This window comes from Stylophora pistillata, chromosome 1 (assembly GCF_964205215.1).
Source record: "Stylophora pistillata chromosome 1, jaStyPist1.2, whole genome shotgun sequence".
NCBI lineage: Eukaryota > Metazoa > Cnidaria > Anthozoa > Scleractinia > Pocilloporidae > Stylophora > Stylophora pistillata.
Genome location: NC_142519.1, coordinates 53,537,119 through 53,609,207, shown reverse-complemented (window position 1 = coordinate 53,609,207; position 72,089 = coordinate 53,537,119). Strand labels below are relative to the sequence as shown.

General features: G+C 39.0%; 1 protein-coding gene, 1 long non-coding RNA gene and 1 pseudogene across 2 annotated transcripts; 1 reads left to right on the top strand and 2 right to left on the bottom strand.

Annotated features, from left to right (window-relative positions):
* Positions 1 to 9,853: 9,853 nt before the first annotated feature.
* LOC148743097 (uncharacterized) lies at positions 9,854 to 11,128 on the top strand (annotated as a pseudogene).
* A 5,890-nt stretch (positions 11,129 to 17,018) lies between these two features.
* LOC111345008 (uncharacterized) lies at positions 17,019 to 57,680 on the bottom strand. Its single transcript, XM_088762446.1, has 22 exons — positions 57,607 to 57,680; positions 56,338 to 56,409; positions 54,026 to 54,097; positions 44,565 to 44,636; positions 41,434 to 41,517; positions 38,585 to 38,656; positions 37,067 to 37,150; positions 34,507 to 34,575; positions 34,045 to 34,116; positions 32,215 to 32,286; positions 28,834 to 28,905; positions 28,326 to 28,397; positions 27,595 to 27,660; positions 26,259 to 26,330; positions 25,455 to 25,526; positions 24,487 to 24,561; positions 23,637 to 23,708; positions 22,431 to 23,457; positions 21,469 to 21,550; positions 19,742 to 19,780; positions 18,967 to 19,398; positions 17,019 to 18,545 (listed from the first exon to the last, which is right to left on the bottom strand). The coding sequence occupies exons 1-22, from the start codon at positions 57,624 to 57,626 to the stop codon at positions 18,406 to 18,408; spliced, it is 2,910 nt and encodes a 969-aa protein (XP_088618572.1). The 5' UTR covers positions 57,627 to 57,680; the 3' UTR covers positions 17,019 to 18,405.
* A 3,639-nt stretch (positions 57,681 to 61,319) lies between these two features.
* On the bottom strand, positions 61,320 to 70,346 carry LOC148743096 (uncharacterized). The gene is made up of 3 exons (XR_015990451.1): positions 70,273 to 70,346; positions 62,548 to 62,619; positions 61,320 to 61,403 (listed from the first exon to the last, which is right to left on the bottom strand). It is a non-coding gene; the product is annotated as an uncharacterized LOC148743096 (long non-coding RNA).
* Between the last annotated feature and the right edge of the window lie 1,743 nt (positions 70,347 to 72,089).

Sequence of the window (72,089 nt, the reverse complement as noted above, 5' to 3'; positions counted from 1 at the left end):
CGCCAGATTCAGAAGAGCTTGTTTTCCCATCGATATATAAGGCTTCAAAACACTTCAACGTGAATCCTGGAAGGTTTGGTTCGAAGGTCTCCTCAGAAAACGAAGAGACAAAAAGCACAATAGTTATTGATGGAATACGATACAATCTGAGATTTGAGAGTTATACGTTGAAAAAGGATCCATCAATGATTATAATCACCCCATCAAAGTCAAAGGATTGATGGTATAATTTCTCAAAGGATCCTTCCTTCCTCACTAGATTCAAGTGAGGAAAAACACCTTAAAGAAATATTGCGAAGGAAAATAGAAAAGAGTTTTTCGAGTTCGAAACTATCTTTACAAAGTACATATCCGCATAATGGAGAAAAACACTGTTGTGCAGCTTCGTCGAATTGCAAAGGAGAGTGGTCTTCACGGCTATGCAAACCTTCGAAAAGATGAGCTTATCAAGCGCATCAAGCTTATTCAGTCAAGAGCAAACAGTAGTACTGCTAGTAGCAGTAGTACTAGTACTAGTAGTACCGCTCCTGCCACTGGAAAGGTGAACGCATTTACACAATTACGTGAGATGGTGAAGAAAAATGGTGATTACTCGAATTACTCGAAGCGACTACGCAAGTTGGTTCGGTCAAGAGCAAGTACTGCTAGTACTAGTACTGCTAGCAGTACTGGTAAGAAGAAAGATCTCGAAGAGATCTCGGGGAGATCTCGGATAGATCTCGAAGAGCCTCTCACAATTGCACAATTCCGTGAGAAGGCAAGGAAACAAGGCCTTCGCGGAAGCGACTACCGGAAGCGACTACGCGAGTTCATTCAGTCAAGAGAAAACAGTAATAGTAGTACTAGTACTTTCAATAAGAAAGGGGCTACGAAGAGAGCAAGAGGAGGGCGGCCGCCCTCCTCTTCTCTGCCCCGTTTCAAACTTGTTGAGAGAATGTCTTCTCTGAAACAGTTTGCAAAGATGTACACGATTGATGGGGTGATGGGTTATGGGCCGAAGGATTTTCTTAAAGCTGTAAAACCAACCGTTATCAACTTTTTGAATACAAAAAAGAATAACAAGATGGAGCTCTTTCTGAAGTGTTATATGATAAAGGAACATATTGATACGGGTGAGGTTGAGGGACAGGATGCATATTTTACATCTTTCCAAAAGATCGTCTTTCAAGAGACCGATCGAGAAGAAATTTATGATGAATGTGTGGGGAAAATGTTGGAGAGTTTGGCTACGTTTACAAGAAAAGGGAGTGGGTGGACTGTCCATTCTGTTGAGGGTTTAGATTTACATACCGTAAAATACACCCCTTTGAAAGGTTCTTCTTACATTGAGCTACCAAAACATCTCGCGAGAAAGATGGCTATCATAAACATGAAGAACAAGGATGAGGAGTGCTTCAAATGGTGTGTTACGAGAGCTTTGTGTCCTGTTCGAAGTCATCCCGAGCGTATCACAAAGATTTTGAGAAAACAGGCGGAAAAACTCGTGTGGGATGAGATTGAGTTTCCAATGGAGGTGAGGAGCATTCGCCGCTTTGAAAAGTTGAATCCAGGGATTGGAGTCAACGTATACATGTATGAAGATGGGCTCAATCCCTTGAGAGTGAGTAGCGAAGGTCTGAGTACAACTAAAGTTGTAATTGATCTTCTTCTCATCGCTGAAGGTGATAAAAAGCATTATTGTCTCATCAAGAATTTGAGTCGGCTCGTATCGAGCCAGTTGTCAAAGAAGAAAAACAAGAAGTTTATATGTAGGAGGTGCCTTAATTATTTCGGTTCTGAGCGACTTCTTAACACTCATGACGTGTTGTGTCGATTTCATGAGGCTGTGAGAGAGAAGATGCCGGATGCGGATACTTTCCTCTCTTTCAAAAACCACCACAAGAGGATGGACATGCCATTCGTCATCTATGCCGATTTTGAATCAATCATTAAACTATTGCTCTCGGCTCAACCTAATCCCAAAGAGTGTTATACCGAGAGGAAACAACAACATATTCCGGTAAGTTTTTGTTACTTCGTTAAATGCTGGTTTGATGATAGATATTCAAAAGTGGTTGAATACACAGCAAAGTCTGCGAATGAAGATGTAGCGCAAAAATTCGTTGAATCGCTTGAAGCGGAGGTTAAGTCTATTTACGAAGATCATCCTTCTAAAAAGATGATCTTCACAGACAGTGATGTTGTCAAATTTGAAAACGCAACGTGTTGTTGGTTGTGCGGAGAAGATTTCCAAGAGGGGGAGGAAAAAGTTCGCGATCATTGTCATTACACCGGTGAATTTCGAGGGGCTGCACATAACAGCTGCAACCTGAAATTCCAACGACCAAAATTCACACCCATCGTTCTTCACAACTTGGCAAACTATGACGCTCATCTCTTCGTTAGAAATCTTGGTGTTTCAGAGGGTGAGATTGATTGCATCCCCAACAACGAAGAGAAATACATCAGCTTCACAAAACACATTGTGGTTGACAAGTTTTTCGACACAGAGAAAGAAAAAGACGTTGAGGTAAAGAGAGAGTTGAGGTTCATTGACAGCTTTAAATTCATGGCTTCCAGTCTTGACAAGCTTGTCAAGAACCTCGCCAAAAAGGGCGAGTCTTTTTTCCAAAATACAGGAAAATATTATTCTGGAGAGAAGCTTAAACTGTTGATGAGAAAGGGTGTTTACCCTTACGAATGGATGGACTCAATACACAAGCTTGATGAGCCACAACTTCCGCCAAAAGAAGCTTTCTTCTCCGTGTTAAGTGGTAGAGGTATCTCAGATAAAGACTATACCCATGCTCAGAATGTATGGAAAGTCTTTGGATGTAAGACATTCAGAGATTATCACAATCTCTACAATCGAAGTGATGTTCTTTTACTGGCCGATGTGTTTGAAAACTTTCGAGAACTTTGCAAAGAGAACTATGATCTCGATCCTTGTTGGTACTTCACCGCACCGGGTTTGGCTTGGGATGCTTGTCTCAAGTTGACTAAAATAGAACTTGAGTTGTTGAGTGATATAAATATGTTGCACATGTTTGAGGCCGGTATTCGCGGTGGGATTTCAATGATTTCAACAAGGCATGCAAAAGCCAACAACAAATACATGGGAGAAAGGTTTGACCCTACCCAACCTTCAAAGTTCATCACGTATCTCGATGCAAACAACCTTTACGGTTGGGCGATGAGTAAGTGTCTGCCAACGGGAGGTTTTGAATGGGTGGATGAGAAAGACTTTAGAAAATGGAAGAATTTCCCCTGCATTCTTGAAGTTGACCTGAAAGGTGCCAAAGAAGAGCTTCACGATCACTTCAACGACTATCCACCCGCTCCTGAGAATCTGTTGATTGGTAAAGTGCATAAGCTGGTCTGCACGTTAAACGAAAAGAAGAAGTACATCGTTCATCACGAAGCATTGAAGCAATACATGAGTCTTGGAATTGAAATCGGAAAGATCCACCGCGTCACCAGGTTCAATGAGAGAGAATGGATGAAGGAGTACATCGATTTGAACACATCTTTGAGAGCAAAGGCTGGCAACGACTTTTAGAAGGACTTCTACAAGCTGATGAATAACGCTGTCTTTGGTAAAACCATGGAGAACATCCGAAAACGCGTCGACGTGAGACTTGTCACCTCAGATGAGAAGGCAAAGAAGTTGACAAATAAGGTCAACTTCAAACATTGCACCATCTTTTCCGAGGATCTCAGCGCAATACATATGGGGAAGACGCAAATTCTCTTCAATAAGCCTCTCTATCTCGGGATGAGCATCCTCGATCTCAGTAAAACTCTGATGTATGACTTTCACTACAACTACATCAAACCTAAGTATGGAGATAGATCAAAGCTTCTTTTCACAGACACTGATAGTCTTTGCTATGAGATTCAGACCGAAGATTTTTACAAAGATATAATTGATGATTTAGACCGTTTGTTTGACACGAGCAACATTTCAAAAGAGCACTTATCTGGGATACCAACCGGTGTGAACAAGAAGGTGATTGGAAAGTTTAAGGATGAGGCGGGTGGAAAGATCATTGAAGAGTTTGTTGGTCTGAGGGCTAAGTTATACAGCTACAAAATGTTTGAAGATGGAGACGAGAAGAAGAAGTGCAAAGGAATGAAGACAGGAGTAGTAGATCGTACGATCAGCTTCGATGACTATAAGAGATGCCTGTTTAGTGGTGTAAAACAACTACGAAAAATGAACACGCTTCGGAGTCGTAAACATGAGATGTATATGGAAGAAATCAATAAAGTCGCACTATCCGCTAACGATGACAAGCGAATCATTTTACCAGACAAAATACACACATACGCAATAGGACACCGATTGTCCAATCAGTGAAATTAACGTAAACACTACATTAATTATGTGAGAGAACCAAAACCAACTTGAAATGCAACTATTTGGGATGAAAACAACACGCTTAAAGAGAAATAGGTTTTAACGAGGTTTCACGCTAAATTAACGACAAGACAAGACAAGAGACCCCCCGAAAGTGCCAAATTTAACGTATATTCACGATAATTTGACGTAAATGCCCAAATCGGACCCCCGAAAAGTGCTAAATTAACGTATATTCACGATAATTTAACGTGAATATCCACAAATCAGAGACAGAAACCCCCGAAAGTGCTAAATTTAATGTATATTCACGATAATTTAACGTGAATGGCAGAATCAGGCCTCGAAAAGTGCTAAATTAACGTATATTCACGATAATTCATCGAAAATGGCCACGAACCCGCCACAAAACAACTACTTATGTGGCAGTTTACATTATCCCCTCCTCCTCCTCCCACTAAAGAATTTTTATTCTTACCTGCATGAAGCCACTCCTTTAAACAAATCCAGTATGTTGTCATTTGCACCAAAACTTTCCCTGCTGATCATCTCTATCAGCAGCATGCACTATCACTTCAATCTGCCATGAAAAATATCAGCATGTAATTATCTCCTGCTGTACAAAAAAAGTCACTCAAATGACTGGAATTGAGGCCACTACATGCATGTACCCTGTTATTTATTATAATCACAGAGGGGAGTGCTGTACCTGCAACTAAAGCATTGAATTCTGTAGAATCAATATGATCATCCTACACAACTATGTAACACGAGTGGTGATATTGAGCAACCATGTCACCATTCCCGCTTTCTCAAACTTTGCTGAATGAACTTGCTTTGTTTGTTGTTTGGAATAATGGCTGCAAGATTTGTAATAATGAGGTGAGCGACGAAGATGTAGATGAATTTTCCAAGAAACAAGAGGAAGAGAACACAAAAGTTAAATTAAATGCTGTACGATTTAAACATTTTCAATTAATGACTTGCTTGATACATTTTGTTTCTCGTTCGTCAATCTACTATACTGAAGAAGAAAACAATTAATTTTAACGATTTCCCGCCTCATTTCATGACCGATATTGAGGGAGGGAAAATGACTTGGCACTACATTTCGAAGGAAGGATTTTGAATGTTTAAAATAATCTCACAAATTTCGAGGTGTTTGTACGTTGTGACTAACGAAAAAGAAAACCAAAATTAATAATCAAATGGTTGGTCCATGTTTGAGTAGTCCAATGAGGTTCTGTCCGTGGACTTGAGGTCATTGTTTTGTCCATCAACCCATTGCTTGGTGATCAGTTCTTTCAACATATGTTAGAGAGTACGTAATTCTCCTAATAAGATACATTTCGTATATGTGCACGATCCTTCGCAGTAAAGCACTATTTGAGCAATAGTGAAAATCAGACCTGAAAAAAATTTCAGGCCTGTACGGGACTCGAACCACTGACCTCTGCGATACTAGTGCAGCGCTAGTGCTTTACTGCGAAGGATCGTGCACATATACGTTTCATAACCGCAGTTCATACATATGTTTCATATGTTTGTTGTTGTAAGATACATTTCATAGACATTGAATCGAACGAAATCTTTTCAAGACCTCTCACCTGTCGAAGTATAAATTAGAATTTTCATCGAGGCGGGTGGTAGCTATTTCACACATTCGATGTACAAAATAAAGAGGAGAATACTTTTTCTCTAGAACAGGTTACCAAATGTAACACAGCTGTCCAAACGTACAGTCCAGACTAAACAGCGCGACATTAGTTCTTTCACGACCAGAATAAAATTCCTTCCATTTTGAATGTGGTTCCAAGGAAACTGGGTCGAGAAGTAATCACGGCCAATCAGGAATAAGAAAGCGCGTTCAAAGAAATCTTGGCTTTTACATGTCATCAGTCTTACGTCACTACGAAGTCACATGTGACGCGCATGCGCAATACCGATCAGTGCAGGCGCCTTTGCCAAAGTCAGTGCTTTACGTAGAGGTGAGTGAACCAAAATACCATTTTTCTCACTCAATCAGAGCCATCCCTGTTTCTTATACCCTACAGATTCTTAAGGCATACGACCTACTTAAATGTTTGCAGGTTTACGCTCTCCTTGTTGCCTCTTTTCACAGGACAATGATTGAACCTATCAAATATAGCGACGCCCACGAGGACGCTGCTGAAACTACCCGTGGAAATTCTCACGGTGAGGACGATATCACAAACAAAGACTTGGCTATAACGCTCCAGGCCATGAACGAAAATATGGGCCAAATTGCAGAAATCTTACTCGAAATGAAACAAAACAACCCCACCGGGGTATCTGGTAAAGCAACATCGTCGTCGAAGCGACGAAAACCAGATCAGATGAGTGACTCTGACACTGATAATGAAGGGCCCGCATCAAAACGGAAAAACTACTCTGATGATAATTTAAGCCTCCGCGCTGAGGATGACTTGGACGTCGATAAGGACGTCCACGATCCACACGCTCACCAAGCAATAGAAAGCCACCGGCCAAAAAGAGCGGGAAGCGTCCGCTAGTGAAACTCTGTTCCAAGAACTCGCTAACCAGCTCGACGATGACGAAGCCACCGGCGACAAAATCAAAACAGAGCTGGCACAAATTGCACAAAAGCGTTGGGGAAAAACATTAGATGCTGCAAAAATTTAATTCTTTGTAGAAAAGTACAAAATGCCCTGAAAACTGCACAGCAATAAAGGGAACTAAGGTAAACAGTGAAATCTGGACACAGCTTAATTCTAAAAAACGATCTGCTGATTTAAATCTGTTAAATATGTAACAGAGTATATGCAAAGTCATTTATGCAAACTTACACATAACTAACCTGCTATCCAGCAATTCCACCGGGGAATCTAATTCAAAGATTTTTGAGCCTCAAGTTGAGTCATTAGCCATGTTAAGTCACGTACACACGTAGCTCTTGCATCTCAGGAGGGAACAAATTAAACTGGCCTTAAAATCGGAATACAACACCATCTGCTCTGCAGACATACCAATCGACAGTGAATATCTCTCTGGAGACGATCTAGCTAAACAACTCAGAGATGCCATGGAAGCTAGTAAAGTTAGCAAGGCCCTCTATACCACTCAGAAAGGGCATAAAAGCCAAGGCCATACAACTGGGTCACAGAACTACAACGCGTTTAAAGCGAAGAGAGATTTTTTGTGGAAAGGCCACAACAAACCTTAGAAAAGGAAAAAACAACAGTCGGCGGAGATAAAATAAGAGAAACACGGCTTTTGCAACTTAAAACAATTGTAAGTCTATTCTATGAATCTTACCCACTCTTGTTGAACACTTTACTGAGATGTGCCAATCATTCCAGGCCGGGCAAATAGGTACCTGCCTTTCAGCTTGGAATGAAATCAGTAATGATAAAATGTTGCTATCTCATGTAAATGGTACACAGACTGACCTATTTGAGAAACTACAACAGCATACCCTGCCTTGTATGCTAGTTACTGATGTTATTGAAAGAGAAATCTCTAAACTGCTTCAGAAAGGCATCATAGTAAAAGTGTCGCATAAGAAGGGGCAAATATTGTCTAGCATCTTCCTACGGCCCAAAAACGACAGCACGCAGAGGCTAGTATTGAACCTTAAAAGGTTTAACGAACCAGTTACCTATCATTATTTTAAGATGGACTCCTTGTTTACTATTACAAAACTAATAACTAGACATTGTTACATGGCATCACTTGATCTCAAGGATGCCTACTACTCTGTCCCTGTTTGTGTAGAGCACAGGAAGTTTTTAAGATTTTAGTGGGAAAATCAAATTTCTGAATTTACATGTCTCCTTAATGGGCTTTCATGTGCACCACGAATTTTCACCAAGTTGCTGAAGCCCCCACTCTCATGTCTACACAAATTAGAGCACATATAAGTAGCATACCTTGACGATATCTACTCCAAGGCCAAAGTGTTCAAGGGTGTATTGCAAATGTTATAGATACAATCGTACTCCTGAGTAAATTGGGGTTTGTTATACACCCTGAAAAATCGTGCCCAAAACCAACACAAACCTTGACAATTTTGGGGTTCCTTATTGACTCTGTCACCATGACCATACGGTTAACACCGGATAAGAAAGTTCATTTACTGCATGACTGTGATATACTTCTGAACTCTGAGCACCCTACTACTAGGGATGTAGCTAGAGTTATTGGGAAAATTATATCCAGCTTACCGGGTGGCATGCATGGTGCCCTATATTATCTTTGCCTCGAAAAGGATAAAACCCTATATTTGACCAAATCAAAAGGTAATTTTGAACACACCATGGAGTTATGAGAAAATGCGATATCGGAACTCCAGTGGTGGACTAGGTCGATAAATGCGGAGTACAATGTGATAGCACATGACAAACTATCTCACATTATCACCACCGATGCTTCCAAAAAAGGGTGGGGGGCAGAATATAATGGTGTACCCTCTGGAGGACTATGGACAAATCAAGAGAGTGATCAATCCATTAACTATCTTGAGCTGTTAGCCATATTTCTGGGGTTGCAGTGTTTTGTCAAACATACAAGAAAGACACATATCCGTATACTCAGTGACAACACCACTGCTGTTAATGCACTCAACAATATGGGCACCAGTCATTCGGAGCAACTCAATGCTTTAACTAAGGAATATGGGAATGGTGCATTTTACGAAATTTATGGCTAAGCGCTGCACATATCCTTGGGAAGCAAAATTTGATCGCATGACTTTGAGTCAAGGAGGAACCAAAAAGAGTCTGAATGGAAACTCGACGCGGGGTCCCTAAATAGAGCTTTAAGCTGTTACAAGGATCGGAATTGTCTAGAAAGTTCGCGAAAGTCAATGTCACGCAATATGTTGTTTGAAGAATTTTCTAGAACTGTGACTCATCAGTTTAAAAATAGAGTTTATATTTTACAACTGTTACTCATCAGTTTAAAAATAGAGTTTATATTTATATTTATAGTTACTCTTGTAATGGTTATAAATAGTTACTTTTGGAAACCTCTAGACTCTCTTCGGATGCTTATATAAGCAGCTCGCTAGTCAGGTTGTTGTTGTGATTTGGGACCTCGTTTCCCGTTTGTGATCTACAAGCGATATTGTGTGACAAGTGACAAGTGAAGGGATTTTCCCGTTCGGATGTGAGACTGACATTCTGCTGTCAAGTCTAGAGTTGTTTACCGTGGAGTGCGATACTGCGAAGGAAGTCTTCAGGAGATTTCGCCAAAGAGAAGGACAGTACTTTGCTTGTGGTCAGATAAGCGTAGAGAGGTACATAGTTAATTTTAGTTGGATTGTTCCAAGAGTAGTCGTTAGCTCGTGTTAAGTTATCTCCCGTTGTTTACAGTTAAATAAATTGTGTCTTGTGGAAATAGCGAGGTTATCTTTCCGCCGGTATCAGCTACCGTAACAACACCAACTCTTTTTTACCCGGATGTAGACCTTTTTGCTTTACGCATCAACAACCAGTCTGATAAATATGTTTCGTTCAGGCCTGACCCTAAAGCTTTTGCCATAGATGCTTTCAAATTGGACTGGTCAGAATTAAACTTCTATGCTTTTCCACCATTTAGCGTCATCCCCGCCATGTTGAGCAAAATACATCACGAGAAAGCATCGGGGATCTGCGTGCTCCTGGACTGGCCAACCCAACCGTGGTACGCCAATGCTCTTCAGTTGATGGAACAGACACCAGTGTGCCTGAAAGCAAGCAGAACCCTAGCAACCCTGCCAAGCAGTCCGTCAGAAATTCACCCGATCTGGCACAAACTAAATCTTATGATCTGCCACTTATTGTCACCCTCGGCAACGGAGGTGTTAATGGCTTCGTGGCGAGAGGGTACAGCAAAACAATACCAAACATACTTAAAGCGTTGGCAGGGCTTCTGTGAACAGAGAAACATCGACATTTATTGCTTCGGAGTTGCCATTGGAATCGAGTTCTTAGTTTCAGTATACAGGTCGGGGTTGGGCTACAGGGCAGTTAATACAGCTAGATCTGCACTGTCAGCTACAATCTTATCCGAAGATATACCATTCGGTGAGCACCCTATCGTTATCCGTTGTATGAAAGGCATTTTTGAGTTAAAACCGGCATTACCTGGGTACACGGAAATTTGGGATGTTAATAATGTATTAGACTACCTTAAAAGATTTAGTCCTATTAAGGGTTCCTAAACCCTGAAGGACCTAACGTTGAATTTTAAGCATGCTATTATGTCTAACAACTGGACAAAGAGGACAAACCCTACTTTACATGGACACACGTTCTATTCAGGAACGAGACGATGGCTTCCGAATTATCATCAACGAAAAGCTTAAACAAACTAAGCCAGGTAAACATTTGGCTCCCATTAAGGTAATAGCATACCCAGATGACAACAGAATCTGCGTCGTGGATTATTTGAAGGAATACCTAACCAGGACGAATCCGTTTAGAAAAGAAGTCACTCCGCTATTAATCAGTTATGCTAAACCATTTAAACCAGTTACCAAGGATACCATCGCAAGATGGGTGAGAAATGTGCTGGAACAGTCAGGTATAGATGTTAAAAAATACTCCCCGCACAGTAGCAGAGCGGCTTCAACTTCGCATTGTAAAGCCAAAGGACTACCTTAACAGAGATCATAAAAACTGCGGGATGGTTAAACGCTCGTACTTTTGCACGATATTATGTTAAGCCCCTAGACACAGATGATCTCAACTTTGGAACAGTTTTGCTGAACTCTACAACCGGTAACTAGAGATTGTTGTACAATATGACACGTTTTATTCATGTAAAGCGTTGTGGACCCAATAAATTGGACTATTGTTTATGAGTTCGCTCTACAGGTCTTTGAACTCTCATGTGACTCCTTCGTTCCGGACTAATGACATGGTAGAATCCCAATCAAACTTCAACTTACAGATAAGTCTCGTTTAATCAACAATTTTGATTGCAAAATCTGCATTTTGATTTTCAAATCCAGATTTCGGATTTTACGGTAAAACATGAAATCCAAAAACGGAATACGACGTTGAGAAAACCTTCCTCAAGGTGGATTTCAATTATGAAATCCAACTCTCGATCGCATGGATGCCTATGTTTCACGACTTTTGGGAAATCTAAAGAGGGATTTGCAAAACTACAGCTGTTGTAGAAGAGGTCTCGGTGAGATTCACCGTGAGCTGTAAAACAGCAAAGATATTAGCTTTTATTCATTAGTTCTGGATTTTAAAAACAAATCCATCTTATATCCACCTTAAGGACGGATTTTCAGCATTGAAATCTTTGGTGCTTTTCGTGTTTTAGTGAAAAATCCCAAATCTGGAATTCCAAATCTAAATCCAAATTTCCCGATCGGAGGCACGCCAAGGCTCAGAGTCGTTTCCCAACATTCCACTAGTATTCGCAGTTATTTTGGACTCTTTTAAATAAAAATAAGATTATTCTCTTAAGGCCATCAACTTAGGGCAGAACCAAAATGCCTTTTGCTTTTCGAATATCAAGGCTATCTTCGGCTGCAAGTTTCTTTAAGGTTACTACCCACCTTCAAAAGCCGAAAAAATATTTTTTCTTTTATTGCACTAGATTGAGGCTAGAAATTTTACCTAACGTTTACAAAAAGAAAAATTTAAAAATCTCAAAAAGCGTCCGACTTATTTAGGAAAACGTATTTTCAAATAAAAGTTGATAAATAAGGAAGGCGTCATAATCTGGTAAATAGGCGAATCCCCGGCGGGAATATTGGCGGCAACTTCATGTTATTTCCATATTTTGTTAACATCGCGCAGTTATCAAAAGCCAGACGTGGAAGTCCTGTACTAGTGGAAAGTCTTTTCTCAAAAAACATAAATCAAAATTAAAGAGGAGACCCCGAGCAAAGAAAAAAAAAAGGTCCAAAGAAGAGAGAAATGGCACCATTTTGTTAAGGGGAAAAGAAACAGTCACGGCACTCCTCTCCACGCTGGCATCCAGATTGCAAAGAAAACAAGAAAGCGCCCTCAAATCTACATTTGTCGTACATAAGGTTAAAGAACGAAGTTCCTTTAATAAGCAAGTACCGGTCTTGATACCAAACATAGGCAATCGCCTCGAATCGTTTGAAACTACGAATAAACCTACCCAAGGGAACTCATTTTAGCGACAACGGTATGAGTTAAGCTGTCTGTCGACTTGCTGATTTGCTTTTCAGCAGTTTCTCCAGTTTCACTTGTTTTCGCCGCGGCTTCTTCCTTCGCCAATTTTTCCCATTACTCATTGTTCAACAGAACGAGATAAAAAAAAACTGACTGCTATGCAGTACTTTTCATGGGAAAATTTCGATTCAATTGTCATTGATGCTAGGAGGTCCCGTCTTCTCATTGGTTCGCTGTGTCAGGAGATAATCTCTTGGTTTGGCACTATTTGTTTACAAACCTTTAGGAACTAAAATTTTGCATTTGGTTTTGAGAGGAATAAATACACTTTGAGCGAATTTATAGGTTATGTAGATTTGACCGATTTTCCTGAAATCTCGCCAAAACATTCCAGGGATAATGACAAACGAAAGTGTGACAGAAAAATTTAATATCTGAAATATTTTTTACGTGGTCCATTTATGCAACACGTTTTGCATATTTTACGCTACTCTAACTTTAAGTGCAGATATCTAGACAACCAATCCAACTATCAGAAAAGCCTAATACACTTTTGTTGATTGATGCCTTGTGAATAAGACTGCTCGTGCTGCAGGATCCGATACCCAATAAATTCAAAAGAAGAACTCTCGGTGGTTTCGCACCTTACCGGCTTCTGATATTCCCTAAATGAAAATATTCCCTAAATATACATTTTTATCGCAAACTGCATTTATTAAGCTTATTTTTGATGTAAAGTTTGTTAGGGTTTTATTGAAACTAGTGTGAGTACGAGTTTTTTTCCTGGAGGACACCCGCGAAGGTGGGAAGTGATCTTAAATGGTAAGGAGTACCAACTTGGCTGCTATTTAAAGAAATTTACAGACATTTGTCAGGGGGTTTGGCTTTGTCAATTTCACGGCAGAAGAATAATGTGTGAGACATCAGGAAATTTATTAGCTCTCAGCCTTGAAGCTCAAACACTCTTAAGGAATATGACCATATTTCAACTGATCACTCCTCATATTCGTTTTCGTTGAAATTTGGACAAAACCTTTGAAGACTATATTGTTAATTTTACAGTTACAAATAAAATAGACATAACTCCCATATAGCATATCAGTCTAGGCAAATTGTAGGCATAGAACAAAACACTGATAGTTTATGCCAGTAGTAAGCTTCTGGTAATAATGACAAACTGGCTAGAATGACAGCTTGCCACAATAAGTGTCACAGCCATCCATTCTGTCTACAGTACCAACAGTAACAAATATTGGGTCACTTCACATTACCTCACACAGAAGAGAACATAGCAGTTAATTCCTATCATCATTATCAAGAAATAAGAATTTCAAGATCACGACACATACAGCAAAGTGAAATATAACTCAACTGGTTTGAAATTCATAGTGCACTTCGACTCAAAATTCACTCCGTTAGGCAAAAGCATTCTTCTGAAATAAAACAGGACAGAATACAGCTGACGCCATTCGTTTCGAATAACACATAAACATAAAGAAAACAGCGCCAGTTCTAACTCATGAGACAAATCCCACGAAATTTTTGAGATAAATTGACTATTTGGACCGAAAGCTAGACAAATAAACAGTTAACTGACAGTAGTGAAGGATTTTGGGGCCATGTGATACATAAGTTTTACGGAAGTTTTTCCTCCAATTAGCACTTCAAGCTCGAAAAGGTAAATATAAAAATTACCACTAAAACACAGGGAAAAAATAAGCCAAAAGAGGAGTTGATTGAGGCAAGACCATAACCGTTGTTAAGACACATGCCTACCTACCATGTACAACAGACTTAGAGAGCAAAAAGACCAAAGACGGTTCTGGGTCATGACTTGGAAAATTTACCAAAACCTCCCAAAAAATAATTCGCTGAGGGTTGTGATAAGAGCATCTCAATCCTGAGGCTGGAACATTTTTTAAACGGCCTTGTGTCCTATGTGACTGTAAAGAAAACGAAAGGACGATGTTACTTAAAGTGATTTGATGCTTTGGGATCACCTCAAACTTGACGTAATTTTACTTCCAAGTTGAAGTAAAAAAAAAATCAAAATTGAAACATCACCATCTTGAGACTAACCTTCGAGGTTTGTAATCTCCTGTGCACATGTGATCTTCAGTAAATCAAATCTCAAACTTGAAGTTTTTGGACTTTTTTGGCGTTTTGTTCGCACTTTGATGATTAAAATATCCTCAACCACCATCTGCAAACACCAAGAGTATCCACAGAGTTAGAAATGTTGGTGAACTTGTCATACTCCTTCACCCACCTTCAAAAACTAGTACAAAAAGGTGTCGTTCGTCCAGTTGGAAACCCCCAGAAGCGCGTTGAAAACATGAAAATGGCGCCGAATGTGCCAAACTAATTCCACTCGCACATGCGCAGACAAAATGCCTCTCTGCTGCGAAAAGGGAGTTACTACATCGTGTGTCGTGTGGAAAAGTAACGAGACCACATGAGGAAAATACTCTCAGACTGAGTGATACTATACACAACAAACGAAATGATAACAAGAATATTACATTTTATGCCAAAAAAAATGTTTTGAAAATCTCGTCAGGCGGAGACGAACACATAGAAAGCTTAAAAATGCGAATGTCAAGTTAAAGTTTCAAATATTCGCCTCATTTTTTGGAGAAATCAGAGATGAAGATGGCATTAATTCCCTTGCGTTCTGCACTTTTTCCAGCAAACTCGCCTCGTTGAAGTGTGTTCAGTGAAGATGGTTCAAATTCTTTAGAGTATGCTTCAGATGCTGAGAAAGATCTTGCTTCGTGTAAACTCAGTCATTGAATTTATTCTCGTCCTCAAGAACATCGCGATCTGTCACCGCGGCAAGCCATATATGTCAGGTAGGTGTTCCAAATTGTGCTGAGGTGCTTGTATAATATTTATTTTTGGTATGAAACACTTTTTTTCGAGTTCCTCTTTGAATTGTATTTTACTCCTTTTTTGGAAGTTTTTATACCTAACTTTTCAAAATTCAGCGAAAAATTTAGAACTACCACTCCGTTGTTTCATTTTAAATGTCTGCACACTCTTCGGCAAACATGAATCCTTTAAACCCTAAGAGTGACCAGTATCCAATTTCTCCTTACAATATCACGCCTGAATCACACATCAAGGTGAGGAGAATTAAGGATTGTTACACAAATTCTCCCTGGCAGCAGCATAGGAAATGTATATAGAACAGTAAAGAGAACATGCATTCTGATGTCAGGTCAGGGTGTAAAGGGTAAAGCAATTGCATAGCAACCGGTTAACACCAGTTAAGCTCGAATAATGAAATTTCATGCTTGGTCTTTCAGTCGTAAAACCTATTTCCAAATTGATCTTACTGTAACATTATTTATTATTAAAACTGCAGTGTTTTGGAAGGATTTCCAGCCCTTCTAAGTGTCACAAAAGTACGTGAATTTTTACGTTTGTTTTCATATCTCCAATCAGCTGCTGACACATCACTCGCCTTTCACGCCACTTGGTCAGGTTGATAATTGAAAGGAACAGCATTCACCATTCTCAATCAGAGGTCATTTGCTGAATTTTCTTGTCAGTAAAGGCCTATGGTGTTTATGCAAAAAACAAAATAATACATGGTTGTTTGTAGATGTGGTCTGTTAATTTCTCTCCTTGTTTTCAGCTCAATATCTCACGGGTGAGCGCAGCAATCGAGAAACTTGAACAGAGATTCCCTGCATGCATGTTATCATGACCGATTGATTATAGAAGACTTTGTAATCTCTTGTTTGTGGCCTATCAGGACGCTTTTGATTGGTTACTGAAGAATGTGGGTTTTGGTGATATGCTTTAAATCAAGTGAAACGTTTCCTTATATCCTCCCACACGTGAATTCACTGTCGGGTGAATAGAACTTTATCAAATTGTAACACTTCTACATCCACCATCAGCTCCGTACAATCCGCCAGAATACTACTTCTTTACGATTACATTTATATCCTGAATTAGGGGCGGGCGATCAGATCAAATGAGAAAATTTAGGATTATTACGGCAGTTTGTTGAGGGAATGGAAATTTTCATTAAAAAAAAATCCACTCTTGACCTCTTAGCTGATAGATGTACATCTACCATCAATATGCATATTCTCGATACTGTCTTGAGGAGAATTTGTTTAACAATTGAGGGCTTCTGAATTTGGCGATTATTTCCTTTATTCTGGTGACCTTACTGTTTGATTCAGGGGTGATATGGTAAGGAGAAATTAGATGCTAGTAACTCTTAGGGGTCAAAGAGTTGAGGAACACGGGGGGAGGGGGTAAGGAGAAATTAGATGCTAGTAACTCTTAGGAGTCAAAGAGTTGAGGAACATGGGGGGAGGGGTAAGGAGAAATTAGATGCTAGTAACTCTTAGGGGTCAAAGAGTTGAGGAACATGGGGGGAGGGGGTAAGGAGAAATTAGATGCTAGTAACTCTTAGGGGTCAAAGAGTTGAGGAACATGGGGGGAGGGGGTAAGGAGAAATCAGATGCTAGTCATTCTTAGGAGTCAATGGGTTTATGGGTTAATGGATAGTTAGAATAAATCACAATTTTTTTTAAAACTTTATTTATTTAGGCAGACATGCTTGACAACATACAGTGACTTCACTGGATAGTTGACAGTTTACCAACATAGGTTTGACTGATACATATCACTCAGTTGATGTTCGTCTTCCTGTCTTTCTGTATTACGTCAGTAACACCTTTTTTTTTCTTTTAATTTGTACGAGCTTCTGCAAAATTTACTTAGGAGTAGAGAGAGCAAAAAATCCAGATGAATAAATATGTGAGCCAGATACACATGCATCATCCGACCTGAGCACTTAGTACATGCGTGCCGTGGGGTAAATAAAATATATGGCATAACATTGTCAAGTAATGCAGCCATCTACTAATTACTTAAGATCTAGCATCTCTTTTGGAGCAAATCACGAGTAAGATATCGATAGCAACTTAAAATTGGATAAATACAACTCAAGGCCTTGCATTGTTAAACTACACAACCTTCTGCTAAACATAGTGGAAGTTACAATTACGATGAAATAAACCATGAGTAAGATATCATTAGTAAATTTAGACTGACTAAATATGATTCATGGCTTTAAGCATTGTAATACAACACAGCCATCTACTAAAAATATCAGATATTACCACTGTGATGTCAAAATCATAACTAAGATAACTTCAGGTTGAATAAATATGACTCATGGCTTAGCATTGCTATACAACACAGCCTGGTACTGAATGCTTACAATAGGTAAGATATTGATGGTGACTTCAAATTGAATAAATGAAAACTATGGCTTAGCATTGCTATACTACAAGCCATCTATAAAATATATCATAAGACGTTAAGATTTAATAAAAAAAATCATAAGTAAGATAGCAATATATGGTAACTAATTTAAATTGAATAATTATGATTCATGGCCTAGCAATGTAATACAACACAGCCATCTACTGATATCAGCGTTAGATTGAATGAATACGATTTCTGGCTTAGCATTGCCTAAAAACACAGCAGTCTACTTAATCTTACCACTTTTAACAACTGACATGTAAATAAGGGGTGAAAGTAATGTTTTCCCTAGCAGCCTATTACGTTTGCCTGCTGTTCAGATCAGACCCTATAGATTAAACAACTCCATATGCTGCTACTTTTTCTACACTTAGCACTAACTGAACTAAAATTCAATCTACATCTGAAATAATTTTATAAAAGACTACTCAAAGGTTAACTACTTATCAAGGAAAAACCCTTAGAGATTAATGTTATGGGTAGCTTTATCTGCCGGTCTTTTGGAATGACCTCTTGAATTGATAACCATAAGGCAACTGTATTTTGACGCTGTTTACGAAAACTACTGCAGGTAACTACTTAATCAATTCCAAATGAAATCTGTTTCACAAAGAATGCACTCCTCTGAGAATACAGTGTTATTGATTACACACTCGTTTCTCTTATGCCATCGATCGCTTCGTAAAACAGATCAAGGTCGCTGTCATCGTCAAATGTGGCCAGCGGTGCTCTTGGAGACTCTCGCCCTGAGGCTGCTGGGAGATTTTCATGTGTTTTGTGTTTATCTGTTGCAATATAACATGACACAAGGCAAAAAGAAGAATTCAGTAACTTGCCCTGTGTTAAATACTTACACTCTGCTCAGAATAATTCATAGCGACATTGTTATATAAGTTGGGTACCGTAGTACAACGCAAACCTCGCAAAAGCGCTTCCCGAGAACACTAACTTGTCACTTTGCGGAAAGAGAAACAGTTCCAAGCCTTTCCAGTGAGAAAAAAGTTATTTCACTATTCGAGTAAACCCCTGAATGTAGTTCAGCAGGGTAAGGAAGGTCACGATATTGTCGAAACAAACAATTTGTTTAAGGAATAGCGAGAAGATGTTGTTCACTATTAGTCCTCCAAATTGATGAAAAATATCTCAATGCATCAGAGTTCTTTTCTTTTTTTCAAAGGAAGCGGAGGCTAGGGTTGGTATACATACCTTTATTCGCGATAAACTGCTCGTCTTCCCCAGCTTCCTCTTCCATACCATCTTCATCTTGCTTCTCAGATTCTTCGAAGTGGTTTTTTGATTCTTCGTCTTGTTTGTCAGGTTCACCTGCAATGTTATCTTCAACGTGTCCTTTGGAGTCTTTGCAGTCGCTTTTCGATTCTTCTTCTTGTTTGTCCGGCTCATCTTTCATGTCATCCTCATGTTGTTCTTCAGATTCTTCTTCTCGTTTTCCAGGTTCGTCTCTCTGATCTGATTGGCCTTCTTGGTCTTCCTCTGATTTTTCATCCTGTTCAGTCTCATCTCTCTCTCCAGGCTGTTCATGATCGGTCTGTTCTGCGCTTTGCCCATGCCCACTTAGATCTTTCGATTCGTCATCACTGTCATCGCTGTCATCACTCTCTGCCTCTGGATGGATCAGAACTGAAAAGGGAAAAGTTATAAAATAAAAAGTGTTCTGTACTACAACTGCTATTTCCTATGCACTTTCTCTTGACGGTATTTATTAAAAAAACAACTCTGATAGCAGCTCTTTCAAGAAAAACAAATCAAAGTAGCAATTTTCATAAAGTAGTTTCTCCTATAAACATCAGCGGTATTTCTTTCCGGTCATTTTAAGTGTTTTTTCCTTCGCCCATCCTGGCCTCCGACTCCAAGGGTTAGTTGGCTCATAAGGAATGATTTTTTTCACTCTCTCACCGAAACTAAAGGGCGGAACCTCTATTTACGTCTCCATGTTTACTCGAGCTTAATAAATGTTTCATACCTTCTTCGATCACTCGCATTTCCATGCTCTCATCTTGGCCTTTGGAAAACAGTTACAACTTTAATCAAGCGTGTTGAAATGGCATTTACCTTCATGATTGTAAAATCAGTGAGCTGATCGGCGTATCATATACGAAGCCATGAGAAGACACACAGGGCTTTCACTGTAAGTATTCCGGAGAGCTCCATACAATTCCTGAATTAGGAATTATATGGAGCTCTCTGAGATGCTTACAGTACAAGCCCTGTGTGTCTTCTCATGGCTTCGTATATGATACGCCGATCAGCTCACTGATTTTACAATCATGAAGGTAAAAGCCATTTCAACACGCTTGATTAGCCAAAGATAATCAGTTTTTTAAGATAATCACGCAGAAGTGCAAACGCCAGAAGGCTATCGCGTGGCAATGAAACTTAATCAGATTTGAGGAACTAATGAAATTTAATGAATTAATCTTACACGACAAATACTATAGTCAATTAAAGCTCACACTCATCGCAGAGGACAACTCTTAAAAATGCAAGCTCACAGCATGAAAATGCAGCTTTACGAAAACGTAAATATGGCCTAAATTTGCCTAAAGTTGTATGACCAACTTTAAGCTATTATTTAAAGTTGTTTAAAAGTGATTAAAGATCAATTTACACAGTCATGGAGTGACCACAACAAGGGCGAAACTGCTGTCCATGGCTGCCACTTCACGGGTGATATGGTTGTGCGCATGCATACGATATAAGCCGTACCAGGGGATTGTACGTGTGCTTCAGTGCTGTCATTAGTGTTGTTTACAATTTTTTTGAGCACACAGGTTACAAATGATCTTATCTCCATACGCATGCCGTGGGAGAACTGTTTTACAGTTCTCAACAGCTACCACATGTTTAACGTGGAGCTGGCGCATATAGCGGGTGCTTACATCAGCATCGCCATCTCTTAACTCTCTTAGACTGAGAGCGCAAATGAGACCTTGCTGGTTACCCCGTGCTGATGTGCCCTAACACAGCCGAAATAATCGTGCACGACTAGTACTACCTGAGTGGCGTGGCCGTGCGTCTGGTTCGTATTCATCAGTGATGATGCTAGCGCTGCTAACAAATGAACATCCTAATTGCTAAAACTTGGGAAGAAAAATTTACCGGCATTTTGAACGTTTCCAGAGTTTTTGTATAGGTATATATTTGGCGTAAAGGAGCCTGTATATTAGCTTTACACAAGCTTAAGGTAGGGTTTACACAAGCTTTAAGCAAAACGTAAAGGTGTTTTGTGAAGTTGGTGTTTCATCACGCTAGCTTTATATGTACGCGTAAAGGTACTGTAAAGCTCAACTTTACGTAGAGTAACGGAAGCGTAAAGTTGTGTAATTTAAACTACACCCTGAGTTTACGCTGTCATTACGCTCACGTAAATTTTTCCTGCTGTGAAGTCTTAGCAGGACTCTGACGATGACCTCTCTTCAAGTTGTCTAAACGTACCCTTAACCAAGGAAAATCAAAGTAATTAAAATTAGCTCTGGGCATTCCTCAAAGTGAGAAATGAATTACTCATGCCTAGGGTTATTCAGAAGACAGAGGTTGTACGAAACATTGCTTGACCTAATGTCAACGTTAAGTATATTTTGACATAAACCGCAGCAGAACAGGTTTGTTTTGGGAAACCGTATCTTCAATGCACAACAAAATAAAATGATAGTCCTACTTTCCCAGAGAGATGATTTTCGATAAACGTACCTTCATTGCTCTGATTTCGTCCACACTTTTCTATCAAATAGCCCAAGCACTGTTGGAATTTAGGTCTAAGAATACGTCGTACCTGGATTCACGGTATCAAGAACAAAAATAGACAGTCAAAGACTGCTAAACAGAAAACCTGCCGCAACCCACATAATGATGAGTACCCTCTTCGACCAGAGGAAGATGATTCAGGAATATATTGTCCATTTGACATTCAGTCAATAATAGAATGGTAACAAATATTAGTATCAGCAATAATAATAATGCTAACAATGTAAATACAGCAATACTTTAAAGGGGCTAGCTCGAAAGAGGCATGTTTCCCAATCCTCTAGGCTCCAACATTGAATGCCTTTGCTTCTTTTAATTCGCCTGCGAATTATGAATAGCTTTGCTATTTTATCAAAACTCCATCTTTTGAGGCTCTTTTTTTTTCATGCATAAAAAGTATCCGGTCTTTCCGCGTCCCAACATATTTCACAATTCCGCCGATGCACCGTTCTATCGTTTCTCAGTTCTTCTGTTCCATCAGTCTTTTGAAGAACTTAAGATATCGTATTTCGCAGCTCGCTCGCTTCGCAAATGTAGTGGCTCTTTTCGGCTTAAGTCGCTAATTCAAACTGCAAAATGCTCTCTTCTCAAGGAAAAAAGATCCTCAAAGCACTCGGGGGATGCCACTGTAAAATTATTTTGAGTTGTTTATCGTCAAAATGTAATACCTTTATGGTGCGTTCTATTTTTTGGAAGGTTTTTTTCTACAAGAACTTTTCTTTCTTTTGGAAGATCAAGGACAAACCGAAAATATTCAAATATGAAATGCCGCTAAATTTTCTTCGTGCTGAGCGAAATTTTTTCCTTGAACTGGTTCACCTTACATTCTTCACGGCATGGAACAAATATATATAAAAGTATCCTCTAAATTTCAGCTTATCAAAGATATGAAGGTTGCGAGTTATCACCTGTTTTGTTGATAAAGTATAGAGAATGGGATTGATGGCAGAATTAACCGGCAGAACAAAGGCTGCGATCCAAACTGCCAGGCCACCAGGTGTACGGAAGGACTTTTCCAAGAGAGACGTTATTCCAATCACCACAATAGGCAGCCAGCAGATACAGTCGGTAACAACAATGAAGAACACTCTTTTGGCGAGCGAGGCCTCCCTTCTCAAATCGGCTGGCCTTTGCTTGGCTTTCATTTTCCTCTCTCTTTCGGTCCCTTGCTGAGCCAGGCGCCGGTTTGATGTGCAGGACTTGTAGATAATCATGGAGTAGGCCACAATGACGAAGACCACAAGGGTAAAGTTTAAACCAACAAACATGGCAACAGAGTACTCCCAGCCTGAGGGCTTATCAGCAGATAGCTGCAATGGGAGACATACAACTGATCTGCCATAAAAGTGGTGACCTTTTTGACGACTGCCGAAGTAGTCGATGCCCACCGTGGGAATAAATGCAATTAACCCACCAACGATCCAGATAAGGAAGCAGAAAAGGTGCGTAACCTTGATTGTAAGGGAATTTCCACGATAGGGGAACAGAATATTCTTAACCCGGTCGGCGGAGAGCAAACAAATAGTCATAACAGACACCTCACTCGACAACACGGCAATGGCACCTGTTATCTGACAGAACAAACTTGAACGCCAGTTATAGTCATGCAAGAAGAACAGCCCTGCCCAAATGGCATCCATCACACCTATTATTATAAGGTAAACACTCATCAGTCCATCAGACACGGCCAAATGTATCAACATGATAGACTGTATTTTGTTTTTCTTCTTCGTCTCCTTAAATACCAGCCGCCACACGATCACAAACACAGCACCAACCAAAGACATAATTCCGACCACCCAGACACATATCCTAGGAGCTCGATTTCTGAACATAGTTTCACAACTGGAGAAGCTGGACATGTCGACATAAGTATAGTCGCAATCCGCGTCCTCCTTCGTCAAATGACAACACATCAGGTCGGTGTCTACAGTCCTACAGTTCAAATTAATCACAAAATAGGAAAAAGTGGAAAATTTTGATTCGTTTTAATATATGAATTGAGGACAATGAAAGGGTGATAGTACTACTCTACAAGCTGACTTATTGTATACAGATAAATAAAATTGCTCAAGTAAAGATCTCCAGACATCAAGAATATTTCGCTGACTTACGCTGTTATTAAATGTACCATGTTCGAGAAGAAACCGGCCGGTAATTCTCGCATCTCGTTGTGATGGAAGTAGCTGCAAATTAAAGGAAAGAGATTCAATTGAACACCACTCGCTAAGTTATAAAGATGCTGCTGTCTTTAGCCCAAGTATTTTCAAGCTTTTGGGCTCTCTTCTTTTCCTTTGCTCCACCCAGTTCTCATACCCCCAAAAATTCACCTCTTAACACTTCGTGAGACTCCCTGGGATTCAGAGGGGAGGAAGGAATGGAAGGGTATACCACTGTCGATGAAAAACTTTTGGTCAATTGCGTTGATACCCATACAGTTAGGACCCTGAGTAATGGGAAAAATGGGCATTTTAGAAGACGAGAGAGCAAGTAACCAAGTCACACACATCTGAATACGAATAATTCGTTACTGAGTACGTAAAACATACCTATTACGTGGAGATGTGTATACATGCAATATTACATCGGTAATCTACTTGAGAGGGGACGTTTAATTGAGAGGAAGCACTCATTTAGTTTTCCCGAAGGTTCTTCAGTGGCAAGATCTGATCATGATTGGTTTTAGGAGTGTAAAATTTGCGCGTGACTAATGGTATAAACTATGCATTAATATACAAAGCCCGTCCTTAGATTTACACTCGTAGAGGTATCTATGGACAACTCGAATAACATAATTCTCAACTTGCATGATAAGGCTGACTGGATTACTTGTCCGTAAAAAAAAGGGGAAGGGACGCTAATACGAGAATTACAGGCATTGTCTCCCTAGAATTTGGAATTCACTCTCCGTAACGCTTACAATCCCACGTACACGTTGAATAATTGCAGTTGTTTCATACTCACAGGAATCGAATACTTTGCGCGATGTCTTTGAATTGCTCGTTGCTCACTGTGCGGATTTTGTTGAAATAAAAGCTCCTGTAAATGACGATAGCAGGAAAGGATAACTTGTTAAGGACAAACATGAAAACATGAATTTAGATAAAAAAAGCAGGATAATTGATTGTGAGTTAGCGCGAATGAACACGCGTGATCACGCGTGACCACGCGTGACCACGCGTGACCACGCGTGACCACGCGTTACCAAGAGTGACCATGAGTGACCACGATTGTCTATAAGCGACCACGAATGATCACTTCTTGCCACCAACTACTTGTATGATTAAGAGTAACTACTAAGCAGTAGCCAGAGGAAGGGAGGAATGGTGTCACCCTCCTACTTCCCGTCACACGAGCCTTTTATCCGGTATCAATAACTCGTCACTCTTCTCTGTCAACTTTTCATTTTTGCATTTTTGTTGTTTCGTTTTTATCTTTTGTTTTATATGTTACGTATTTTTGTTATTTATTGCTCGTTTTCTTTCCATTCATTTCCCTAACTTTCTTCCCTCTGCCTCTAGGCGGAAACGGGCTCATTACATAACAATTCTTGAAAGCGAAGTAGCTCTGGGAACTACCCTTTCAATGAAGGAAGTGATACATTGCATATGTCAGTCTCTGGGAATATGGTTCATCAACGTTGAAATCCCAAGTTTTTGGATAAAGTCACCTGATGATAATGAAATTTTGATGTCAGCCAAATTTATAACTTCTTGCCTTAGATCACGTGTAGCCACTTGTGGTAAATTTTGGTTGTTAATGGTCGCTCGTGGTCGTTCGCTGTCAATCGTGGTCAGTCGTGAATAATTTTTGATACAACCTTCTCAAATGACGGAGATGCAGAACATGCGGACGACTGCGCTCCCACAAGACCCCAGTTTTGCAGTGCTTCACTAACTTCGATTAAAAATGCTAATGAGAAATAGACTTACATAGACTGCAGGTTTGTTAAGCCTTTAAAAACTCCACGCGGCAGGTACTGAATATTGTTTTCATAAACAGCCCTTGAACGACAAAGAAGACAAATCATTATCACCGTGACCTAAAGTACAGAAAACTCTAGTTGTAAACAATCTTCTAATTCCTTTATCGACTCTACCATGTCTTATCACAAAGATATCTTTATAAACTGCGTGACGCTGAGAAGAAGATTGCTAAGGATCACTTTAAAAACTAGGTAACGGTAGATAGCGGTTGCCTTGCTTAATTCCAGTATGAGTACGCGCCGATTTATGTACAGGAAAGAATTTCTACATTCTTTTCGTAATTGTCTTATTTTTTTCTGACATGTGAAATCTTGCCAGTGAGATCCAAGTTGGCGCTTGCTATCCTGGATGATATAGCAACTTCAAACTCGAGCAATGTCATACGTGATCCTAGTAACCTCCAAGGTGTTTGAATCTAAGCCAGCCAAAGCACACTAGTTTGAGTAACTCAACCAAACCTTGACTAAAAGTGGGTCAGGGAATTAGTCTGCTCACCCTTTGCATAACGCCACGGATACGATTTAACTTATAATTTAGAAGGTTAATTATTCCTCGAGTATATGTTTTTTTTCTTTCCCAACCGCACATCCTCGAACAGAAAATTTAAATGAACCAAAAAATAAGACAGCCGCTAATGAACATTGATTTCATATGATCAGATATCTTGTGTAAGTTCATGAATTTTTACTAGTGCAGAGACATAATTTCCGTTCGCCATTCTGTTCATATAAAATTGTTGGGTTTACTTACAGGTCTCTCAATTTGGACAGGCCTTGGAACTGGTCCCGTGACAGGGTTACGAGGCTGTTTTTCGCCGTGTATCTACGCGATAAATGAAATGCACGAGACGCACTGTATCACTATTTAACAGTAAACATAAATTTAAATAATTGCTTGGGCTTAGAAATGTCTATCGTCAGGACCAGCTATGATTATTTATATCGTTTATTCACCTCATATAAACGTGCCTTAAATTATTTGTGCCTTGTTCTTCAGCAAACTGTTTTACTGCTCATCAAAGTTGTTCAAAACTTCATTAAAAGCATCGCCAGACTGCTTCAGACTTCTTTCACCGGGACGACGACATTTTGATCACATCGCGCTTGCACTGATTGTTCTGGCTGCCGGTTAAATAATGGCTTAACGACGGTATATATCCGGGGTGTACATCGTCGTTTAGCCAGTGTAAAATAGCTGGGCGGTTTTGTGCCTGGTTAATTTTGCGATCAAGTAAAAGCTTTTATTTACATTTCTTATCGAAATACGGAATTCAAGGCTTTTGAACACCATTCGTTGCTAGAAAAAACCTGAGAATTATAAACTTGTGTCCTGACTAACATTCCACCTTTAACTTAGATTTTAAAAAGATTCCCTAATATCTAGCAGACGTTTTTTCGAAGAGATTTTGAAGAGTCATGAACTCAAATGTTTTGTAATAACTATAAACCCACTTGATTAACCGCGTTGTTTTTTTCTTTGTTACGATTTTGAACATCGTCATCATTATCATATACCGCTTTTTGTCTCATGGTAAGGCACCAATGAAGTAGTGTGTGGTATCATAGTTTGGTATATAAACACTAATGAAATACCCGGCGAGCTTTCGCGCATAGTGAAAATAACACGTTATCTTCACGAGTAAAAATACCGCTGTTACTAAAGTTCCATAATAAAGTGCACCTTTTTGCAGCTAAAGTGAAATGATTAGGTCTTTATTGGCGTTTATATAATAAATATTACATGGCCGCTTAGAGATACGAAATTTATCGTCTCGTGTTGAAAAGCATCTCTCAAAACTCGAAGAGAAAGTTCGTATCTTCGCGCGGCCATACAATATCCTCCACATGTGCGTTATCTTAACAAATATGATAACTAATGATTCTTATATTCTGCATCTACTTTAAAAGTTACTGTATATTTTTAGATTAAAATCTTTAAACCAGCTTTTAATTAGGTCTGAGAATGTCAGAGAAATAATGGGTCGGCACACTGATTCTCTGTTTTTACCCAAAGCTCTCTTTTCATTTCTGCTGATTAAACAAGACAAGTACTGAACCAGTTTTTATTACAAACACAAATCACTTACAATGTTTCTATCTCGGAGAGATTTTTTAACTTTGGCAAACGCTGAAGTTTGTTATTGGAGAGAAAGCTTAAAAAGAAAAAACACAAGGAAAAAGAGCTGAAAAGCAAGTTAACTGCGTTGGTATTTGAGACTCTCGGAGAGTTTTTTATCCCAAAAGGGACCTAGTAAATTGACAGTAACACTGAACTGTTTATTTTTCTTTTAGCTGAGTAGCTAAACCTTTTATTCCGAGACTTGGAAATGTGAAAAATAGGTGCCATTTGTAATTCTGCTGTTTAAATGGTCGTTTACATATCATGACAGGAATTCACTTCTCAGTGTTGGTGCATCGAAACTATGAATTCGAACTGTTGCTTATATCGCAAATTAATCTTGTAGCAGTTGGGCTGTAATAATTTAAACCTTCCCTGATCGCTTGGCAAAAAACAAAATGAAGTCACAAGTCAAGTGGAGAAAAGCGCTAGGCGAGACAATCAATCTCATTTTTTTAATCTATATTTTCTTTTCACTGCTATTGGTGACCACATCCCCTAAAGTTAGCCTTACATACCGGGGTAGAGAGGTTCCAACCTCTCTCCACTCTGTTATATACTGAAGCTAATGAAGCGTATGATATGTTAATTGTAATAGCATTCTATTTGGAAGAGCCACAATACAAAGGTTTTACTAACACCTCTCAAGAGAAATGTACGGTTTCACTCGCTGTAAAGGCGTACTAAAATGTCACTTACAGCCTTTTCAACTGAGTAAGGTTGCTAAAAACACCTTCGGGAAGATGCTGAATTTTGTTGTTTGACAAATCCCTTAGAGAGAAATAGTAAGCTAACATTTAAGAACACGAATTCTACTTGGAAGGTGGGAAAGTCCCATTTCTGTAATGTGAGCCAAATCGGCCATCTAATGATACAATACTAGTTATTTTTTTAACAAATCAGGGAATGAAAGCTTTTTGTGTGTCTAAAAATATCAATCATGAGCAAAAACCTCCAATATGAAGAAACTGGACTCAAAGGAATAGACGAGAGACCTTCTGTTAAGACAATAATGGCAGGGAGACCTTTCATTGTACTATGACATATATCACTTAAAGAACACTTTACAAAGTAATTTCCAAACGAACAAACTCAATTCGAGAAAAGTAGAGATAACCGATATTCTCAACTAATTTTGACCACCATCTATGAATGATGTCTGACCTGTAGAGGTTTTTTTTTTCGCACACAGAAAAGTCCCACTTACAGTACTTTCAGGTTGGTATTACTGTTTAGTATCCCTCGAGGCAAACTCTGCAACTGATTGTAGGACAAGTCCCTAAAATATGTATTCGGAGAATGAGATGATTGCCAGTTAGAGAAAAAAAAAACGCAAACAAACAAAGATTCAGTCAACAAACTACATTTCCAAGGGCAATGTGGAACTCTGTCATTTCTATCTTGGATTAATTCTTTTTTTGCGACGAAATTCTTATGTGATAGAATTTAGGCAGGTACAGTTCTTTAATCAGTTCCAGTAATCGTTGTATTTACTACAAAAATCACGCTTAATTATGAAAAAAACACATTTTAAGTGAGAGATATTGGGTTGAACTTGAAAAAAGATGCTCACATCCGTGACAAAATCTTACTACCAGCTCATGATTTTATACTTGAGCCGCCCTCTCTAGAAAAAATTCAAATCTTTCCATCGAGTCTTTTTTTGGTTTTGTTACGTTCAATAGATAAATGCACCTTATTGGATGGTTCAACAGGTCTATTACCTATGGTTAAACAAACTTGTAAGGCAGATGGGTGATTTGCGAGTTGCGCACGTTTTTCTCTTTTTTATTTGGTTATATCAACTCAGTTGAAATTGTAAATTGGCCACCGTAACGAATAAAAAAGCTGACGTTTCGAGCGTTAGCCCTTCGTCAGAGCGAATGGAGGAATTGTGGATTGTATGTGGGTTTAAATATAGAGGCGGAGGTACGCCATTGGTGGGAACATGGCAACGAAAAAAACATGAATAAATTAGTGAAATGAAAAGCGTTCGTTCATACTTGTGGGATTAAGAGTGCCGATTTGAAAGATTAACTTTTGTTCAAGAGTTTTGCGGCTTTCCGTGTTGCCTAAATGTAAGAGAAGACCGCAAATTTCCATCTGCTGTTTAGTCCGATTAGGTAAATTAAAGTGTCTAGCGACTGGTTTGGATGCGTCTTTGTCATTCCTTTCTACATCGCGAAGGTGTTCTCGGAATCGGTCACCTAGTCGTCTTCCTGTTTCGCCCATGTATAACTTTTTGCAATAATTGCAAGTTATGCAATAGATTACGTTGGCGGAGGTGCACGTGAAGTGATCGGTGATCCTAATGGATCGCTTGGGTCCCGATATTTTCTCAGCGTTGTGAATAAGGGACAAGTTTTGCATCGTGCGCGAGCGCATTTAAAAGCGCCGGGCTGGTCATTAGTTTGGAATGAACTTCTGACCAAAAATTGCCCATGTTTTTGTCGCGTTACGTTTGAATGAAATAAGTGGAGGTTGCGAAAAGATAGTGCCGGTCTCTGGATCGTTTTGAAGTAATTTAAATTTTTAAAGAATAATGGATTTAACTGTGTGGTTGTGAGGGTGAAACGTGGGAGAATTGGGCGCGGTGGTGACCCGCTTGAACGACAGAAACAGGGTAACCACGTTTTTCGTAAAACTGGCACATTGACTCTGATTTGTGGGAAAAATCAGAGTCATCACTACATAAACGACGAAGTCTTAACTGAGAAAATGGAATGGAATTCTTAACATAAGATGGATGCGAAGATGAATACAACAAGTAACTATGCGAGTCTGTGGGTTTGTAATACACACTAGTGGATAAACCGTTGCCTTCAATTGAAACTTTGATATTTAAAAAGGATAAATGATTGTCGGAAATTTCCCAGGTATATTTTATAGCCGGGTGAAAAGAATTGACTGCGGCTATGAATTGAGTTAGCTCCTGTCTGGTGGAGGAGGTAGCGCCGATACAGTCGTCGATTTAGCGAGCGTAGAGTTCAGGTTTGGGGCCAATGCACTGGCTAAAAAATTGGTGTTCAATAAAACCTACAAAAAGATTGGCATAGCTGGGTCCCATTTTGGTACCCATGGCTACGCCGTTGGTTTGTTTGAAAAAGTTGTCCCCGAATGAAAAACAATTAAGTGTGAGCACTAGTTCAGCTTAGCGAAGTAGGATTTCAGATTTAGGTTCCCTAACAAAACAATCATAAAAAAAATGTTTGTGGGCCAGAAGACCTTCGCCATTAGGAATGGCAGTGTAAAGAGAAGTAATGTCCATGGTGAAAAGAAGTTTGTTCTGGCCAAGAAAATTAAAGTCACGAAGAATTTGAAGAGCGTTTTAGCTGTCTTTGATGTATGATGGTAAAGTTTTGACGATGGGAGCCATAATTTTGTCTAATTAGCTGGAAATGAGTTCGGTAGGGCAACTGCAAGCCAAGACAATGGGACGACCTGGGTTGTTAGGTTTGTGAATTTTGGGTAAAAAGTAAATGCAAGAAGTTCTAGGAGTGGTTATGATGAGATTTTTTGCAGTAGTCGGTAATTTTTTTATTAGCGGGGAAAGATACAAGCATTAAGCAAAATTTTTGCTTGTCGAATAAGGGAGAAGATGGATTCAGTTGGCTACAACTCCAAGTTCATTATTGGACTAGCTTGGTACAACTGTTTAAGGAAGTGAGTGCAAGCCCGCTGGTGAGGTCATCTGAACTCGCCCAATGTCACGTATTCCATAACAAAAAAACAACCAAAAAAAAAAAGCTAGAGTTCTCATGAAAGTTACGATTTGAGTTTTTTGAAGTCTTCTTTGAATATACAAAATTACCAGCAAGCATTTTCCTTTAGCATGAAAACGTGCAAAATGGGAGCAAAAATGCATCGACCAGCTTTTTTTAGGGCAATTTCTCGGTTTTCCTTTTTTAATTTTCTTTATTTGTCAGACTCGTGCCTGCGTTTCAACGAAGATGTATTTTCTTTTGATTTAAAGCGGGGAGATAAAATGCAACTTTTCGTTTTCGAGACCCGTACGTTTTTTGTCTGCAACTGAAGGAGAACTCCATAGTGCAATTCTACAATTCTGAAACGTCCTGTTTATGAACTATTCACAAAAAACTGATCAAACTCTGTAACGGACCGATTAACTACTGGATCCGATCATCGATATAGGAGGCAACGATATAGGGGGCAGCGTGGCCGAGTGATTAGCGTGCCGGACTCGCAATTTAACGCTCCCGGGTTCGAGTCACGTCCTGAGCACCACCTGGATTTGTTTCACGGAAGCTCCGAGTTCAAATTCTCAACCACGCTTGTAGAAAGCCAACTGGTTTTCCTCCGGCCAGTTGGGATTCTTAACAATGTTTAATTTGAAATATTTGTTTCAGCTCTTTGCTCGGCCCCACTAGCACTTGTGTGCTATAAACGCTGCCGAGGGTAAGATAAGGTTATTTATTTATTTATTATGAATAAATCAAGAACGAGAGGTTTTTAAAACCATATTTTCAACTACTTGAGAGCAATAGGTCACATACAGATGCAATGCAGAGAAAAAAATATTAACGTTGACGAGGAATTTTTGAAAACAAATCACAAAATTTATACTTACACTTCCTCCAAGGCGAACATTCCTTGAAGAATGTTTGGTGGCAGCCTTTCCAGTCGATTACCACTCAACCGCCTACACATAGAAAACGATAAAAGAAGATCTAATCGAATTGCACGAAAGATGCTTCAAACTTGGGGCAGAGATTTTCTGATTATTCTATCGTACTTAGAATATCCACATCACAAACGCTAGTCCCATTTTCGGCGTGATTTTCTAGTTTAAGTCTGTATTAGAGCGCAAAAATTTTCATTACATCATTCGCTTTTAGTTCCGGGATATCGTTGCAATTTTCTTGCCTTTGAATACGATCATCTTTTAGTGCGTGTTAAAAAATGAACGTGGACAACATTCTCTCGAAAAGAGCCCTGATTCTTTTGTTTCTGTTCTGCGGGTCACCGTTAGCCTCACTATCACCACCACCAGAAATCGGGGACATTTCGAGCTCGTTACGAAATGTCAGCGGTATATCGTCTTACAGACAATCTAATACGGCGGCGGTGGAAGTAAAGTGAACTCGTAACTTTCTATTTTCGTAAAACCCCACGAGAGAAAGGCCTTGTACCTTTCTATCTCAGAAAGCCAAAGGAGACGTCAAAGCAAGGAAAATGACCGCCAAATTGTGCAGCTACTGGGACTTGTATCTTTCGTGTTCTTCCATCCTAAAATTGGGGTATTTAAAAATGGCTTATTGGGCTTTTGAGCTCTGTGAAAACACGAAGAGTTTCCCGGCTCGAGGAAAATTTGCGGGTCAACATATTCGACCGTTTACGAGCGATTTAGTTGAGCAAACTTCTGCAGAATGCATATCGAACTACGCAGTTGCGAATCTTCACAAGGTTGTTCCCACGACAAAAGAATTGTAACACCTAGTCGAAGCAGATTTTAAGAGTTTGTACGGGAAAATGGAGTCAGAATTATGAGTTTACTTTTATACCTTGGGAAAAGGTAGGCTTGAATTTGAGTATTTCTTTTTCGTACCGATGAACGCTTTAACCGATGCAGGATGCATTTCCAAGTACGCAGCGAAAGAATATCCCATTGTTAGACAGCTATTTTGAAAAAAAAATCTTTTCCCATACATTTTCTTATACTGTTTCGGCGCCATTTTGCTTGTAACACAAGAACCGCCTCCACCATATTGTCCCAAATTTCTGACAATGTGGTGTTAACGCGATTTATATTCCAACATGGCGCCGGGAATTTTGATATGGGTTTTTCAAAAGCTACTACTCAGTTCTTACTTTTTAACTCTAGTCATCAAATATACTACAACTGATTTTCATCAAACAACGTAGCGCTTTCAAAAACCTCTTGGCCCATCTGAAGTAATCTTGTGCATGCTCGAGAATTAACGTGCTACAGGACACTACTACCTCTAAATTAGTATCGACACCTTATTGAAAGAACTATTGTGTTAAACACCTTTGTTTGTCCTCTTCATCGACTCTTACTTAGATACTTGAGCCCGCAGGATACAGCGGTATTGTGCTTTTCAAATGATCTGACTGTGTAACTTGTTCGAGATTTCCGCGCTGAACTGTTTTCAATTTCTTTAGTGTTGGTCATGTTTAGATATTTATAGAGGTGTCGCAGAGCCAATCTAACTAGTACCCTCGCTCAAGCACCCAGAAATGCGCACGCACAAACATGTACATAAATCTGAAAACGTTTCGCTTTTGAATGATTACACGTTGGATAGAAAACTAAACGTCTTCAAATGAAATCATGCTCACGCTACTGACATATGCTATCCCGTCAGAAACAAAAAATAGAAAACTGAATTACTTCTCTAATGTTTGTTCGAAAAGGTGCCAAATAATTGCTACTCACATATATTTTAACAGATATTGCCCAGCGAAGAGATCTTCAGATAAGGTTTTTAATTTGTTATTTCCCAGCCACCTGTAAAGCACATTTAAGTCAAATATCCATTGGTATCAGAAAGAATTTCATTCCTTGTACTGAGTAGAACTTGCAAAATGCGCAACTATTTGCCTAAGGCTTGTTCTCGATGGACAGAGGAACATGAACCGATTAAACCTGAGGCCGGTGAACATGGAATTGTTTTTAAAAGAATCACCTTACGTTAATATGATATGTCATCCAAACTAATAGAAAGGATGTCTTTTTCCCCCTAATTATTAACTATGTTGTTAAAGAGGATTTATACCAGTGCCTAATGTTTTTCAAATGCAGTTATCCGTTAGTATTTTGTTCCGAATTTCATAAAAATATATTAAGAGGGTTGGATGCGGCAGTCAATTATATCATGCTTCAGGGCTAATATCTTACAGATCATTTAGCCTGTAGTCCTTGAACAGATCACTTGGAAGAGTCTCCAGTTTGTTGAAGTCCAGAGTTCTGTATAAAAAGATACATCTATTTTCTTGACGGTCCTCGATTATTTATTCGGGAGTGCACGATTCTCTTTTCATCTTGTCCAAAAATGTAAACAAAATAATGTCATACTGTGGTTGTACACTAAAGTCTATACGGCCATCAGGGCTTTTATTGTTTTGGTATCTCTTTAACCTGTAAAAAAGTATTCTCAAAAAAAAAAACTGATTCTGACGCCTCTTCACCCTGAGATCGAGCTTTAAAGTTCCCGCTTCGACCACGCCCAATGAAGTTCACCGCGCAAGGGAATATTGGTGATGAGTGACGTCACTCTAGCAGCGTCTCGAGCGTCGTGTTGTTACTTTGCTTGAAAAACGCAGCACTTTTACAACACATCTATCGGGAATATTTATGTCGCCGAAAAGTCTTTACCTTACCGAAAAAAAAAAACATTGAAATGAACTACTGACGGGATTTGGCGCGTTCCTGACTTGATGTCACGATCCATTCTGAATCCAATCTCTTTTTTACCCCGACTCACGGTCACCTTCAATGGGCGTGTCCAAAGCGGGGAGTTTAAAACTCGATTTCAATTAATCCAATTTTTATTTTAGAGTGCTTTCTTACATATTTAATACATACCAAAAGTATAAAAACCCTGTTGGCCGTATAGACACTTTAACATCGAAAGTTACAAGAATAAAGTTGCATGAACAAAAGCCTGCACATTTCTCAAAAATGTACGCGTTCAATTGAAATGATCTCATCGCAGCGTCCACTGATGATTAAAAAGAAGGAAGATTCATATTAATTTCAACTTAGTCTATGTTACATAGGGCAGTTTGACTGTCATCAACACTAATCAACACTTATCAGTTATAAATAAGTTGATCAGCTCTATCAAACCTGCCTATTGTTATGGTATGACTCGTTTTCGGTCAATGGCCCTATCTTTTGCCATCTTCCGGGACATTCATACCCGATGGTTTAGATATTAATCGCACCAGGCAGGCATCGAGTTCCGGCAAGCATTTTTTCGCTGTAACAATTTTTGCCTCGGGGCAGTATCCTTCGAAATTTACGCATTCTAAGAGATTTGAAGTAAGAAGTAGTACGGGAGAGGGAAAAGTGATCGATTGCCACTAAACAAAGGGTAGCGCTGATTTCACAGTTTTTGTTGTTACGACAACTTTCTTTTCCGTCTTCTCTGACTTGTTCAATTTATGGCTCCAATTTGGGGCTTTGGTATTTGAAGAAGAATCAGAATGCATTACATTCCCTGGAAGTGAAGACACCTATTATACCACAAACTAAACATCCTCAATAAATACTGCGAAGAAACCGAAGTTTGGTAAAATGAATAAATGAAGTTCATATATTGTGAACTGCGGTTGTAGATACGTATGATGCACGATCCTCGCATTAGAGAGCGCCATGCATGCAATAGCGAAAATCAGACCTGAAAAAAATCAGGCCTGTGCGGGATCTACAACCGCAGTTCAAAATATATGAACGTCCTTTATTCATTGTATCTGATTTATCATCACGCGTTTATTACGAATCAACTTAGCGGCCTGCTCCCAGTTGGCTTGTTAGCTCAATTGGTAGAGCGCTGCACTAGTATCGCAGAGGTCAGTGGTTCGAATCCCATACAGGCCTGATTTTTTTCAGGTCTGATTTTCGCTACTGCATAAATAGCGCTCTCTACTGCGAGGATCGTGCATCATACGTAAACCGAGGTTTACCACAATACAGCTGAGTATGGCCTCATAGACTTCCCGCTTAATATCATATGTTGACTCAATAGCATTACGATGCACTATAAACTTTGAGTTATTTTTTAAGAAAAGAAATCGACGAAGAGATATCCGTTTGGTAACTACGAAGGTGCCAAAAAAAGAATCCCAAAGAAATTTATTCTTGCGCTCCCACTTTCCAAAAAGGACTCTAAATCTTTCTGGAATTTTCAAAGGTTCCTTATAAATTCGCTCTAGTTTGGAAGAGTCAAATTGATTTAAAATAATTCTTTAAGCTGTAATTTAGTACTGAAAACAAGATGAATACAAAAACGAGAGACTTCTCAGGCTTAGTGAATCGTGTAAAAACCTGTTTGTTTCCCTTTCTTAGAATCCTTCAAAACCAATTTAATACGCTAACTATTTTTGAACTGTTTTTTCCTGCTGTCAAAACCTTTAGATGCTTTTAGCATTATAATTCCTGCCTTTCTTCGATGGTAAAAGTTATTCCAAAATTTCAATGATTAATTTGTAGTTCATTCTCAATCCCTGTGGGGCAACCTCAACTGAACATGTACAGTCGTCGCAATTCCTTTACAACAATTTAATGGTTCATGAATCACCAGCACATTAAAAAAGAAATTACTCAAATTATCTTAGAATTGATGGTGCAATACTGTTCATATTCCCAGTCATTTTCTCGGAGGAGTATATGTTGCTAGTTATATTTTAGAACTTTAGATTTGGTAGAGCTTCTGATCCAAGTTTACAGAACTTACAGGTTCTTAAAGTATTTCCTCCTCGAATATCCAGGGGGTAGGTGGTCAGAGGACAAGTTCTTTGTGTTGTTCCTGTTCAGGAAGCTGCATTAATTTTGGAAGGATGGAAAACGCAAGAGTTAAAAAACAACTAGGTTAACAGTTTGATTTCCTTTTGCGCTGCTATTGCATACTTACAACATGACAAGAAATGTGACATCAGACATCTTTCTGAACACTTAGTACAACAGGAATTCATAAGCGCTCTTGAAAAGATTCTCATTAAATTAAGGTATAAATGACTAGAGCACGAGCCCAGTCTGTATGGTTTCTCTCTTGCCGAAGAAAAGAGACTGATGGGAATCCATTTTCAGAATGCTTCATTGCGATGGAAATGTTCCCTTTGTTTTATTTTTTATATATCTGCCGCACACAGTTTCAATTTACTTCTATCACTACTTAATTTACCTCTGTGTTTTAAAAAGCTCTGTTTTTACTGATATTTTGCCCTGTTATATAACACACGCCAACAGAAAATTAAATCCATTTCTTAGCCTTATGTGTTTGTTTCAGTTGGTAAATAGGTGGTTGAACAGATTAGTAAGGGCAACAGACCATTTCAAATGGATTAGATTCCATTAACAAAAGAAGTTTGCTGGGGAAACCTGTAAAGAATAGTATTTGGACATGCTGGAAACAAATTGCTAAGTTAAAAAAGATCATCCCCATAGAATCATTTTTTTAAATGTCTGAGCTCGCCAAAAAAAGAGGGGAGAGGGGGGCCTTGGCTTTTTTTCGACCATATCTGCTTCATCAAAACATCAAAGTGACTATACATATTTCCTCCACGTTGAGGTTTGAAATTGTCTTTATGCTTGTTTCCTGACAAGGTGTGGCGTTGAACACAGAAAAGCGATGGAAAAGGCTTGGTATCAAAATCTTAAAGCAGCTCAGCGCTGCATGTTGCCACGAAATTGTACCAACTAGCACGTATGACCTTCAAGTACTTTATAGGTGAAATGGAAACCTGAAAAAGCTTTATTGGACAGTCAGTTTATAATCGGTTCTGTTTACCCGAGCGGGTGATCTATGAGTTTGAAACATCTTAAGCGACAGATATCTTTTACAGAATGAACACAGGGATTTCTCTGTCAACAAACGAGGTCACAACTAGCCCTTCCATACTGACTTACCTGGCTCACCTGATAGCATGGGCGCGATAAAAAGAGAATAACAAACAAAACAAAACCAAAAACAAACAGAAAAACAAACAAACAAACACAAACAGACAAACAAACACTCCTCTGCTCCAGGTGAGCTATCGTTTTTTTCTGCCTAAAGCATATGTTCAAACTTATCGGTCTACGTGGAAGAAGTTTAAACTACGGTCAATATCGGTTTTAGTTTAAACCAGTCCTTCTGAGATATGGCCATGAGTTCAACAGTTTTTTTTTTTTATGAAAATCATATGAATAAAGTAAGTTAAGGCGAGGAATACGATCTACAGCCCAGTATCAAGCGAAAAAAACCTTTACTTACGGTCCTTGAATATCCTGATTTAGAGAGAAGGCTCCTGAAGGTAAACTTTCCAGTTGGTTGTTGGACATGTCGCTACATAAGAGTAAATAAGGAAAATCCAATATTAGGAGATAAAGAAAAGGTATCAGCATGCACAATAACTTGTTTAAAAGTACGTTACCCTCGCTCTGGAGGTCTGAGCATCTAAATTGTGAGATTCCTGTCGATCTCCGGTGATCAAGATTGTTTACTGCAGTGTTCAGCACGCACCAACAAAAACAAACAAAAATCATGCAAGTGATTGGTGTGTCCCCTGCTCTTTTACCCAGAAATGTTTAATTACGCAATTTTTCAGTCACTTTGGTTAGAAAAACATCAAGTTGAGCCAACGTACTTCAACAATCCAGAACAACGACCAGGCTCTAACTTAGTGCACATAGTTCGTAATGCACGCACATATATTGCGGGATTTTTCTTTTGAGGGCATGTAGAAGATCTAGAGCGCATTCTCAAAATAAGAATCACACTAAAATTGGGCAAGATGTCTCACCAATCGTAAATACGGCATATGCTTAAATTTTTAAATTTTTAATTTACATCAAGATCGGCCTGTAGATAATTTTTTTCAAATTCGTTTTGACTACTCTAGGGGCATTTTTCAATTTTTTACTCTGGACATTTTATTCCTTAAATAAAATAGTATCTTCCAGATTTTACTTTTAGCCTCTGATAAAGGTTATTAATATTCTAAGAAGTGTTCATGATACAGTTGTGAGATTGGGTCGTAAAGGTGGATTTAACGCAAAACGCATCCCGTATAATAATAAAGAGGTCGTGATATACACTCGTCCTCTGGTTGTCAGTCACTTCGAATACGAAAATGCATGATAATGTTACCCATGCTCGCTGTTGCGTACAATAAGCTGACTTTTAGTTCTCCTATCTCTTATCGGTCATTATTGAGAGAGGGGATTCCTTCACAAGTTGACGTGTCGTTTCTGTGCAACAACTGTAAAACATACAGGAACTTCTGATTAAAGTGACGTTGAGGCTCTACGCTTGTTTCCTGACAAGGTGTGTCATCGAACTCAGAAAAGCGATGGAAAAGGAATCAAAATCTTAAAGCTGCACAGCTCTGCATGTTCCCAAGAAATTGTACCAACTACCACTATTTGACTTTTAACCGCCTCCCGGTTAGCTCAATTGGTTAGAGCGCCGGATTGTGTAGTGCGGGAGGTCGAGGGTTCGAACCCAGGCCGAACCGATACTCATGGTCTTAAAATAAGTGAGGAGAGTTTGCTGCCTTTCTATAATCAAAAAATGGATAGATATTCTAATCTTCTCGGATTAGGACGAACAAACCATAGGCCCCGTCTCCTGCAGGTTTAGGGGTAGGAGACGTTAATTTCCTACGCACGAGATTACTGTGTGATGGATGTCCTCCCCTGGGGTGGGATGGGTGGGAATTGGCCCTGAAAAGCCCTTTATGTGGAGTGGTCAAGTAACGTATGTATGTGTATTATAATATAATGATAATATAAGTAATTTGTAGGGGAAGCTAGTGGAAACCTGAAAAAGCTTTATTGCACAGCCAGTTTATAATAGGTTCTGTTTACCCGAGCCGGTGGCCTATGAGGTTGAATCAGCTTCAACAACAGATATCTTATACTCTGCCTGCTGTTATGGTATGAGTCGTTTTCGGTCAATGGCCGTATTGTCATCCTCCGGGACCTTTGCATCGGATGGTTTAGATCGCGTTTGGCAGGTACCGAGTTTGGCTAAGAGTTTTTCCGGTGTAACAATTTTTGCCTTGGGGCAGTATCATTCTGAATTTATGTAGCCCAAGAGATTCGAGGTAAGAAATGGTTTGGGGGAGGGAGAAGTGACTGATTGCCACTAGACAAAGGGTAGCGCTGATTTCACAGTTTTTGTTGTTACGACCACTTTCTTTTTCGTCTTCTCTGACTTGTTCAGTTTATGGCCCCAATTTGGGTCTTTGGTATTTGAAGAAGAATCAGAATGCATTACATTCCCTGGAAGTGAAAACACCTGTTATACCAAAAACTAAACATCCTCAAGAAATACTGCGAAGAAACCGAGGTTTACCACAATGCAGCTGAGTATGGCCTCATAGACTTCCAGCTTAATATCATATGTTGACTCAATAGCATTACGATACACTATAAACTTTGAGTTATTTTTTAAGAAAAGAAATCGACGAAGGGATATCCTTTTGGTAACTACGAAGGTGCCAAAAAAAAAAAAAAACCTAAAGAAATTTATTCATGCGCTCTCACTTTCCTAAAAGGACTCTAAATCTTTCTGGAGTTTTTGAAAGTTCCTTATGAATTCGCTCTAGTTTGGAAGAATCAAATTGATTTAAAATTATTCTTTAAGCTGTAATTTAGTACTGAAAACAAGATGAATACAAAAACGAGAGACTTCTCAGGCTCAGTGAATCGTGTAAAAACCTGTTTGATTGCGTTGCCTAGAATCCTTCATAATCAATTTAAAGCGCTAACTATTTTTGAACTGTCTTTTTTCCTGCTGTCAAAAGACTTTAGATGCTTTTAGTATTATAATTCCTGCCTTTCTTCGATGGTAGAAGTTATTCCAAAACGTCGATGATTAATTTGCAGTTCATTCTCAATCCCTGTGGGGCGACCTGAACTCAAGATGTACAGTCGTCGCAATTCCTTTACAACAATTTTATGGTTTATGAATCACCAGCACATTCAAAGAAAAATTACTCAAGTTATCTTAGAATTGACATTCCTAGTCATTTTCTCGGAGGAGGATATGTTGCTAGTTATATTTTAGAACTTTAGATTTGGTGGAGCTTCTGATCCAAGCCGGTTTACAGAACTTACAGGTTCTTAGAGTCGTTTCTCCTCGAATATCCAGGGGGTAGTTGGTCAGAGGACAAGTTCTTTATATTGTTGTTGTTCAGGAAACTGCATTCATTTTGGAAGGAAGGAAAACGCAAGAGTTAAAAAACAACTGAGCTAACAATGTGATTTCCTTTTGTGCTGCTTTTGCACACCTACAAGATGACAAGAAATGTGACAACATCAGACATCTTTCTGAACACTTAGTACAACAGGAATTCACAAGCGCTCTTGAAGAGATTCTCCTTGAATTAAGGCGTAAATGACTAGAGCGCGAGCCCAGTCTCTATCAGTCTCCTTTCTTCGGAACGAAGAAAGGAGACTGATAGAAATCCATTTTAACAATGTTTCGTTGCGATGGGAATGTTTCCTTTTTTTTTTTTTTAACATATCTGCCGCACAGAGTTTCAATTTGCTTCTATCACTACTTAATTTATATCTGTGTTTTAAAAAAGCTCTGTTTTTATTGATATTTTGCCACGTTATATAACACACGCCAACAGAAAATTACGTCCTTTTCTTGATGTGTTTGTTTCAGTTGGTAAATAGGTGGTTGAACAGATTAGTAAGGGCAACAGACCATTTCACATGGATCAGATTCCATAAGGTCGTAGTGGTAGCAAGTATGATAAATATTGTAAGAAATAGACAACTTTTTTGAGAGACATGTTTCGGCATGCTTATGCCATCTTCAATCAACGAGTAACAGAACGTGAGTAATTAGGGAGTTTAAGCAAATCACTACGGCTGGCGCTGCTACGGCTACCGGAAGTAAAATTGTCCAGAAACGAGTCATTGCGCAGGTCAGTGGTTCCCATCCAGCCGTAGCGGGAAATCCTTCTACACGAGTGGGAGGGTTTCGGCGTAGTCTGTGGTACGTGAACTTATCTCGCTTCTTTCTTCGCTTTAGACATTCTCCTGAGCAACTTTAACTATTGAAATACACTAACTTCTTTAAAAATAGCTTATCGTGAATATTTATCAAGCTTGCTGTCCCTTACCGAGTTAATCTGCCTATATTTTTGCAGCCGGGTTTGTCGAAGGATCGAAGCAGCCTGCACATGGAGAACGCAGCGAACGCCAGGAGAAATACATAAGTAGAAAGTCTAACTTTTCCTTTTCAAACCTTAAAGACTACTTGAAATTGAAATAGCTGAAGCTGAGGAATGACGAGAGCTAGGAAGGACCGTGTAGAAACGTTGCTTTGGTGTTTATAAGCTCCAAACTGGCAATTTTACAACACGTAAGCTTAAATATTTTAATTCACTCATTCACTGTGCACAGGATCGCTAAAAATTTTTTTTTTCCAAACGTCGGAATCCCTCGTCTTTTTGAACGAAGTCATTTTGAGTTTTTAGACGTGCAAAAACTACCGCGAAGACGCTTATTGGTTTTAAACTTCTCAGCAATACTAGGTTTGTAGTTCGCGTTGCTAAAGTTGAATTTTGGCGGGCTACGGCGACGTACTCTCCCCAAGCCTCGTCAACCATGGTAGCCGTAGCAGCGCCAGCCGTAGTGATTTGCTTAAACTCCCTATTATATAGCAGACAATTAGATGAATAAAATATTTACAGTATGATGCAATAAAAAAGCGGGTACTAATTACAACGTGACACCAAACATCAAAGGTGTGAACTAAAACGCTAGAAAAGTGTTTTAATGCTGTAATTGTTTGTTAAGTTCAGGTTTGATCTTATTTATCTAAATAGCTTGTTTGAGTTTTAAATCAATTGAGTTGTTAGCAGAACCCAGAATACTAAAGCAAGAAAGAGAGTATTTGTTCTTACAAGAAGGAGATGTGTTGAAATGCTTAAAAATATGCGAGTTTTTATCGCTTTCCGTGTGCTCCTTTATCCTAGTAGAGAAGTGGCGACTAGTTTCGCCAATTTAGCGGGAATTACATCCCGCACAAGAAAATTGATAAACCACCATGGATTTTAGAGCATCAGGAGGACGATCTTTAACACTGAACATGTTTTTAATTTTAAAATAAGTGAAAACTAGTTTGAAATTTAGGTCCGATTTACAAAAAGCGCTTAGTGAGTTGTCTGAGTTTGAGGTTCGCTATTTTAGAATAATAGCCGACAAAAGGGAGTTTAAAGTAACTTGTATTAACGTGGATTAGATTCCATTAAAAAAATTTTGCTGTAGAAACGTCTGAGGAATAGTATTTGGACAAGCTGGAAATAAATTGCTAAGTTAAAAAGGATCATCCCCTTAGAATAAGAGTGTCTGAGCTCACCAAAAAAGACGAAAGGGGGGCCTTGGCTTTCCTTCGACCATATTTGCTTCATCAAAATATCAAAGTGACTATACATATTTCCTCCATATTGAGGTTCAAAATTGTCTTCATGCTTGTTTCCTGAAAGGGTGTGGCGTTAAACACAAAAGCGATGGAAAAGGTATCAAAATCTGAAAGCTGCTCAGTGCTGTATGCTGCCAAGAGCTTGTACCAACTAGCACGTATGACCTTCAAGCAATTTATAGGTGAAATGGAAACCTGAAAAAGCTTTATTGGACAGTCAGTTTATAATCGGTTCTGTTTACCCGAGCGGGGGATCTATGAGTTTGAATCACCTTAAGCGACAGATATCTTTTACAGAATGAACACAGGGATTTCTCTGTCAGCAAACGAGGTCACAACTAGCCCTCCCATACAGACTTACCTGGCTCACCTGATAATATGGTTATCGTAGGACCAAACAATACACACAAAGTATCCGTCCCAGTAACCACATTTGCACGATAAAAAGAGAAAAACAAAACAAAACAGAAAACAAACCAAAAAACAAAAACAAACAAAACAAACAAACAAACAAGCACACATGCAAAAGCACTACTCTGTTCTAGGTGAGCTTTCGTTTTTTTTCTGCCTGTTACGTTTTTAAAGTATATGTTCAAAATTATCGGTCTACGTGTAAGAAGTTTAAACCGCTGTCAATATCGGTTTTAGGCAGCCAAATAATTCAATTTGGTTTAAACCAGTCCTTCTGAGATATGGCCAGGAGTTACCCGGTATTTTCTTTTAAATATAAAAATCATTCGATTAGATTTAGTTAAGGTGCGGAAAATGATCTACGGCCCTATATCAAGCGAAACAAACGTATACTTACAGTTCTTGAATATCCCGATTTAGAAAGAAAGCTCCTGAAGGTAACTTTTCCAGTTGGTTGTAGGACAAGTCACTACATAAGAGTAAATAAGGAAAATCCAATATTAGGAGATAAAGAAAAGGTATCAGCATGCACAATAACTCATTGAAAAGTGCGTTTCCCTCGCTCTGGAAGTCTCAGTATCTAAATTGTGAGATTTCTGTCTTCGGTTATCGCGATTGTTTACTGCAGTGTTCAGCACGCACCAACAAATACACATAAAAATCATGCGAGTGATTGGTGTGCCTCCTGCTTTTTTACCCAGAAATGTTTAATGAAGCAATTTTTTACTAATTTCGGTTAGAGAAACATCAAGTTAAGCCATCGTACTTCAACAATCCAAAACAACGACCAGGCTCTAACTTTGTGCATATAGTTCGTAATGCACGCACATGTATTTCGGGCTTTTTCCCCAGAGGGCATGTAGAAGATCTAGAGTGCATTCTCAAAATAAGGGTCACTCGAAAATTGGACAAGATGTCTCACCAATCCTACTTAAGGCATATGCTTAACTTTTTAAATTTTGAATTTACATCAAGATCGGCCCGAATATAATTTTTTTCAAATTCTTTTCGACTACTCAAGGGGTATTATTCAATTTCCTACTCTGGAGATTTTGTTTCATATAGAAAATAGTGGCTAACAGATTTTACTTTTACCCTTTGATAAAGTTTATTAATATTCTAAGAAGCGTTTATGATACAGTTCTGAGATAGGGTCGTTAAGGTGGTTTTAACGCAAAATGCACCTCATAGAATAAGAAAGATGTCGTGATATGCACTCGTCCTCTTCTTTTCAGTCACTTCGAATACGGAAATGTATGATAAAGTTACTCATGCTTGATGTTTCGTACAATAAGCCGACTTTTAGTTCTCCTATCTCTCATCGGTCGTTATTAAGAGAGGGGATTCCTTCACACGTGGACGTGCCGTTTCATTGCAATAACTGTAAAACATACAGGAACTTCTGATTGAAGCTCAGAGTGGGTGGTTCAAATATGGGATTACCATGCATTATTGCTCACTTTTTCAAGATTACAAAATAGAGCCTGAGTCTCATTCAAGGTGTTAATCCACATCAGGGATAGTGGAACATGGTTCCTGTTGTATTTTCAGTTTTCAATGTCTTTGAGATTTAAAAGACCTCGGATGCTGATGGATTTTCACTTCGGCAAGATCTGAAGCAAGGCTTTACGTGGACTCCGCAGCATCAGATAGAGCAGAAAATTCCTCTTCATGTAATTGACAAAGACATTAGTCCTCGCTTTTGTATCTCCGCACTTCAGGAATCTTGGGGATCACGCTTTTGCTTATGCTGCTCCTGCCTTATGGCACTCGTTTCCGTATTTGTACGTTACCAATCAGATCCTTTAGCCGCCTAGCTACTTTTTATAAAGAACTCAAAACGGTTCTTTTTAGGAAAGCGTTCAGTACCTGTTCGGAAGCGAAACGGAAAATCCAAACAGACACTTTACTTCCAACACGGAAAACTATAGACTCACGATAAACGACAACGACCGTTAAACAAACCGCCACACGATTAAACTAAAAACCTTTCAACTCATTTCTAAGAAAATCGCACACGTCAAAAATAAAAAAGGCTGCGTGATTTACTTACGATATTAGTAACCTAAGTAATCCCAAAGAACGCGCACGCGAGTCTCGCGCGCACAAGTTCGTTAACGTCTTGTTAAAATTTCCCCTCCCCACACTGGGAGGTAGTCCTAGTGTGTTTCCAACTAAGCAATTAACAGTTAATTCCAGGCGGAACCAGTTTGTTAAACGGTCTCATGACAGTCTTGACACCACACGAAACTTTAGCTACACGGGTGTGGCCATCTCGTTCAGGATGCACTTCAACAATCCGTCGTAATGGCCAACATTAGGACGGCCAACTTTAGCCTGATGGCCTAATGGCCAACATTAGGCTGAATTACAAGAACCACATCCTCAACTTTAATTTTAGGTGTCGGCATTCTGAAGTCCATTTTGGTCGACTATTAAGGACTGGGACAAATTCCTTGAGCCATCTTCTCCACACTCGTGAAATGTCTTGAACCTTTCGCCATCGTTGACGCGGATGCAAAGTATTGGTTTCAACGGCCTCAAGAGCAAACTGTCCCCCATTTTGCCAAGCCCCGATTTTGTTGGCTATTTCATCTTGAACTTCGTCGTCCCAGTCGTAGCCTTACATCCACAGCTCCTAAAGTAGAATTTCTGCCACAATAACGTAAGGGCATACGAATCCCAGCGGGTCAAAAATCGTTTCTACTTTACGCAGGACGTTTCGTTTTGTTGTCTGAAATTCCGGGGAAACCGGAGAAGCGGTAACGGTAAACACGTCTTCAGTACTCTTCCACAAAATTCTCAGTGTCTTCGTTATCGGGTCTTGACCGCTGTTATTAATCATGATCTCTGTGGTGCGTTCATCTGATGGAATCGCCTCAATAACTTTCGGGGAATTAGAGATCCATTTCCTGGCTTGCATGCCGGCGACTCCCTATAATGCCTTCAATTGACAGTATAATTCCACTCCTTCATCATCGTTTTCAACACTAACAATATAATCATTCATATAGGTTCACTCGAGGACTGTCTCACCAGCAAGAGGATAGCGGTCTTGGTTTCTTCGAGCGTTTTCCTGCGCGACGTCGGACTGCGACTCCATAGGGGCTGAATTCTCTCCAAAAACTACACGGTTAAATTCGAATACATCTGGCTCTCGGGTAGGGTGAAGATCTCTCCATAGTAGTCGGAAGTGAGATTGGTCTTGTTCCTCAATCTCTATTTAAACAATAGAGTGTCCGTCAAACTATTCAAAACTTTTCACGGATGAGTACTATCAGACCGATAGTTCCGAGACATAAACACTCTATTGTTTTTCTTGTTCACCACTAAATTTTCTTCCGTGCCTACAGCTTGTCACAAATGTCAATAATTCGCAACCGTACATTGGCTACTTGAAATAATACGTTATACTTGTCAGAATTGAAAAGTCACTTTTTTTTCCGATCTGCCTAACTTCGTGGCCGTCAAACTATTCAAAACTTTTCACGGATGAGTAATATCAATCCAGGTATTTTCCACGGAGGGGCACTATCCATCCGGGTATTTTCCGCGGGCGAGCACTATGGGCTGATAGTGTCTCTCCACGGATGAACACTATCGCGTCACGTGATCGATTTAAACCAATAAGAACCGGAGAAAATTTAGTGGTGAACTATAACTGGAGATACATTTATTTGATGTCGCAGGCGATGCCAACAGGGTTTCGACGGAAACGGACGAGGACTTTGAAAAGATCTTCAGTAATTTCGGCTCAGGATGAATCATGTCATTTAAGGAAGTACCATTACATTTAGCGGCACAGTCAAATACTATGGAGTGCCATTAACGCCAATATTCAGCTACTGTTTTTTTTAAAAATGGTGCTTAAGATATGAAACCAATTATGTTTTATGCAGCTAATCATTTTATAAAATGGTGCCTTAGAAAATATGGAGCGCTTTTTATGAAGCCAATTATGTATTATGCAGCTAATAATTTTATAAAATGATGCCTTAAAAAATATGGAGCGCTTTTAACTGAGGCCAATTATGTTTTATACGGCTAATCATTAATATAATGATTAGCTGCACAAAAAAGGCTTCATAAAAAGCGCTCCATATTCTTTAAGGCACCATTTTATAAAATTATAAGCCGCATAAAACATAATTGGTTTCATATCTTAAGCATCATTTTCTAAAAAAACAGTAGCCGAATATTGGCGGTAATGGCACCCCATAAAATACGATTCGTACTTTTGTTGTCGATTTATACATTCGCACGACAGGAAAATGCGGCAAATACCATACGTTAATTGACTGCTGTTCGTTTGAGGGAACCTTTCATAAATATCCTTTATCGACGCAGGCTTGGATGGTTGCTTGATATTCTTCGGCGACACGGCTGTTCTTCTTCAAATTTCTTTCGGTGCCTCATAGGCAAGACGGTGCCATAGGTTTAGTGTAAAGGAGATCGGGTTTGTTTTCTTTCCAGGGAAAGGCTACACGATACCTTCCATTTTTGTACTTTACGGAATCTTTTACTGTGCTTAAAGCTAGTATTTCTTCTTCGGTGAGTACGAATCCGTCATTGTGGTCTGTACTAGACTTCTCAATTTCCCAGAATCTCTTTAAGCTGTTGTCGACATCTCAACAGGACTCTTTTCTCTCGCTCCAAATAGGCTCTCTAGTGAACAAGGAACGAATAACGTGAGATCGTGTGCCCGCGGTTTCGCTTTCGTCAGGCGGATCTATACAACTCCATCCAAGTGGTCCGAAGCGGGTGATAGGTCCACCACGTTTTCCTCGGAGATCAACATGTGAATAATGAAGTTCAGTGTCATCAATGCCAATCAAAAGATCGACAAGTCCATCATTTTCCGGCTTGGGAAGACTGAACTGTGTCAGGTGAGGCCATTTTTCCTGATGTTTGTTTTAGTTCACAGCTCTGTAACTGCCTGTGACTTTCTGGGGACATGTTTTTACCCCGATTTCCTTTTACAACCTGCCATCTACACTTTCGATTTCAATTTTTAATGGCATGGACTGAAATTTTTCGACGGTGTCATTGAGAACATGAAGTTGAACTTTTTCGAAAGGCTCTTGCAGTCCTAGCACCCCAGCAACCTCTTCATTTAGTAAAGTTTAGTTCGATGCGTCGTCTAGGATGGCGTTTATTTTTACTTTTCTACCATTGGCCTTCATCCACACTGGGACAGTTCTTAAGGAATAAGACTCAGTCGACGTTCCTTCATTACAGCCGATCTAGGTCACAGCGGGTGTCCCCTCCCGTGGAACATCTGGGCGTCTCTCATTGTCAACACAAGGCAACGTTGTCGCCGGTCCAGTTTCTGAGAAAACTCCACCTCCAATAAGAAGACGGTGGTGATTTCTAAAGCAACCATCTATACCACACTGGTAGGCTTTCTGGCAATCTTTCCTCCTACGATCAGAGGCTAGGCAACGGAAACACAGCTTTCTTTCTTTTGCGATCTTTTAGCGGTCATCCACACCTTTGTCGTAAAACTCCTAGCAATACCACACCCCTTGATCGAAACAGTGACAGAGAGAACATGGAGGCTTCACACCACGCGGCTCTTTCCCCATCGCAACAGTATGTAAATTTCGCATCCTGCTCTGATCCTGGTATCTCGGTGCTCTCGGCACTCTGACGTGCTCGACAGGTTTCCACTCAATCCCGTTCACCATTTCCGCTGCTTCTACTCGGAATCTGACTTCGTCTTTCAACCGGTCTCTGAAAGCTATTACTGATCTTTGTCTGGCGCGTTCGTTTCACCAGCGACTGTAATTCTCTAGCTGACGATCAGGCAACTTTTATACCAGCAAGCTGTGAAGAGTTCCATCTCGTAACTCACCGGCTTTTCCTTTGGCCTGTAACTTTACCACTGTAATTCTAACGACGTCATCAAATTTCTCTAGCGCGTGGATATCGTTGCTTCTTATTGACTGCGCCTGTTCTAGTTGATCCAAGTAGGCTCGCAGAAGCCGGCGCGTACCTCCATACTTCGTCTTTAATATTTCTTTCGCCTCCTCGTATTCGGGGGCGGTGACTCCAAGACCACGGATGACTTCCAAAGCGCTCCCTATAAGGCATTGTCGTAATCTTGCCATTTTCAAATGTACTGGTTCCGTTGACTCGTCTGCGAGGCTTGTGAAAAGGGCCCAAAAATCTTCAAACCTTCTCTTGTCATCATTGAACGTCGGAACTGTTAACGGCTTCAAATATCGGTTCCGGTCGTCGTGGCTGCCGTGACTTTCGTTAAGCTGATCCTCTCGGGCCGATTGCTCGTAGTGATCCGCTGTGTTCTCGCTTAATGGCCAGTTCATATTTACGGATTTGGACGCGCGGACTTTAATCGCATTTTGACCCGCTTTAATCGTTCTTTGTACGTCTCTTTCGATCGTTTCAGACTCTTCATATGCTTTCTTTTTTGCAGCTTCTTCTTCGAATTCCACTGACATAGAATGCGGTCAGATCCTCTTAAAAATCTCTTGTGCATCCTCTAGGGCGGCCCTCAGCTGTTGAATCACACCTTTTATGTCCGTTATTTCTGAATCTCTTAAGCATAGCCTTTCCAACTCATGTCTCAGTTTTGTCGACTTCGTCTTTGCGTTACGTGTTCTTTTGTTGATCTCTATCAACAGAACGTCATTTTGCTTTTGTTTTTCGACTCCACACGGTCCAGTTTTGTCGTTTTTCTCGGTAGCTTCAATGACTTCGCCATTCTCGAACTCGGGGGAAGCCATAGCACTCAACTCCAAAACTCAACTCGCAAAAAAAACCTCAGAAAAAAAACAAAATACAGCTCATACCTTGCTCCCATCCCATCGTGGTCGCCAAAAATGTTCCGAAGCGAAACGGAAAATCCAAACAGACACTTTACTTCCAACACGGAAAACTGTAGACTCGTGGTAAACGATAACGACCGTTGATCAAACCGCCACACGATAAACTAAAAACGTTCAACTCATTTCTAAGAAAATCGCACACTTCAACAATAAAAAAACCGCGTGATCTGCTTACGATATTATTAACCCACGTGATCCCAAAGCACGCACACGCGAGTCTCGCGCGCACATTTTCGTTAACGTCTTCTTACCAGTACCAGTTTTAGATACATGATAGAGCGCGTTTAAATGTGTCCATAGTTTTTAGCGTTATTTAAATGTTTTTCTGTTTATTTTATCAATTAAATGCAAGAACCCATTTACGATACAGGCAGAACAAAGCTTCCTGCTTTTTTTCCTTTTTTTTTTCTTGAATTCGTGGATGCTCCATTTGACATGTGCCTTATATGGCGGTGGTTGTATGCAACTTTACCATTTGGCGATTAGTTACACCGCCCATTCACAATTGTGCTTTCCCTATGTGTGGCTCTATGATACAATGTGCGGAGGTCCCTTTATGCCAAAGTTCATTCCAGATTCCATACTGTTGGATTTTGAGGCCTTCAGGATGCTGATACAGACATTGAACACAATGACCCATACGCTTCTGTTCTCAGGCAGAATATTTCGCTCATAGCGGGATAGATTTCGCCGAAGTTAGGAGGAAATAATCGGGTTTGAAGAAAGGTATATCATTTGTGATTGACACTTCCCAATTTGGACATGCAATGTGCTTAGCGATCGCTCGCTGAATTTGAGAGAATTTGTAGAAAGAAAGCCCTCGAGACTGAAAAAAGAAAACGATGGGTCATTTACTATAAGTCGCAGTGCAGGTCATTTGGAACTTTCTCAAAGAACAGTGATTAGAATCAAATAGTTCCAACCAACGCCTTATTCCTGAGCGAAAACTGAGAGCCATACTTGAAAGTTATAAATGCCTTCAGTATCGCTTAGCCGTTCCTCGTTTGTATGTAATAGTTGGATATTATTGGTTGTCGCAGTTGCTCGAACTTTTAGTCATTTTCGTAACACCGATCATTTTCAATTACCATGTACATTAACGCTTTGGCGTTACGCTGTATTTCTCCGTAAGTTTTTCATCGATCGCGCTCCAAAACAGCCGAGCAAAGGACATTTTTAGATATTTCTGCACATTTCTGTGCAGAAATAATAACATTCTGTTAACGTTCTGTTAACATTATTTCATTTGTTAGGGCCTCTTGAGATAATCTTTTGTACTGTTCTCAAGAAGTGTTTCATGAATTAGGCTTTCCTCAAAGTGCCAGGGTGTGGTAGTCAAAATCAATTGACAAAATTCTTAATCTAATTAACAAGAATCATTGACAAGAGTGCAGTGTTTACCTATTTACTCTCTGTATGATTGACATGCGACTTCTCCATACCCTTTCAAACCATTCTCAAAAGCTTACGAGTAATAAAATTGCGACAGATTAAAATGGGTAAACTAGCTATGGGGGGTTCAGTTGTGATTAGACATCGACATGAAAGAGAGTACCATATCACACTCATTTACTTTGAAAAGCACTTCCAAGGTATGTGTGCTATTTTATCCAAAATGCAGATGTATTTATCTTGTAGAGAGAGGTTTTCTCGACTCTGTAAATCCATGTGGCTCCCAACAGTTTCCACAGATTTCCTGAGTGATGTATATGGAATCAGTAAACAACTTGAAAAGATTGTTGTTGAGATTATAGACATGATTTGACAACTGAAAGGAAAAACATTGGACCCCTCTATCTTTCTTTAAAGCGTAACCTTGGGTGAGCAATTTTGACAAGATTTTCATGTCGCGACTGAGCCCTGTTAAGGAATGCTCCTGGAGGATAAAAAGCATCTGGAATCTTATCAGAAGATTGCAAAAAGTGTCTGTTCACTTTACTTATCTTAAGCGAAACAGAAACTTCGGTGACCAAGTAAACGATATTAATGCGCTCGAAACCTGTTTAATTCTCCCGCGGCATCTGGAATCTTATGAGGAGATTGCAAAAAGTGTCTGTTCACCTTTACTTACCCAGTTAAAAAGTATTATACACAAAATTATGCTGGTAGCTTCAATTAAGGTCTATTAGATCTCACTATTTTTACTACTCGTCAGTTCTGGATCTCAAGGACTCTCTGGATCTGAAGACTGGGAGGTCAGTCTCCAAATGTTTCTAAATATACTAACTTTAAAGTAATTCTCAATCTTACAGTTTTCGCCCAAACACCTAATTATTTCACTGAAAATAGTTGAAAAACACACCATTGTTTCGCTCCAAACAATTGGAATGTTTTCTTCACCTAGCATATGACAGAATCGCTCGGACTGGGTGTACATCATCCCCTTAGCGAATAAAGTGACACGTATCTCTGGGATATTAAAAGAAACGTCATGCCATCTAATTTTTTAAAGTGAATCAGCTCTTTGTTATTCTCCAAGACCAAAACAGTCATGACGGACAAATTCCAAGAATCAGCAAAACTTCTTTTTGTGGTATTGCTGATTTAAGCAAACAAGAGGCTCCAACCAGTATCTCGGTAAGGACGGGTGTCAATCAGCCACAGTTTAAAAACCAGACGTCTGTGTGTTATGGAGGACAATGGAGTTGCCCCTTACCTCAAATCGCTTCAATACGAATTTGTTGCTAGATAAATGGCGATCGCTACAAGTGCAAGAAACACCTGCACAAATTTGATTTAATGAAAAACTCTGATCTTTGAAGACCAGTCTAATATTACAATGGATGTCACTGTCAGGTTATATTCGTACGACACCCGAACTAAATTACTTCTGAGATAGCGATCAAGAACTAGGGATTATTCAAACACAAGTGAATCAGTTCACTTTTTTTTCGTTTTTCCACATCGGACTGTCATCGGAATGTCACGGTCAGGCTATATTTGTAGAATTCTGCATGAGACTGTTTCAGTCCCTCCCATTACTCTCATGGATGTTACAGTTGGTACTTACAGTTTTATGAGCAATGTAGTCCTGTTGAAAACTCCCAGAGGTAAGTTCTTTAACTGATTATTGGACAAGTCCCTGTCAACAAGGATTCATTACATCAGATAGTTAGATTTGTACCGTTAGAGAACGCTTGGAATTTTTTGACTCTTACCGGGTGGAGAGGGCTCAAAAAGTTGCTGATTTAATCTTCACCTTGGAATGCATAAGTAAGGATGGGCCTTAACGTTAAAAAATATCAGTTAACTATGATTTCTTATCTCATCTGAGAGAAATAACATCCGTCGATTAGGTTGAAAGGAAGGCCTTACTGATGAATATGAAGTGGGTCTCTCCACATAACTAGCCAAGATAAAACTCTTTGGTTGAAGTATTATAGAGAGAGATAATTCAAGATTTTTCTGGATTGGTGCAACAAAAGGTAATTATGAAAATTTAGCCTTTTTTGATTTTTAACTTATTAATTAAAAAAAACCGCGATGTCAGCGTAAAGAGGGGAATGTTGCTTGCAACAATCAGATTGCCGCACTTTTAGTATATCGTGATCACAAACCAATCAGATTGCCTCATAAGGCTATGCATCACGTACCAATCAGATTACAGCATTGGGGTACGCTTGCACAAATCAGAATGCTGTCCCTCTACCCAATCATGTCAGTAAATTAGGGTAACACGATACGTTGCGATGAAATCAACCCAACATTGACACCTACCAAGAATGACACTAACAAATATCGTGAGCCCATCTACCCAGTGTAATGGTTCATGTCCTTCGTGAGGACTTTCTCGCTATGATCGGTCGGGATTAGAAAGGTTCCTCAGGACGGATTTTTTCTACCATTTGCAAGTAAAAACGTGTTTTGTGTACCGGTCCTTCACTTACGACGCACACAACATTTTGGAAAGCCTACTTTCGCTGACTCTGGTAAAAGTTGCGAAAAAAAATGCATAAATCATATTGATTGTTAATCTTGTTTTTGCCTCGTGGTTGCTCTTTTTGCAAAGCTTGAAAAGACCCCCATGTTATATTTAATTTCTGCGTCGACTGCCTTGGTAAATATCCGATTCTCTACTTCTAAAACTTCTCCGTGAATTAAATATTGTATTTTTCCGCTGCAATTACGTGTTTACTTCTTACTCGCCACCAGAGACTAGACTTTCTCAGATAAAATGCCATTTTCCAGTAAACAGCGTAAGTTTTATGAAACATTTTTCTTTTCATCTGTGTCCATTTTTCTCTTGTGAAGGTCACTTTATTCATTCATATAGTATAAATCTACCCAGCCTGAACAACTGGTTCTGAATGGTCTAAGCGAGTTAATTATTAAAGCAAAAGGCCACACTTTCTATCGGTTTACTGGCGTAAAAGCCCACGCGGAGTGTAAGAAGTCGTACTACGGGGTGTAAGAAGTCGTAATACGCTCCCACAGTATCTTAGTGACGACATTGAACGAGTGCAAAAGAGAGCACTCTCCATCGTTTGTCTTTATGCGTCATATTTCGAATGTTTGGCCAGGTTCGACTTAGTAACCTTGCACGCGAGACGCGTGGCTCTGTGTATCAAGCTTTTCGAGTCTATCACGTCATGCCCGGATCACAAACTCGAGAGAACACAGATATAATCTAAGACAGTCCAGGGCTTATGCCATGCTCCGTACACATACAAATCGTTTTAAGAACACTTTTATTCCAAGTATGTGTACGTAAATTTTTTTTTTTTTAGACTAGTTTGTACAGTCATATTTAGAGAGTTTTTCGCATTTATGGTTTTATTATAATTTCAATTTGTATTTGGAATTCATTTATTCCTAGTTCTAAGTAATTGAAACGCAATTCAGTCTACGGACTGCCATGTTCGATATTTTAATAAACTATCTATCGTATCATCATCATCTATCATCTAATAGGGGTTAAGTCAGCGGTCAAAATTAAAGAAACCGCATGCTCTTTAACTTTTAAGATTTTCTCAGCCTTTTCTAGTCCTCAACAGTGAGAAATTGAACAAAACATTTTTGTGTCTCTAGATATATCAATTATGACCAAGACTCTTTAATATGCGGGAACTGGACCCAAACATATTTATTTCATGCTTAAAGCTGACAGACCTTCTGTTAAGACAATAATGCAGGGAGACCTTTCATTGTATTGTGACATCTATCACTCAAATAACACTTAACTAAGTAAGTTCCAAACAAACAAACTCAGTTCAAGAAAGGTAAAAATTAGCGATATTCTCAACTAGTTTGGATCACCATGTATGAATGTTAACACTGACCTGGAAAGGTTTTTTTTTTCGTGCATAGAAATGTCCTACTTACAGTACTTTCAGTTTGATATTACTGCTTAGTATCACTCGAGGCAAACTCTGCAACTGATTGTAGGACAAGTCCCTAAAAAACGCGTGTTTGGAGAATGAGATGATTGCCGGTGAGAAAAGAAAAATAAAGAAACAAACATTCAGTTAACAAGCCACATTTCCAAGGGCTATTTGGAACTCTGTAATTTCTGTCTTGGGTAACTTTTTTTCTGCCGAAATTCTTATCAGATAGAATTTAGGCAGATGCAGGTCGTTATTCAGTTGTAGTAATTGTTGTATTAGAAAAAAAAATTACGCTCATTTATTTAAAAAAAGTTACTTTGAGGGAGAGATAATTGGTTGAACTTGAGAAAAGATCTTCACATCAGCGTTCAAATCTTACCACCAGCTCAGAATTTAATACTTGAAACCTACCTCTCTGGGAAAAATTCAAATTTCCCTTTTCCAATCTTTTTCGGATTTTGTTACGTTTGATAAATAAATGCACCTTATTCGATGGTTTAACAAAATTGTAAGGCAGACTGACGATTTGCGACCTTTTCATATTAGCGAGGAAAGATGCAAGCATTATGCAAAATGTTTGCCTGTCGAATAAGGGAGAAGGTATATTCAGTTGGCTATAAATCGAAGTTGTTTTTTTTTTTCCCTTGGACTAGCTTTGGGCAATTGTTCAAGGAAGTGAGTGCCAGCAGGCTGGTGAGGTCATATGGACACGCCCAATTTCACGCGACCCACAACAAAAAGACCAATGTCCTTATATAATTTACGATTTGATTTTTTTAAGTCTCCTTTCATTATGCAAAATTACAAGCAAGCATTTTGAGTTAGCATGAAAACCTACAAAATGAGAGCAAAAATGTGACGACAGATTTTTTTTAGGGTAACTACTTTTTTTTTTTTTTAAATCGAGAATTCGTTAAATCTGTGTCTGCGTCTCAAGAAAGATATATTTTCTTTTGATTTAATGCAAAGGAAGAAAGTGCAGCTTTTCGTTTTCGAGAGCGGCACGTTTTTCGTCTGCAACAGGAGTAAAACTTCATTGTGCGATTCTATAATTTTGGAACTTCCGGTTTATGTACTCACACAAAACTGATCAAACTCTATGTCCGACTGGTTAACTACTGGCTCCGATCAATAAATCAAGAACGAGAGGTGTATAAAACCATATTTTGAACTACTGAAAACAATACATCACAAATGCAATACAGAGGAAAAGAATATTAACGTCGACGAAGAATTTTTGAAAAAAATAATCAAAATTTATACTTACAATTCCTCCAAGGCGGACATTTCTTGAAAAATGTTTCGAGGCAGCTTTTCCAGCCGATTATCACTCAACCGCCTACATTTAGACAACGATACAAAAATATCTAATTGCATTGGATGAAAGATGCTTCAAATTTAGCGCAGAGATTTTCTGATTATCTTAATGTACCTAGAATATCCACATCATAAACGCTATCCCCATTTTCGGCGTGATTTTGTAGTTTAAGTCTGTATTAGAGCGCATAATTTCGTTACATCTTCGCTCTTAGTTCCGGGATTGCATTGCAGTTTCCTGCCTTCGAATACTATCATCTTTTAGTACGTGTTAAAAAATAAATGTGGAAAACATTCTCTCGAAAAGAGCCCTGAACGTTTTGTTTATGTTTCGCGGGTCACCGTCAGCCTCGCTATGGTGTTTGCGCGGTTTATTTTCTAACACGGCGTTGGAGATTTTAATGCCGGCTTTTCAAGCGTTACTATTCGGTTCTTAATTTTTAGCTCTAGCCATCGAATATACTACAACTGATTTTCGTGAAGCAGCATAGCGTTTCCAAAAACCTCTTGGTCTATCAGAAGTAAGGTTGTGCATGCCAAAGAAGTAACGTGCCACAGGACACTATTCCCTCTAAATAAGCATCGACAGTTTTTTGATAGAGCCATTACATTAAACACTTTTGTTCGTCCTCTTGATCATCTCTTAATGCGATACTTGAGCCCGCGGGATACAGTGGTGTTGTGCTTTTCAGATGATCATACTGTGTAACTTGTTTGAGGTTTCCATGCCGAACTGTTTTTAATTTCTGCAGTGCTGGTCAAGTTTAGGTATTTCTAAATGTTTTGCACAACCAAAGTAATTAGTACCTTCGGACAAGCACCTAGAAATGCGCACGCACAAACAAGTAACTACCGTATCAGCACTCGCAGATACGACCTACATAAATCTGTAAACGTTACGCTGTTGAATGATGACACTTTGGACACAAAACTAAACGTATTCAATTGAAATCATGTTCACGCTGTTGGCGCATGCTATACCGTCAGAAACAAAAGAGAGCAGGTAACAACCCAAATGTTTGCTTGAAAAGGTGTCAAATAATTGCTACTCACAAATATTTCAACATATCTTGGCCTGTAAAGAGATCTTCAGATAATTTTTTTAAGTTGTTGTTTCCCAGCCACCTGTAAAACGCATTAAAGTTAAATACCATTAGCATTTGAAAAAATTTTCATTCCTTGTACTGACTAGAACTTGCAAGAGGTCCAACTTTTTGCCTAAGGTTTGTTCTAGAACTCAAATCTACATGTACTCAATATTATGACGGCTTGAACATTTCTCATTTTGTTTACCCGAACAATGATTGGTGCGTAAATATACTCATTCATTGCTGTTCTTGAGTCTAGCAGGTCATATCACCATAATCTTCCTATTAGGCTACCTTCAACTAAGGCATGTCCACGTATGGTTTATTATCATCTTTCAATTATTAGATAAAAATCGTTCTTAAGCCTGCGAGACAAATTGCACTCGGTAATGGTAAATCTTGATAGACAGAAGAACATCAACAGGTTAAACCTGAGGTGAACATGGAATGTTTTTTTAATAAAATATGTCTAAGTTATAGGCCATTCATATGTTATCCAAAGTAAAAGGTAGGATGTTTGTAAGTCCTGCCTTTTTCCCCCTAACTGTTAATTATTTTGTTACAAAGGATTTGTACAAGTGCCTGATGTTTGTCAAATTTAGTGGTTTGCTAGTATTCAATCCTATCATCAAAACAAAATTAAAAAAGTTTTGATTCAGTCGTGGGTGAGATTCATATTTAAATAAAACTATCATATAGGAAGAGGAATCACTCTAAGTCAGTGGCAGTCAACTATATTAAGCTTCAGAGCGAATAACTTACAGATTAATTAACTTGTAGCGCTTCAACAGATCACTTGGTAGAGTCTCCAGTTTGTTGAAGTCCAGACCTCTGTATAAAGATATAAGGTCTTTCATTGTTCAGTCGGGAGTGGGGATTTTATTTTGATTTTGTCCACAAATGTAAACAGACAGGCTGTGGTTGCGCACTGAACTTAAAATTGAAAATTACAGGAATAAAAATGTTTCAACAAAAGCCTGCACGTTTCTAAACAATGCACGTGTGCAGTTTCAACGAGTCATTGCAGTGCTTACTGATTTAAAAAGAAGGAAGATTCAAATAAATTTCTAATTAATCTAACTATGTTACAGAGAACAGTTTGACGGTCAACATTACTTATCAATAACAAATGAGCATGACAAAATTTTAAGTATATAAAGTTGATCAGCTCTATCATATCAAACTTCGCCTATTGTTATGGTATGATTTGTTCTCGGGAAATGGGCTCTATTGTTTACACCGGATGGTTTAAATCGTGCTTAGCAGCCATCGAGTTCGGGCAAGAATTTTTTGGTGTAGCAACTTTTGCCTCGGGGTAGTATCCTTGGGAATTTATTTAGCCCAAGAAATTTGAAGTAAGAAATTGTGTGGGAGAGGGAGAAGTGATTGGTTGCCACCAAACAAAGCGCTGATTTCACAGCATTTGTTGTTATGACCACTTTCTTTTTCTTCTTTTCTGACTTGTTCAGTTTATGGCTCCAATTTGGGTTTTTGGTATTTAAAGAAGAATCAGAATGCATTAGATCCCCTGGAAGTGAAAACTCCTGCTATACCACAAACTAAACATCCTAAATAAATACTGCAAGGAAACCGTCGTTTACCACAATGCAGCTGAGGAAGGGTTCATAGACTTCCAGCTTAATATCATAAGTTGACATCAATAGTAATAAGATGTACTTTAAACCTTGAATTATTTAATTAGAACAAAAATCGAGAAGGAGACGTCCTTTTGGTTATTCCGAAGGTGCCAAAGTTTAGAGAAATCTTAGGAATTTTTTTTTTTTGCACTCTCACTTTTCTAATAGGACTCTACATCTTTCTGGAGTTTTTGAAAGTTTTTTATGAATTCGCTCTAAAATGGAAGAATCAAACTGACTCAAAATAAGTCTTGAAGCTGTAATTTATGACTGAAAGTAAGATGAATGCAAAAACCAGCTACGTCGCAGGCTCAGTGAATCGTTTAACAACCTGTTTATTTACTTTACTTGGAATCCTTCAAAATCAATTAAAAGCGCTAGCTGTTTTGAACTGTCTTTTGCCCTCCCATCAAAAAATTTAGATGCTTTTAGAATTATAATGCGCGCCTTTCTTCAGTGGCATTAAATTTTTCAAAATTTGAATGATCAATGTTTAGTTTGTTTTTGCAGGAAGTTTTCATCACTTTAAAAATACGATTGACGCAAAACAGAATGTATTAACCAAAATTTAATTATGTATGCCAGGGAGCTGACAAAGTTACCAGCAGTTACCAATTCTTTAATTCGAGGTATGCAAGGCCACGCTGAGCACACTTCGCTCGCTGCCAGTTCCAATTCATGAATCCTTTCAAGTGCGGAGACCGCAACTGAATATGTACAGTCATCGTAATTCCTTTTCAATAACTTTGTGCTTTAAGAATTAGCAGTACATTCAAATAAAAATTGCTCAAATAGTCTTAGAATTGACAGTACAAAATTGTTCACGTTCCCAGTCACCATCTCTGAGGAGGATATGTTACAAGATATATTTTAGAACTTTAGATTTGGTAGAATTACTGATCCAAAACGGTATAAGACTGCAAAACCACAGAACTTACAGGTTTCTAAATTCTTTCCCCTCCCGATATGTACGAGGTAACTGGTCAGAGGACAAGTTCTTTATGTTGTTGTTGTTCAGGAAACTGCATTGGAAAAATGGAAAACACAAGATAGGGCTGTTGAAAAGCAAATAGGCTAACAGATTGATTTCCTTTTGTGCTGCCATTGTAAACTTGAAAGGTAACAAGAAATGTGACAACATCAGACATCTTTCTTAACATTTCGTGAAACAGGAATTATCCAGTGCTCCTGATAATATTTTTCTTATATAAAGAAGTCGATGATTGGATCGCAGAATGCATGGCTTTTCTACTGTCGACGAAAGGAGGCTGAAGGGAATCCATTTTCAGAATGCTTCCTTAAGATGAAAAAATAGCCTCTCCTTTTACACAATAGCTGCCGCACACAGTTTCTATTTACTTATTTGTTTTAAAAAGCTCTCTTCCTATCAATGTTTGCCACGTTATATAACATATGCCAACAGAAAATTAAATCCCTATCTCGATGTCTCTACGTACATAAGTTTTTAATTAGGAGCTTGAGCAGCTTAGCGAGGGAAACAGACTATATGAAATGGACTAGATTCTATTTACAATAGAAATTTGCTGAAGCAAAAGTCTGTAGAATAGTATTTGGACAAGCTGAAAATAAACTGCTAAGCGGTTTGAATTCAATGTTATTCAGTTGGGAACAGATTGCTCGCCAAGCTTCCGTCGGCTTGGAAAATGAGGGAATCAATGCGAGGTAAAGACCTGTGCGATTCAAAGAGGACCATTCCCATAGAATCATAAAGTATGTCTGAGTTTCCAAAAAAGACGAGAAGGGCCTTGGCTGTCCTTCTACGATATCTGTCCCATCAAAATATCAAAATGTCAATAGAAATGTCTTGCAAGTTGACGTTTCGAATTGTCTTTATGCTTGCTTGCTTCATATTTAAGGGTTGATGTGGCTTTGAACCCATGAAAGGGATGGGAAAAGTATCAAAATTTTGACGCTGCACAACGCTGCATGTTTTCAAGAGCTTACATCCCAACTGGCGGTGTATGACGTTCAAGTAATTCATTGGTAAAGTGGAAAACTTGAAACAGCTTTATCGCGCAGTCAGTTTATAATCGGTTCTGTTTACCCAAGAACAGTTATTTTCTATACAAATCACGAGAATAGAGCTAGATAAGGTGAGAAAATGATCAGCAGCCCCATATCAAGCGAAACAAACATTTCACTCACAGTTCTTGAAGATTGTAATTCTCAAAAAAGGCTCCTGAAGGTAAGTGTTCGAGCTGATTATACGACAAGTCGCTACAAAAAAGTAAACAAGGAATATCCAAGTTAGGAGATATGAAAGATATGAGAGAAAAGACCGAAGAATACCATCCTTTAAAATGAATTTTTAGATATCATGGAATTAGATTTACAACTTCGGGAACCAGGCTATCTACGAACCTTGAAGGCTCGAGACTGTAATGCACAAAAATTGAGGAACAGAAACTAGCCAATTAATCGAATTGATGGGAGTGGATTTATTACAATCAAGTTAATGAGGGCAATAAGGGTAAAAAGAGAGGCTACGCTGGCTGTGATTTAGTTACAATGGAGCGATATCGCTGAAGTGTTAGTTACTGAGGTTTACCGTTGTACAAGCTACCTAAAGCTAGATTGAAAGCCTCTCCCAGCTTAAAAGGTCACCCAGTATACGTGGCATGGCATGCTTCACCCCCTGTTCATTCCCACACCAGCCATTCGACTCTGGATCGCCCACAAGTCCCGGTAAGTTAGCTGGGATAAAAAGTTTTCTAGTCAGAAACATCATCACATGTCGAGATAGTTCATTTGGTCCAAATGTTACCGCTTACAGCTTGAACTACTGACTTAGCATATTATTTTCAGCGAACTAAGCCTAGGATGGCTGCGCTAAATGTCACATTGAAAGAAATGATGTATTCTGAATTCATTTAGTTGTCAAAACTGGTCTTTTGGAATGACCCAGTGCTCAGATCGCTAGTGGTGATTGATTCAAAGCGAAGGAAAGTCGTGCCGAGATCTGAACCCAGTCAAGAGAGGATAAAGTGTCGCCCCTTCGCCCATTTAATAGATACTGAGGAGTCTTGTGTGGATTGTCAAGATGGGAGTTAATTAGATTTAAAAAATGAGAATTATGGCGGCTTATTCCGTTCGCCCTATCTATTTAACTTGCCATTAATCAGATAAGCGTGACAAATTCAAATACGTCGAAGAGTTTCTCTAAACAAGGCATTCTGTAACTTGAAACGTCAGGAGAGAAAGCATAGAATGAGAAATCTAAGCAGATAATCGCTCGTTGCTGATCTTGTGACACTCTAGGTGCTAACTAGATCATTCCAATTATACGTTGACTCCAGTAACTTCCTTTGTCGGTGAGAGATTTGCTGCTGATTCCGGCAGAGTTGCTAGGGTTTACTAATCCTTCCAAAAACATGTCTTACGGAGTCCACACTCGAGATATCAACATGTACTCAGCAACTTGTCTAAAACTACGTTTTCCTCGCTCTGGCAGCCTCAGAATCTAAATTGTGACATTTCTGTCTTTGGTGATCGAGACAGCTTACTACAGTATTCAGCACGTAGCAACATAATCGCACAAAAGTCGTGCGATCGGTGAGCCCCCTGAACAAGATGGCGTCCGAAATATTCAATAAATCAATTTTTTTAGATACTTAGGAAAACTGTTGTGATTCAGCTTCCAGAACAACGACCAGGCTCTCACACGTGTAACCTCGAGCACATAGTTCGTAATGCACGCACATATATTGCAGGCTTTTTCTTCGAAGAGCATGCAGAAGACTGTATTCTCAAAATAAAGGTCATACGAAATTCGGAAGAGACTTTTCACGAATCCGAGTATCAAGTTTACAACACGATCAACCTTCAAGGTGTTGTTTTTCAAAATCTGTACGTCTGCTTAAACGGTATTTTTCAAAATTCCTACTCTAGACATTTAGTTTTACAAAGAAAATGGTGTCTAACAGATTTCACTTTCATCTTATTTTAGATTATATTGATATTTCAAGGTGTTAATGATAAAGATCTGAGATAGGGTCGTAAAGGTGGTTTTAATGTAAAACGTATCTCATAGAATAGGAAAGTGGTCAAGATATGCACTCGTCTTCTACTTCCCGCTATTTCTAATACGAAAATGCTCCTTGGTACGTACAATAACTTGACTTTTATGTCTCACTGGCAATTATTGAAGGAGGAGATTCTTTACACGTGGACGTGCTATTTCAGTGAGACAACTGTGAAACGCACAAGAATCTCTGAGCAGAGTGACGCTTGAGGCTCCGATTGGGTTCTTTAAATATGGAATAACGGAGGATTATCGATGACAAGTTTAAAATTACAGAATAAAACCCGAGTCTTATCTAAGGTGTCAACCCACACCAGGCATAATGGAACATGATTCCTGTTGTTTTTCAGTTTTCAGTGTTTAGGAGATTGAAATGCTTCAGATGCTGATGGTTTTTCACATTAATAAGTTCTAAAGCAAGGCTTTTCATGGACTCTGCAGGCATCAGACAAAGTAAAAAATTCCTCTCTCAGTGTGCAATCGACAAAGTCACTGATCCACGCTTTTGTATCTTCGCACCTTGATTACTGTAACTCAATTCATTTTGTTTCAACTAATTATCAATTTGATTGTTTACAGAACGTTCACAACACCACAGCTGGGATGATTTTCCCTATTATGAGCTTTGAACACAATACATCGACTCTCATAGACCTACAATTGCTTCCTGTATCATTCAGAGTTCAATTTAAAATTTGCTTCTGTCTGTCTTTAAGTCGTTAAACAATCTGAGATGTGCTATCTCTAAAACCTGCATCCAACTATGCTCTTCGCTAGTCTACACAATCTCTTCTATTCATTTCTTTGTCAACTGCTCTACACTTGGGGACCGCGTCTTAGCTCATGCTGCTCCTGCCTTATAGTACTTGTTGCCGTGTGTTACCAATTGGATCCTTTAGCCGCCTAGCTACATTTAAGAAAGAACTCAAAATCTTTCTTTATAGGAAAGCGTTCAGTACCAGTTTATCATACATGATAAAGCGCTTTTAAATGTACGCATAGTTTTTAGAGTTATTCAAAGGTTTTTTTTATCTTATTAATTATATCAAAGAACTCATTTACAATGCGGGCAGAACAAAGCTCATCAGAACCAAAGTTTGTTTCACCCCTTCCTGATTCTTTTTCTTCTTTTTCGTTCCTTTTAATGGAATTGTCAATGCGCCAGTTGACATGTACCTTGTATGGGGGTGGTTGTCTGCAACCTTATAATTTGGCAACTAGTTACGTCGCCCATTAATTACTTTTGATACCGCGTGAGTTCGCTTCCAGTTTACTCAATAAAAGTGCCGCTCCTAGTCTGTTACAACGCTGGTGACAGAGCTAAAACTGCAAAGTTGACCTTGGGCAATATTGTTCCTCTGGAAAGTATTACCTAAATATAACTCTTAGTTGTGAAATCACCGTTTCACAGGAGCGGTTTTGGAAATTACTTGCTCCGAAGACCGACAAAGTCGATGGCGTTATGTCTCGTACAATATAAATGGAACAATTTTGCTTTGCCGCTACCATGGCAATCAGCCGCAAAAAAATAGTCCTCTCTTCTGTGTAGCTCTGTGTTACAATGTATCTAGGTCCCCCATATGCTAAAGTTCATTCCAGACTCAAGACTGTTGGGTTTTTGAGGCCTTCAGGATCTGATACAACCATTATACACAATGACCCACACGCTCCTGTTCGTAGGCTGAGTACTTAGTTCATAGCGAGATAGATTTCGTCGACGTTAGGAAGAAACAATCAAATTTGAAGAAAGGTATATCATGTGTGTCATTGACACTTTCCAATTTGGTGATGCCATGTGCTTAGTGATCGCTTGTTGAATGTGAGTGAGTCTGTAGAAAGGAAGCCCTTAAAGACTGAAACGTGAAAGTGATGGATCATTTCCTGTAAGTCGCCGTGCAGGTGAATTTGAATTTTCTCAAAGAACAATGATTAGAGTCAAATCGTGCCAACCAACGCCTCATTGCTCACACTTAGTCCAGCGTAAAATGAGCGTTAAATATAAAAGTTATAAATCTCCTCAGTATCGCTTAGCTGTTACTCGTCGATAGGTAATATTGTGGATGGTATATGGTTGCCTCAGTTTCTTAAAATTTTCTTCATTTTCGTAACACCAATCATTTTCAGTTACCATGTACATTATCGCTTTCGCGTTACGCTGTATTTCTCCGTAAAGTTTCACCGGTCGCACTCCAAAAAAAACGAGAATAGGACATATTTCGATATTTCTTTACATTTCTGTGCAGAAACATTAACATTCTGTTAACGTACTGTTAGCATTCTTTCATTTGTAAGGACCTCCTAAGGTAATTGCTTGTACTGTTCTCAAGAAGTGTTTCATAAATTAGGCTTCCCTCAAAGTGCCAGGGTTTGCAGTCGAAATCAATTAACAAAACTTTTAATCTAATTAACAAAAATCTTTGATAAGAGTGCAGCCTTAACTGGTTTACTCTTTAAGTAATTGACGCGCGACTTCTTCAAATAATTTCAAACCCTTTACAAAAGCTCACGAGTAATGAAATTGCAACATATGGAAATGGGTAAACTAGCTGTGGGGGTTCATCGGTGATCAGACATCGACATGAGAGAGGGAACCATATCACAATCATTTGCCTTGAAATGCACTTCTAAGGTGTGTGTGCTATGTTATTCAAAATGCAGATGTATCTAAACTGTCAAGAGAGGTTTTTTCGACTCCCTGTAAATCCATGTGGCTCCCAACAGCCTCCACAATTTTTCCTGGGTGATGCATACGGAATCCGTAAACAGCTTGAAAAGATTGTTGTTGGGATTATAGACAAGATTTAGAAAGTTAAAGGAAAAACTTTTGACCCCTCTCTTTATTGTCTGCTAAAGGATTTCAACATTATGAGAGGTGACCTGTCTCATACCTCTCCACGGAACCGTTGAAAGTGAGGTTCAGAACAAAGTTTTAAATTTAGAAATACAAATGGTAAGACATGTGTAAATGAATAGCAAACAGGTGGGCAAATATAGTAGAATTCAATTAGTATTACATATGTCACAGACCTCTTGTTGTAAGATCATGAATTAATCAGATACATATATTGAAAAAAGTTTTCTTTCTTGGTATATAGATCGGAGCGAGTTTGACAATGATCACCTGAATGATTGTCCAATGAGCCTGCGATGCTGCGCATTCGGAGCCAACACTTCATTGTACATAGTAATTAAATTCTTAGATACATTGCATTGATAAGGCAACTTAAAGAAATCTTGAAATGATGAGAGAGGTTTAAAATAATATCACTTCAAGTCATAAAATTTGAAATAGCTGTTAAGCAATTAATTAACAAAATCTTCCTTTTGTCACTATGTTGCTATTTTCATGTCTCTAACTATGCAAGCTGTTAACTAGCTAAGAATAGGGATTTAGAGTGAGAGGGTACCTGTCAAAAGCCTTGCAGGGTTCAGTTTGGGATTAGAGCACAAAGTGCATGGAACAGTTTTTAAATTATCAGGTTAGTGCAAAATGTTTTGGGCTCAGCAAGACCAGTGTCATCTGGCCACTTGCCCCAGGATGCTGGAGGGAAATGAGAATGCTTGTCACTTGACCCAACTGTAACCCTAACCCAACTGTAGCCCTAACATCAAAATACTGGAAAAAGGTCAATGGAACTCAAGTGATTTCTGCAAGCCCAGCCCTAACCACAGGTTTAAGTCGAGACTCGCCATAGCTGTCTCCTGAGGGTGTCAAATACCTTAGTCACGTGATGTTAATTTTTTTCAATTTAAAGGATTGTAACAATTCTAGTAAAGACTAAGGCCGGATCGGGATGACAAAAACCGATAGACATTACAATAGAGTGCACATTAAGCTGACGCACAACTGAGGTTGAATGATATCAATTAACGATTATCTTTAGCGAAACAGAAACTTTTGCGACCAAGACGAACTAGACCGATTCACATAATGATTAATGCGCCCGAATCTTTATCTACAACTTTTTGCAGCTGAATCAGTACAAGTCAATAATTTTTTAATAAATTGCCACTCCAATAAAGCACCCTCATTCCAATATGCTCCCTTTTTTTCAGCCGAGATTTTGAAGAAGTGCCCAAGCGCTTATTCGAGGAAGTACGTTTGACAGACTTGGTTAAGAGAAGCCATTGAACTTCTCAAGATAAGATTCCCTGATAGGATTATTGCATTTACAAATAATTCAAGATTGCTCTGAGATTTTGCGACACAGTTTGATACACTTACGCTCGAGAATTTTGGTAATTATGCTGGAATCATGCTCGATCATCTGACTACAGTATTACATACAAACTTATGCCGGTTTAATTCATCTGAGCCTATCACGGGTGTCAATCAGCTACTATTTAAAAACCAGGTGTCAGTGTATTATAAGGACAAATTAAAAGAGTTGCCGGTGGTTTGCATTCTTTACTCTGTAACCTCAAATTGCTTCCATGCGAACTTTCTGTTAGATAAATAGCGATCGTTAAGAGTGCGAGGAACACTCACACAAGTGTAATGAAATGTAAAACTCTGATCTTTGAAGCCTGGTCTAACATTTCAATGGATATCACTGTCAGGTTATATTCTTATGACACCCGAACTGAATAATTGTTAAATTAAAAACGCCCCCAAGAAATTATTATTTTCTAAGAAGAAACCGGATTTTTTTAGCTCCCTTTTGATTTCAAGCTGACGTGCACGCTTACCATATTTGTAGATTATGGTATATTGGCTCATATACCATAATGGCTGAGCCAATAAAAAGTTTTGAATTGCATTATCCAATGATCCAGTTTTTAATAATTTCTGAGATAGCGATCAAGAATTAGAGAGTATTCAAATACAACTGCATCAGTTCACCTTTGCATATCGGACTGTCAATGGAATGTCACAGTCATGTTACATTTTTAATGCACCCGTGCTTAATTATTCCTGAGATGGCGATCAAGATGAGAAAGGGATTTATTAGACTCAAATAACTAGAGATTACTCAAATACAACTAGAACAGTTCCCTTTATTTATTCACTTTTGCATGTCGGACTGTCATCATGTATTAAAGTTTCTTATGAAATTCATAAGGTCGTCAATTGGAGGTTCCACTTACCTTAAAAGCAATTATTTGGGATTCGTTCCCATCTATAACTATCTAAATATTGTCCATAAAATCAAGAGAGCTGGCGAAGCTCCGTGTCTCAGTGCAATTGTTTCCGTCAGATTCTTTATCGAGTTCAAGTGATGTTTCCCTTTAGCCCTAAATCGTAATAACGTGCTCTGCACACTGTTATATATTGCCTGAGATCCCAAGATCGCAATCGACATATACCGAACAAACGGTGTAGTTATCATTTCTAGTGATGGTCATATCCAGTGTATGGTTACAATCAGTAATCGCTTCCGGCAATTCTACGTTGAATAAAACTTGGTTTTAGAAACTGCAAAACTCCGTCAAAATCACCGTTATGATATTCTTTTTACAAACCAAGCGAGAAATACGATACTTTTTTTATCGCTTGCTCTCGTCTTGATAAAACCTGAGAAAGTGCTAACTTTCTCCACCTAAAAACGATTGTTTTCAGGCAAATTTAACCATAGGGATTCAAGAATCCAAACTACCAGGTTCTACTGAAGCTGTTGCATACAGTCCGTACTGCGAGCGTTTATAGTGCAGAGTTTCTTTCCCGAGTCATGGGGGAGGGGATGTAGAATTAGACCGGCTGTGTTTTATTCCTCGCCACTGGTTGTTTTCTCCACCGAATATACATTTTTCCTTTACAAAGAGTGGAATCCTGCGTGAAACTGCCTCAGTCCTCCCCATTGCTTGCATGGACGTTACAGTAGTAAATAATGAATAATGTTGGTACTTACAGTCTTTCGAGGCGCCGATTGCTCCGGAAAACTCCATGGGATAGGTTCTTTAGCTGATTATTGGACAAGACCCTGTAAACAAGAAATCATTACATCGGATAGTTAGATTTGCATTGTTAGATAAAGCTTAGAACTTTGTAGGATTCTTACCGGGTGGAGGGGGCTAAAAAAGTTGCTGGTTTGATTTCAACCTCAAAATACATAGGTAAGAATGGCCTTAACGTGAACAAATATTAGTTAACTTTGGTTTACTATCTCATCGGAGACAAAGAACATCGGTCGATGAGGTTTGAAGGAGGGTTTCTTCGATGAATTCTGAGGTGGGACTTTCCATACAACTAGCCAAGATAAAACTCTTTGGTAGAAGTATACAGAAAGATTATTCAAGATTTTTCTGGACTGGTGCAACAAAAGGTAATAGTTTAACCGGCTCTCGATTACCCTCCTCCCCTGCCCCCTCACTCGTGCTAGACGACTGTTTTAAAAAGCTACAAAAATAAGTAAGTCGACAATGTGTTAGAGATCATAGTCCACTTTAAAAGCCACTCCCTCCTCTGTGAAATGTTTTATTGCCACCACATTCGCTAGAATGGTTACAACCCCATCGATAAAATTTACGTCGCTGACAATGAAATTAAACCAACACTATCTAAGGCTTATCAAAAAGTAGCTCCATTCTCTGCCTTTAAAAGCAAACACAACCCACAATTCCTCTATTCGCTCCGACGAAGGGCTAACGCTCGAAACTTCAGCTTTTGTAATCATTACGGTGGCCAATTTGCCACTTCAACTTTGTTGATACATCCAAATTATCAAAAAGTTAATAATGGATTATTAGGTAAACTGAAGCTTTTCACACATTGTTCTGTTGTTTTTATGTCCATTTTCCTCTTATGAGGGTCACTTTATTTTTTCATATTGTATGAATATACCCAAAGTGAACAACTGATTCTGAATGGTCCAAGCGAGTCTGTTATTAAAGCAAAAGACCACACTTTCTATCGGCTTACTGGTGTAATAACCCGCGCGGGGTGTAAGAACTCGTAAAGAGGCTTACGTCAGCTGTCAAAATTAAAGAAAACTTATGCTCTCTGATTTTCTCAGCCTTTACTAGTCTTCTAAAGTTAAACAGTCAAGACTGACAAACACTTAGAATAAGCGAGTCTTTTTTTTCATAGGATTGCTGATAGGAGCAAACAAGAGACTCCAACTAATATTTGGGTAAGGACGGGTGTCAATCAGCGACAATTCAAAAAAAAAAAGACAATGAAAATTGCGATGGTTTGGATTTTCCATTCTATAACCTCAAATAGAATGAGTTGCTCAATAAATGGCAATCGATAAAATTGTGAGAAACACTTGCACAAACCCGGTCTAATTTTTCAATAGATTTCATAGTCAGGTTATATTCGTACGGTACCCGAACTTAATTCTTACTGAGATATCGATCAAGATGCGAAAGGAAGTAACTGTACTTATTGCAATAACTAGAGATTATTCTAAAACAATTGAATTTATCTTTTTTTTTCTTTTAATCATCGGACTGCCATCATGTATTAAGTAACTTTTGAAATTCATAAGATCGTCGATTTGATTCTCCATCCACTCTAAAAAGCATTTATTTGGCATTGGGTCCAATTTATACGTCATAAGTGAAATCAAGAAAGCTGTCCAAGCTCCTTGTCGCATTCCAAGTGTTCCCATCAGGTACCTTATCGAGTCCAAGTGGTATATTTTGCTTAAGCTATAAATCGCGATAACGTGCCTTGCACTCTTAGTTATATTAATGCAGAGATACGCCATTGATATATATCGCA

Excerpts from the sequence above, each read along its gene's own strand:
- LOC111345008 (XM_088762446.1), bottom strand. The coding sequence starts at position 57,626 with ATGTCCGCCTTGGAGGAATT. Across the intron at positions 41,518-44,564 it reads AATCGGGATATTCAAGAACT|TTTCCTGAACAACAACAATA; the intron begins GTAAGTATACGT and ends AAATGAATGCAG. Across the intron at positions 26,331-27,594 it reads CTCTCCGAGATAGAAACATT|ATACACGGCGAAAAACAGCC; the intron begins GTAAGTGATTTG and ends TTTATCGCGTAG.